Source organism: Phragmites australis, chromosome 14 (genome assembly GCF_958298935.1).
Source record: "Phragmites australis chromosome 14, lpPhrAust1.1, whole genome shotgun sequence".
NCBI lineage: Eukaryota > Viridiplantae > Streptophyta > Magnoliopsida > Poales > Poaceae > Phragmites > Phragmites australis.
The window spans coordinates 8,332,645-8,404,733 of record NC_084934.1 but is presented as its reverse complement, the minus strand read 5'-3'; the positions used below and the strand labels follow the sequence as shown (position 1 = coordinate 8,404,733).

The 72,089-nt window shown below is 40.9% G+C and overlaps 2 protein-coding genes across 3 annotated transcripts; both read left to right on the top strand.

Moving 5' to 3' along the window:
* The first annotated feature begins 23,172 nt into the window (after positions 1 to 23,172).
* LOC133891209 (protein ROLLING AND ERECT LEAF 2-like) lies at positions 23,173 to 27,361 on the top strand. Its single transcript, XM_062331926.1, has 4 exons — positions 23,173 to 24,297; positions 24,844 to 25,019; positions 25,550 to 25,773; positions 26,327 to 27,361. Exons 1-4 carry the CDS (start codon positions 23,319 to 23,321, stop codon positions 27,114 to 27,116), a joined length of 2,169 nt encoding a protein of 722 aa, XP_062187910.1. The 5' UTR covers positions 23,173 to 23,318; the 3' UTR covers positions 27,117 to 27,361.
* A 4,577-nt stretch (positions 27,362 to 31,938) lies between these two features.
* Positions 31,939 to 39,706, top strand: LOC133890990 (UPF0613 protein PB24D3.06c-like). 2 transcript variants are annotated; one of them, XM_062331660.1, is made up of 9 exons: positions 31,939 to 32,254; positions 33,422 to 33,498; positions 34,750 to 34,855; positions 35,926 to 36,018; positions 36,259 to 36,324; positions 36,534 to 36,679; positions 37,427 to 37,535; positions 39,124 to 39,188; positions 39,263 to 39,706. In XM_062331660.1, the coding sequence occupies exons 1-9, from the start codon at positions 32,027 to 32,029 to the stop codon at positions 39,408 to 39,410; spliced, it is 1,038 nt and encodes a 345-aa protein (XP_062187644.1). In that variant the 5' UTR covers positions 31,939 to 32,026; the 3' UTR covers positions 39,411 to 39,706. The 2 variants fall into 2 exon arrangements, with proteins under 2 accessions (XP_062187644.1, XP_062187645.1); XM_062331661.1 differs by lacking the exons at positions 39,124 to 39,188; positions 39,263 to 39,706 and adding an exon at positions 38,422 to 39,097.
* The last annotated feature ends 32,383 nt before the right edge of the window (positions 39,707 to 72,089 follow it).

Sequence of the window (72,089 nt, the reverse complement as noted above, 5' to 3'; positions counted from 1 at the left end):
AGCCCTGGAGCATGAGCGATCCATCAAAGAAGAGCATCCAGTGATCTTCGACCATGTTTAGCCTTGTTTCCTCAACGCTTGTCCATTCGGTGATGAAACCTGCTAACACTCCGGACTTCACTCTTGTGCATGGTGTGTAGCTTACATCGAACTCATTTAGCTCTACCGCCCATTGCACAATTCATCCAATAGCTTCCCAATTGCGTATTACATCCTTCAGTGGGTACGTCATCATGACGGTTATCCTGTGTACTTAAAAGTAGTGCTGTAATTTCCAGGAAGACATCAAGATTGCATATATCAGCTTCTGTACTTGCGAGTATCGTAGCTTAGCATCATGTAGAACCTCGCTCACGTAGTAAACAGGTTCCTGAACCTTGTCCTTTTTCTCGAAACATTCCCATTTGACCACAAGTACCGTGCTTATAACTTGTGGGGTAGCTGCAATGTACAAAAAGAGCTCCTCTTTTTTGTTAGGTGGTGTAAGGATTAAGGGATATGATAAGTACCTTTTTAAGTCCTGGAAGGCTCACTCCGCTTCTTCTGTCCACTTCAGCCGGTCTTGTATCTTCAATAGCTTGAAGAAATGCATCCCTAACTCACCCATCCTGGAAATGGATCGACTAAGAGTAGGAATGCAACCTATCAGTTTCTGGACCTCCTTCAGTGTTTGAGGTGACCGCATCTGGTCGAGAGCCTCAATTTTGTGCGGGTTGGCCTCAATGCCGCGACCTGACACTAGGAAGCCAAGAAGCTTGCCGGACGGCACACTAAATGTGCATTTTTTGGGGTTGAGCATCATGCGATACTTCCTAGGGTTGTCAAATGTTTTCTTGAGATCGTCAACCAATGCGATTCCGGTTTTTGGTTTGACTACAACATCATCGACGTATGCTTCTACATTGTGCCCAATGGGGGTGTAGACAATTTCAAATACACCTTTGATACGCAGTACCAGCGTTTTTTAAACCGAAAGGAATCTTTACATAGCAAAATACACCGAAGGGAGTAGTAAAAGCCATTTTCTCCTCTTCCTCTAATCCCATGCTAATTTGGTGATACCCTGAATAGGCATCTAGAACACATAGCAACTCGCAGCCTGCCATAGAGTTGACGATTTGGTCGATGCACGGGAGACAAAAAGGATCCTTGGGACAAGCCTTCTCGAGGTCGGTGAAGTCAATGCACATTATCCATCTGCCATTGGCTTTTTTGACGAGGACGGGATTTGCGAGCCATGTAGAATGACACACTTCTTGAATGAATCCCACCTTTAGGAGCTTATTGACCTTCTCCTGGATGGTCTGCTTCCTATATTCTGCAAATCTTCGCTGCTTCTGCACCACAAGTTTGGTATCGGGTTTAACAGCTAGTCGATGCTCGATCACCTCCCTGGGGACCCCAGGCATATCGTATGGTTGCCATGCGAACATGTCTTGATTTGTCTAGAGGAAGGTGATGAGCTCTAGTTCCTATTTGAGGTCAAGATTAGCCCCAACCTTAACCGTCTTGAATGGTTTAGACAAGTCGAAGGGCACTGCCTTGACACAACCATCAGTCTTTTATTGTTGGTGCTGTCGTTGGTCTTGCCTTTGGCGTCGTCGGATTTAGAAGTGCCAGCAAGACTTACGAGCTTGGAATCTTTGGCTTCGATGACACCTTGGTGCCTTTGACGCTTAGAATTTGCGTCCTTAGGAGTGGTGGCCGCTTGACTAAAGTGTTCGACCATATCCAGGCTTTGCTTGTCGCATTTGACCGCCGCGCGCTAATCCCCTTTAACTATAATGGTCCCATTGGGTCCCAAGATCTTAAGTGTTTGATAGGCATAGTGAACCATCACCATGAACTTGCCTAACATTGGGCGGCCTAGGATCACATTGTACACCGTCTCGAAGTCCGTGACATCGAAGGTTAGATTTTCTGTACGGAAGTTGTCGGGCGTGCCAAATGTGACCGGCAGCTCGATCTGGCCGAGAGGCATGGTTGATGAGTTGAGAGTTATGCCGTGGAAAGGCTCGACTCCTATCCTAATCTCCAATCTCTGAATTCCCATCTTGTCCAAGGTTTTGGAGAAGATGAGGCTGAGTGAACTACCACCATCAACCAGAGTTTTGGAAACTTTGATGTTGAGTATGGTTGGCTGAACCACAACTGGGTATCGACCAGGATGTGGTACCACGGCCGAATGGTCGGTTTGATCAAAGGTGATCTACTGTTCTGACCACTTGAGATACTGAGTGGGCCCAATTAGGGCCAGATTGACTTCTCGTTTGATTGCCTTGTACTGCCTTTTGAACTCATACGTGGCAGATCCTCCAAAGATGGGTGCCAAGCTGTGGTTAGCCTCGTGGAACTAGGGCTCATCACCCTCAACATTTGGGTTAGCTTGCTTATTACCATGCTCAGTATTTGCCTTAATCTTTTCATCAAGTTTCTTCTTGAACACATAGCACTCGTCGAAGTAGTGCTGGTTGCTCCGATGGATGGGACACCACTTTCTGTCACCTCGACTGAGGCCTATATTGTCCCCAGTGTTGCGCAATTTTCTCATGTCGACCACAGTTATAGTCGTATAGGGACCCTTGCGCTTGTCACCGGGTTTGTTCTTCTTTCCTCTGCTCTTCGAGGACTCGGGTTTGTCCTTGCCAGATTGAAGGTTTTTAGCGCGCACCTGAGCTTCTGCTCATTCTGCACACTTGTAGGCCAACTCAAAAAGCTCTTTGACTGCACGGATCTTCCGAGTAGCCATCTTTCCATGCAAATCCATGTCCCGAACACCTTGTTTGAAGGCGATGATTACTGACTCGTCGGAGATGTCCAGGATCGTGTTACGCTTGTCGCTGAACCGACGGATGAAATCTCAAAGGGATTCGTCGTCGCCTTGGTGTAGCTGGTGGAGGTCGTTCTCCATTCTTGGGTACTCGAATGTGCCTTGGAAATTGGCTATGAACTGAGCCTTAAGTTCTGCCCATGAACGAATCGAGTTGGGTGGCAAGTTTAGTAACCAGGACCTTGCGGGTCCATCAAGGGTGGTTAGGGTAGTTGGCCGTTACTCGGTTGTCACCACCAGCTACTTGAATGATAGTGGTGTAGATCTACAACCACTCAATGGGATTGATCTTCCCTTCGTACTTCTGGATCGGGTCCGCTTTGAGTTTCTCGGGCCATCGAATTGACTGAAGTTCACATACAAAAGCCTCGCAGCCCCCGTTGAACTCTTCAGGAGGAGGTGGTGGGGAACTGTCATGCCTGTCTTTTTGAGTAGGGGAGTCATGTTGACCATCTTGTCCTGTATATCTGCGGTCGTAGTAGCAGCGATCGTCTTCGTGGCGTTCCTCACGGTGGTTTTCGATTGCCATACGTAGATTATGCCGGTTCTGAGGAATACAGTTCCTCAGGTCTTCCTGATTTTTGCACCTATGGATAGGGTAACTACAGTTTGGCCCACAGTGTCGTGTTCGGGCTCAACCACCTAAGCTTTCCATATGAGATTCCTCTACTCGAGAGCGTTCTCGCCCGTGGCTCCTTGATACGGGACTGTACCGACTGGGGGGCCTGGAGTTGCGGCGATTGTTTGCTTGAGCAACTTGGATCTGAGCCGCATCGTGTAGGATCTTGACTTGATTGACCATAGGAGTTAGTGGATTCATCGGATCCAATTCTGGAAAGGATTTGAGAATCGGATGAGCTCCTTGCACGTTAGCATCCAGAGTACTGAATACGTCACTACCGAGGTTTTGTTGTGGTCGAGCCGATGAAGCCTCATGGTGAGTGTTAGGAGGGAGCTTGTCCCTTTAGCCGTGGGCTATCACGGGCGAAGGCACACCCACCGGAAGTCATCGGGAAAGGCCAAGAGGCATCTGCCTTCCTGTGGTCTGCCGGTGGAGGGTCGTGTTGGGTGCACGTAAGGCTCCAGCTGTGGATGTTTTGGGTGGTAAATCAGCGCCGGTACCATTGGCAACGGCGGCTGTCGTAGGATCTTCAAGAATTTCCGCACCGCTGTCGACCACGGCATTTGGATCCACCGTCATTGGGTCAGCTGGTGGGGGTCATCGCCTTTGGCCACAAACATGAATCGATCTATTTGGCTGCTCTGGCTAGTGTTGGAGTCACCGTCGCCACCCTCGTCGCTGTTGGTGTCCATACAGTGGAGAACATTAGGCTCCGCGGGATCCCACTCGAGATGTCCCACCTCGCGATACGCATCCAATGGTCTAGACTCGAGGGTATCGGTGTGGATAAGTCCAACTTGATCGTCCCAACAAAAAACCATAGTTTCAATGATGATCTCAAAGTCAATGGGAGGGGACTTGAAGATGTCCGTCGTCGACTTGAAGTGGGCGTAGAAGCCGGTGTTAGAGAATCCGATGCAAAAGTGAGCCCGGTGCATTATTAATTCTACAAAACAGAAGAATACACCTACCTGGCGCGCCAACTGTCGAAGATTAGTTCCCGATAATAAGTCCATAAATTGACTAGGTACCTTCGAGTGCAGGGATTAATCACGAGATGAGACACAAGATGTATACAGGTTCGAGCCTCCGATTGGAGTAATACCCTACGTCCTGTGGGGGTGTTGCTGCTGTATATTGATGATCTTAAGTACAAGCAATGTGGCTAAAACTATTATAAGGAGTAGATCAGATCTAATATAACCTAGGGCTAAAGTTGCCTAGTAGCTCCTCTGTTGGGGTCATGATGCTTGCCTCTCTCCTTCTTCTCATCCCGCAGCCTTTCCGCTTTATATAGGGGTGAGGTACCGACTCCTATCCAGCTGTAGTCGATAGGGAGTTATCTTACTTGACGTCCAAATAGATATATCTATTTTGGATACTAATCGTTCCGAGTTGGGTAACCAATCTAAACCTTCCTAGTATATACTTTCTTGATTTCGGGTGTATCAGGTACCGTTGATTCGGTTCCGTATCTGGAGCTACCTAATATGTGTTGTACATACCCTGTCTGTGTATGATATACTCCTTCTGCGCATATACCCCATAGTTAGATATTCAATAGATATACTGGGTAGTGCTTTTCATACAAACTCATTATGACAATGCATTGATCAGTACTAAAATAAGCATAGCATCAGTATCTATACATTAGGGTGTGTAAGAAGAAAAGCAACAAACACAAACAAAAATCAGTCACCAGCATCATATACAACAATCATCCAACAAAGAGTCTATTATTTGATTGATCCGCATCAGATTATGGAGATAATTATATACGACTGCAAGCTCGACTGTGATAGTGAAAAGACGTGCAAGGTGCATGTGTAATAACCATCTGGTCTAGCTTTGCAGTAATATATATGGTAAATAGTTCTCCAATTTCATCATTTGCAAAAAAGTAAAACAAGTATGAAAACAATGCAATTTTTAATACAACACATAATAGAAGTTGAACTATGCCAGAGCTGAACAACATACCATATCATAGCAATCCTAAATTTCAGAGAATATGCAAAAATGATATACTATACAAACCACACTAACACCAAAAAATGTTATTGCGAAGAAAATATAGTGTTCATGTTACATTACAGCACAGTGGATCAAGTAAATGGCCTTATTAGGACTTCAATACTGATTACCTGTTTGGAAAGGAAGCAAATGACCTCATTAGGACTTCAGTACTTGAGAAGAATGCTAGCTTTCTCTCCGAACAGGTAATTAGTACTAAAGTCCTATAAGTAATAAAGAAATACGACCTCGAGCCATATCATCGTCGCTACTATTTTATTGTATTTCAAAAGAAATTTTTGCTTCTCTATAGAGAGCATGGCTTAATTAGGACTTCGATGATTTGCACCAATGTTGTCCACTGTCCTAACATCTTAATGTACAGAAACTGACACCTCTTGTAAATAATATTTGAGCTTAACTAAAAAAGTCAAGCTCCAATTGCTGAGATTTCAGTGAATCATCATAGACAGGGCAATGTTTATGAGATTTCAGCTAGCAAATAGAACATGATCTAGTTCTTCAAAATTTAAGACATCATCATAGACATAGCTGCTATGCCAGCAAAGTGCACAAATTCTGAATAGAATAAATAAGAAAGTGCCAAGGTAGGAGAACTGAATATCAGTTTGCAAAATAACTACTTAGAGAAGCTAACATAACAATTTATCAAGTATCAAGTATATTAGACAGACTTTGAACTCATAGCATCACACATCCAGGGATTAATTTAATATGTATTGCACTGGATAGCCAAACCAATATGGATTTCTCAGTGTACAGGTACAGAACCGAACATACAACAAGTAACATCCAGGTCTATGCTAATGTACTCAGATATCAAGCCCAGTCTCAGTACATTCTTTCATCACAGAGCATAAAACAGATGTAACCTGTCGTCTAGATTAACAGAGTAGGGAGGGAGGTGATGATAAAATTTACCTTTGCTCTATCAGTCGGCGAGGCAAGCGGGCGCGGACGACGGTGGCACGAGCAGGACGGGGCGGCGGCATTGGTGATGGAGACAGCAGCCTTCGGGATGGGGACGACGGGGCTCCAGGGATGGCGACTTTAGGGATGATGCAGCAGGGACGGCGGCGTCGGGGAGGAGGCGGCAGGATGCGTTTCAACGCGGAGGGCATAGGTCGGGAAAATTTTTCTAAGTGTCAGAGGGTGCGGGTGTCGAGCCATTTTATCGGGGAGGGCTGTCACTGTTGGCTCAATATGAGCACCTGCAGTGAAAGAGTACCTTCACTGTCGGCTCAATAGGACGACCGGTAATGAAACTATTTTACTGTCGGCCCAATAAGTCTACCGGTAGTTTAAGTAGTTTTACTGCCGGTCCAATATGTCCACCGGCAGTGAAACCCCTGTCATTGTTGATATTGCGGGGTGCAAAAAAAATTTTTTAGTTTCGCATGCACGCTCAGAGAATCGAAGCCATGATCTGCACTAAGTAAGAACGAACAAACTACTAGGCTACTTAAGAGTTTTCAATTGAGTTTGTACTATCTATATTTATTGACATTCTGTTGTTCTAAAATCCTAATATATATTTATTTAAATTTAAAAGAGTACCTTCACTGTCGGCTCAATAGGATGACCGATAGCGAAACTACTTTCACTATCAGCTTAATAAATCCACCGGCAGTGAAACCCCTTATGCTGTTGGTACCGTGGGGTGCAAATTTTTTTTCGCGCGCGCGTAGAGAAATTGAAGCTTACATAACAAAAGTGGGGTATAATTGCATCTAAAACAAATTCATACATAGTAATTAATACAATTTAGCTACTTTATCTTAACGATTTGTCCTTCATTATGATCACGGCGTACATATGGAGGTTCCTCGGTGTCTTCCATAGGACCTAGGTTTGTACTATCTATAAGGTGAGGAAGAGGAGAATATCACTCCCGGCTCATATAATTCGCCGGCAGTGATGTCGAGATATCATTGCCGGTCAGTAGATTAAGTCGGTAGTGATGAGGTGTGAGTGCATCACTGCCGGTTCAATCCATCAGTCAACAGTGATGACCCTTATCATTGCCGGTTCATAAACCACGATGGCTGATTCTTCCCGCACGGCTAATGAACCGACAGTGATGCCCCATCACTACCGACCCATGAGGAACCGGGAGTGATGGCCAGCATATAAAACCAGGTATGTAGTAGTGACACCTCTTTGTAACATGCTCATATCAATACAAGATAAATATGACGTAGAGTTATTATTCTCAGAAAAGTTCGAACCTGTCTAAAAACCCCTGTATGTTCCCTTGTGATTCGTCTACTTCAAGCATTTCCTATTTTTTCAATAAATTTAGACAGGTTCATAAATTATCGACAAACCAGATATCCTTGGTGCTCAAGGGCTCTCTCAATGGTCAAATTTTAGATATCCATTTCAGCTCCAGCGCATGCAGCTTGAAAGACACATGTTTTCTCATCCCTTAATTATATAGACCTCCCGAAGGATATGGGGTGCATAGGTGCCATTTACTAGTGTTATCGGGATGTAACCTAGATTTGTGTATTTGATTTATGTTATCTGTTTCTATATCTACCTCTTTTCTAGGGTTTGTTTGGCCTCAAATCCTACACATCGGGAGCACATGTTTAGGCATCGATTGCGGTGGAAACTGAGTTTGTAGCGGGGTCTCAAGTGACATATCACCTTTGAAGCAACGAAGAAACCTCACATGTGATCACGGCATAACCACAACACCTAATTCGTTGATCCAGTGATTTTCCCTTAAAAGAAGTCAGGAGATGAAGATTCGCAAACGCCCAAGGAGAATTGTTTCCCACGGGTGCGTATGTTTCACTTCTACAATTTATTATTCATTTCCTCTATCTTATTCTAGATGAATCCTGAACGGTACCGAAGTATCACTCTGCCTCTTTTATTATTGTTGTTAAATCACTGCTTAAATTATGTTATTTATTTTCCTTGCAATTAATTTCCTTGTAGTTAAAATTCTGTAATTTATAATTATTATATTAATATTCCCCTCCTTTATTATGATGTGACTGAAGACAAAATTCTAGAGATAGCGATACTTTTGCAAGCTCAGTTGGAAACCTCTTGGCTTCCCTATGGATCGATAATTAAACTCTAGGTACTCTCTCTGGAAAAGGGGCTTGTTGTTTGACGCCGATAAAGAAGGTAATATAGTGAAAATAATCTTATTAGATTATGATTGTGATTTTAGTTTAATAATAATATAGTTATTAGGACTAACATATTTGTCTAGAATATATGTTAGTAAGTCTCATAAATGCAATACATGAAGAAGCCGAGACAGTTTGGTTGAATTAGAAAAAGTCCTAGGAGAAATAACTTCATCGGATGGTCTGGTGCTCACATGGTTGAACACATCGTAGCATTGTGTTCAGAGGTATTTGGCCTCACTAGATGATTCGGTGCTCAGAGGAGGATACACACCAGAGTATTTCCACCAGAGAAGGTTGCAGCTGTTGAAGATCGAAGGTCAACACGCCGGAAGGTCCGGTGATGTAGAGAAGTGCACAAGACAATACACTGGATAATGAATAGTGCAAAGACAAAGAAGAAGAAGACCTCATCGGATAGTCCGATGATTGATTTGAACACACCAGAGGAATGCACCAGAGCATTGTTTACAAAGGGGAAAATGCAGTGACCTCATGGGAAGGTCTGGTGCTCGGAAGATTTGTACATCGGAGCATATTTTCCAGAGAAAGTTGCATTAGCTCGGCTCGCTGAGGATAACACACCAGATAGTCCGGTGATAAATTGATGTGCACCGGAGTAATTTACACAGAAAACATGTTGGCTCGGATGGCTAAGGTATACTCAGCAGAAAGTCTGGTGATGAAGGTAGAGTATACACCATAGTATCCAATGTTTATAGAGGCTTGAATGGGATTTCAACAGCTAGTTTGTGAAACTGTACTTACCAGATGATCCGGTGTTAGTACTACTATTCTCACCAGATCATCCGGTGTTAATAGCTTTTTAAGCCGTTGGGTTAACGGCAAAGCGCGCGAGTTTGAGGTTATAAATACCCCTCCACTTAGTCATTTGAGTATGCAGGAGCCCAGAGAAGTTCATATACACCTGAGAAGACATCCAAGTCACCAAAGTGATTAAAGTGATCATCCAAGGCGATTAAGCATAAGATTATTGAGTGATTAGTGCTTATAGGTCTAGAGAGTGAGTTGCTAGGTGATTGTTGCCTAGAGAGTGGATCAAGGAGTGATCCAACAGTGTACCTCTTGGTACGCCGGCACCTTGGAGTCTTGGTGACTCTTCAGCAAGCTTGTTGACCCTCCGGCTTGATATGGAGCGGCGGCAAGGCGTTTGTACGGGGACGCAAAGACCCTTGCCTTTGTGGCTCAAGCTCCAAAGTGATCACAGCAGCGAGTAATCGGAAGAGAGGCTAGTGATAAGACCTTGCCTTGGTAGCTTGGTGGCTTATCTGGGTGGAGGACTTGTCTTTATGACTCGGTGGCTCAAAGCTTGTGACCGAGTGCCGACCGGGAGCATATCCTTTGTGAAGCTCCAACATGGACTAGAGGTGGCATCCATGCCATCAATACCACGGGAAAAAAATCTTTGTGCCGAGTTTGCTCTCTCTACCTTATTTACGTTTCCGCATCTAGTTACTTGCAATTTACCTTCTTAGATAGGTTGCAAGCGCTTTGATCGGTAGAGTAGAAACACGAGATAAACCCATAGCACATTTAGATAAAAATTGATATAAGTTTATCTTGTGTTATTTGGAGCTAAAATAGTTTTAAGTGTCCTATTTCACCCCCTCTTAGGATCTCACCGATCCCTACAATTGGTATCAGAGCCATGTGCTCTTGATAGGCTTAAAATCCTTGAGTTGTGACGTTCAGGGTTGGGATGGATTCCCATAGTGCTTCACTTTTCGGTGGCACAAATTTTCCACGTTGGAAAATTCTAATACCTTGTTATTTGTAAGCTAGAGGCTTAGATGTTTGGAGAGTCACCGAGGAAGGGATGAAACCTCGCATCGCCAATAAGGAGAGGTAATTAGATGCATTGGCAAAGAGTATCCTTTTATCATATTTATGTGTTGATGCATTCAATCGTATTTATTCTCTCACCAATGAACATGATATTTGGAATAGTCTCATTGAAATACATGAAGGTACAAAGGATGTGCGCAATGAGAAATATCATGTACTTGTTACTAAGCTTAATGGCATCAAGCAACTACCCCATGAAATTGCTAATGACATATACTCACGTTTGAATATTCTTGTCAATAAGATCAATGGGTTAGGTTTGACACCAATTGAAGATGATCAAGTGGTGAGAAGAATACTTCAAGCTCTTCTTCTAAAGGACAAGTTGATCGTCTCTATCATCTATGACAACAATGATATAAAGAAGATGACTCCAAATCAAGTGCTCGGCAAGATCACCGCCCATGAGATGACAATGAACATGGGAGAAACTTCTTCCTCATCCGACACTAAGAACCTTGCTCTCACAAGCAAGCAAGCTAAATGTCAACACATGAAGGTAAGGATGATAAGACAAGATCAAGAGTCAAGCTCAAGTGAAGATGATGAAGATGAAGAGAGCTATGAAGAAGATGAGCAAAGATATGCGATGAAGAGATAGCTCCCGAAGCCGCTAAGCTCATCTCACAAGTGGAGAAGAACATCAAGAAGATCAATGCCAAGATTGATCACCCAATCTTCATGAAGGACTTGCTCAATACAATTGATCATATTAAGAAGGAGAAGAAAAAGACCAAGAACAAGAGGGAGACAAGGGGAAGAGCCAAAGCATTCGCAAGGATAGGAAGATGGGTGAATGATGATGAAGATTCAAGCTCAAGTGATGAAAGTATCACCATCCACTTCTCCAAGAGAAGCTCTTCCTCAAGATCATCATCACACAAGTCGTCTCGCAAGTCATCCCACAAGAACCTTATGGCCAAGTGTATGAATAACGATGTAAGTGATGATGAATCTGATGAGTATTCTCCTTCTTATGATGAACTCCTTCATTTGATCAATGAGCAACAAAGGACCCTTAAGAAACAATTAAAAGAGCTTAAGAAATTCAATGCACTTAATGACATTCATACTACATTTGTTTCTAATAATGAACAATTATTGTGCAAATTTAATTTGCTAAATAAAGAGCATGAAGAGCTTAAGGCTAAATTTGAGTGCATTGAATCTGAAACTAAGGTCCCTTTGAAGCAATCTACCTCACTTTTTAATTACAATCTTAAGGTAAATGTTTCTAATTCTTGTGACGATTTATATGTTTTATCTAGCTCACCACTTTGCAATAAGATTTGTGTTGAGAATGTTGTTGTAGAACAATCAAATGAACATATTGCACAAGAGAATGTTGAGCTCAAGTAAGAAGTGGAGAAGCTTAAGGAGGACTTGGCAAGATTGAAGGGAAAAGGATATGTCCAACCTCCTCAAGATAACCGTTCTTTCATAGTGAAGAAGCTTACGGAGGGGTCAATCATGACATAATTCAAATGCCATCAAGAAAGACAAAAGTCCTTCCAATGCAAGCAAGTGAAGAAGGAGATCAAGGAGAAGAAGAAGATGGCAAACCTTTCCAACAAGACCTCCAACCTCTACACTAAGTCCAACTACAAGAACAAGATAAAGAGTAACCACTACAAGCTCAAGAAGAAGGAAAATTGTAAGGTGGTTGCACACATGGTTGGGAAGAAGGATCGGAGGTGAAACCAACCCATTTGGATGCCCAAGGAAGTCATCACCAATATAAAGGGCCCCCAATCGATTTAGGTTCCAAAGAAGACTTGAAGCCTAAGGTGACTATAGGGATTTAGAGGCTTGGCTTACAAGATGAAGTGAAGATTCAAGTAAAGAAGCCAAGCGTATAAGATGGACACATTGATGAAGATTATAATCATCACATACCCAAATCTAAATCCAAAGTTAAAATAGGTAGGTGTAGCTATATTCTTGTTCATGCATTTTGTTTTGCTTCTAGCTCATTTGCCTTGTCTAGGATTGATGTGCTTATTTCAATTTTTTGTAATGCCTAGTGTAAGTTTTCATATGGTAAGTTGCTTGTATTTCTCTCTTATCAAAGAGAAACTTACATAGTTTATTAGTGGTAGGTTTCTTCTATGGCACTAGTTTTACATTTAATATCTTTTATGTGTCATGATCCAATCTATAGGATAAGTCCCCATTGTTATCAATAACAAGTGCATATATCTCACAAATATTCAACACTTGTATGCACATATTTAGGGGGAGTATATCCTATAGATTGTGATTTTAAGACTAACATATGTTGTAAGTTGTATCTCTTGTAGTCTCATGGAGCAATCAATATATGCCTAGAGGTATGCAATGCTTAAATGCTTTAATTGGTATCATTGTCAAATCTTTATTCATTTAAGCTACCTCTATGCATAATATAACTTAAACTTCCTATCTTGACATATTGTCTAGTTGTGCATATATTTCTTTCTCATCATATGTATGCACATATATAGGAGGAGTTTAGACTATATTATGTGAGTTTTATGAATTATGATCCATGTGCTTTCATAGCTTTTAATTGATATCATTCTTTTGTAGTGAGATTCCTACAATTGGTATTATTTTTAATTGGATCGTGATTTGTGAAGCTATCTCCCATGTGCTCTAATGTTTTTTCCTTTAAGTTCAACATGTGTATATAGTCCTTTCTGGAAGATTGTTGATAAAGGGTGAGAAGTTTAACGACCAAAGCAAGGAATGCAACATAAACAATGAGGGGAGATTGTAGCAAGTGCAAGATACATGAATGTTAACAAAGTGGGAGAAGCTCTTATGTCAAATCAAGGGAGAATGTGGCAATGGAGAAAGAGGGAGCCACAACAAATGGGTACTAAGTGGTAAGAACATATATCCAAGCAATGTGATAAGACTTTATACTCATTTATGATCTTTACATTTAGAATCATTTGTTATTTGCCACTTACTTTGGTCGTGTTGTCATCAATCACCAAAAAGGGGGAGATTGTAGCGAAAAGGGTCCTATTAGGCCATGATTGTGATTTTGGTGATTAATGATAATATAGTCATTGTGACTAACATGTTTGTCTAGAATATATGTTAGTAAGTCTTATAGATGCAATATATGAAGAAGTCACCGAAGTTGGGACAATTTGGTTGAATTGAAAAAAGTCTCAGGAGAAATGACTTCATCAGATGGTCCAGTGCTCACATGGTTGAACACATCGGAGCATTGTGTCCAGAGGCATTTGACCTCACCGGATGATCCGGTGCTTAGAGGAGGATACACACCGGAGCATTTTCACTAGAGAAGGTTGCAGCTGTTGAAGATCGAATGTCAACACGCCGAAAGGTCCGGTGATGAAGAGAAGTACACAGGACAATATACCGGATAATGAATAGTGCAAAGAGGACAAAGAAGAAGACCTCATCAGATAGTCCGGTGATTGATTTGAACACACTGGAGGAATGCACCGGAGCATTGTTTACAAAGGGGAGAATGCAGTGACCTCACGGGAAGGTCCGGTGTTCTGAAGATTTGTACACCGGAGCATATTTTCTAGAGAGGGTTGCATTGGCTCAGTTGATGGAGGATAACGCATCGGATAGTCCGGTGCTGAATTGATGTGCACCGGAGCAATTTACACAGAGAAGATATTGGCTCGGATGGCTAAGGTATACTCACCGGAAAGTCCGGTGATGAAGGTGGAGTATACACCGTAGTATCTGGTGTTCATAGAAGCTTGAGTGGGGTTCCAAGGGCTAGTTTGTGAGAGTGTACTTACCAGATGATCCGATGTTAGTACTATTGTTCTCACCGGATCATCCGGTGTTAATAGCTTTTTAGTGCTGTTGGGTTAATGGCTAGTGCGCGAGTTTGAGGCTATAAATACCCCTCTACTCAGTGATTTGAGTATGCTAGAGTCCAGAGAAGTTCATATACATCTGAGAAGATATCCAAGCTACCAAAGTGCTTAAAGTGATCATCCAAGGCGATTAATCTAAGATTAGTGAGTAATTAGTGCTTATAGGCCTAGAGAGTGAGTTTTTAGGTGATTGCTGCCTAGAGAGTGGATCAAGGAGTGATCCAACAGTGTACCTCTTGGTACGCTGGCACCTTGGAGTCTTGGTGACTCGCCGGCAAGTTTGTTGACCCTCCGGCTTGGTGTGGAGCGGCGGCAAGGCGATTATGCGGGGATGCGGAGACCCTTGCCTTTGGGGCTAAAGCTCCGAAGTGATCACGGTGGCGAGGAACCGGAAGAAAGGCTAGTGGTGAGATCTTGCCTTGGTGACTTGGTGGCTCATCCGGGTGGAGGCCTTATCTTTGTGACTCGGTGGCTCAAAGGCCGTGACCGGGTGCTGACCGAGAACATATCCTTTATGGAGCTCCAACGTAAACTAGAGGTGACATTCATGTTATCGATACTATAGGAAAAAAATTCTTATGCCGAGTTTACTTTCTCTACCTTATTTATGTTTCTGTATTTACTTACTTGTAATTTACCTTCTTAGATAAGTTGCAAACGTTTAATCAATAGAATAGATACACTAGATAAAACTAGAGCATATTTAGATAGATATTGATATAGGTTTATCTTATGTTGTTCGAAATCGAAATAGTTTTAAGTGTCTTAATTTACTGTCTTAAAACATCACCAATCCCTACAAACAAACATAGAAAGAATTCGATGAGAATCAGAAAGGTACAATATGACTTTCATATGAAATATCAGGTTAAAACAGCTAAACATTACAATCTAATAGGTATAACGGTTTGTCATTATTCACGCTATGAAAACACTTGGGATGTGTGTGGTTCGCTGCATATAGTTCGGAATGTATGTCATCCGATGTTTGCCTCACTGAGATGTCAAAAGGTATTGTAAGCTAGTCTCTCTAGAAATGTGGGAATTGGGCGTCTTGCTGTAGCCAACCTCGCTGGATATATACGAGCACCCAGCTAATACTTTTAAAGTATGACTAGCTATTGCATATTAAATGACATTAGTATATTTCAAAGTAGATTAAAGTTTAATAAGATAAACTAAGTGTTATTGGAATATAATTACGTAAAATAAACATCATAGTAACTGTTTTTTTTTTACTTTTTATCCCATGTAACATGTCTTCGTAAAAAGAACTAACAAATCAAACAAAATGACATTGAATACATACGATCTGGTTAGTGAGGCTGGCTCAATGATATAAGCCTAGCAAGGGGCGTGTGGGCAACAAATAGACCCCCAGCGACGTGATTTGCATAATCAGGGGCAGCTCTAGGCCCACTAGGCTACAGACAACACCCAGTCTCCTCGCCTCCCCTAGCTTAGCAGCCACTAGGGACTGGGATACGTACATATATAATCAACACGTTGCTTTCTTCTTAAGAAAAAAAAGGAAACGAGAAAGAAGAAAGGAGAAAGAAGATATAACAAATGGTCATGTGTTATTCCAACTTGACAGGCCCTATACAGACACCACAGCAGCAGCTAACAAAGAATCCAGCATGTCCTTTTCTTTTCCTGTAGCAGGGTTTCAAAATTCTACTGTTAACACTTGAAATTCCTGGTAACCGACCTTACCGCTCCGAACCGATTTCGAAATACGAACGATTATCAAATTTGAATTTAAAAAATTCAAATCAGATTTTTTAAAAATAAATAAAATCCATAAAAAACTAGAGGCAATACTAAGACTATTTGTGAAAACAAATTTTAAAAAATGACGTTTGCATAAAGAAATATGTGCTCAAGTATTGTAACATTAGAAAAATGCTGAAAAAAACAAAAGGCCGAAACGGGCCGAATGCACAATACAAATGGCCCATTTCGGCCCAACTCAATGGGATAAGACTTTCTGGCTTATCCCCTTCGGTCACAGCAAAAAACCCACGTTCGTTGCTTCGGCCACAGCAAAAACATCGCCTTCGCCGTGAGCTCCGCCAGATCCGTCGCGTAGCCGAGGCAATCCGAAGGAGAAAGATCATAAATCGGTTGGGAGAAGGCGGTAACCGAGCGCATCACGGGGAAGTTCGCTTGTTTGGCGACCGAGCACATCGCAACAGTAACCGAGGCTGTGGGGGTGGTAAGTCGCTAAATAGGTCGATTACCGCTAGTAGGAGCTCGCCAGTGCGGTTTGGCGTTGATGCGGTCGATTTATTGTGTGATTCGCTCGGTTATCGGCCGGATGCGGTCGGTTTTAAACGACGTGCGCTTGTTTGGTACGTGTTATGCTTGGTTAGGGTTACTTCAAAGTGGTTAGTGTCGGTTAGGGCTCGTTTTTAGGTTGTTAGGGTTGGTTAGTGTCTGATAGCGTTGGTTAGCACCTAGTACTTAGTTTGGCTCAATGTTTACTCACTGTTGGAATTTTTGGAGTGCTAATAGGATGATATATGTTATTGTGCATTAATCGATGGTGGATAGAGATGTGGTGTGGCAGCACGGGGACAATTTGGCCGCTAGGTTTATGTGCAATTACTGCAATAAGGAAAAGAAAGGCGGTGGTGCCACAAGGTTGAAAGAACATTTGGTAGGGCATGGATCAAATGTTATATATTGTGATAGGATGCCTCTAGATATGCGTGATTACTTCAGACGTCAGTTAGATAGGGCAAAAGATAAAAGGAAGGGAAGGTCTGAGGAGAGGAGTCAGAGGCAAGAGTCAGCAAGAGTTTAGGTAGATTTGACAAGCGATAATGAGAAGACGGAAGAGGAACAGGTGCAGCATGCCATGGCTCATTTTAGGGAGGAGGAAGAGTTTAGGAGGAGGGCAGGTGAGTCCTACGAGCATGGAGGTGATAGTGAAAGTGCCAGAGGAGGCAATGTGTTAAAGAGGATGCTTAGGAGTGTATCTTCAACTAGGGAGACACCATCAAGTGTCAGAGATTACAATGTTGTTGTAGCAAAAGCTCCTTTGCATCAAAGGATTGACACCGGGTCATGGAATGCGAAGGGAAAGAATGCAAAGGCAGCTATTGGTTTGGCATGGTCCAAATTTGTTCATACTTTAGGTATTTCTGGTAGAAGGGCGGACGACATATTCTTTGTGGTTGTAGTGAAAGAAACACAGAAATGAGGTAAGTGATAAAGTTTGTAATGAAATTTGTTGTTGTCATATTTCTTTCTTTTTGACTTATGACCATCTGTTGTATAACAGAAGGGAGTATCCCATCTCCAACTGGTCAGGATATAGATGGTAAGTACCTGAACAAGAACGAGAGTGCATTGAAGAAGATATTTGACAAGTGGAAGCTAGAATGGCCAGAGTATGGTGTGATCATCATGTGTGATTCTTGGACTGGATTTACGCACATGAGTATTATTAATTTCCTTTTATATTGCAATGGTCGTATGTTTTTTCACAAGTCCGTAGATATGACTACCTACTACAGAAATAGGCTTATATGCTGGCCCATCGCTGCTGGTTTCTTACGAGCCGACAGTGATGAAATATCACTGCTGGTTCGTATCAAGGACTGGCACTAAAAGGCCATTCGAAAAGAACCGGCAATGAAAATCCTATATCAATGCCAGTTCTAGCCACGAGCCGGCAATGATAGTATCACTACCAGCTCGTGGCACGAGCCGGCAGTGATAGTGAATGACAACTTATTTTAAAAAATTCATAACTTTTTCATACGAAGTTGGATGGGAACAAATTTATATCAAAACTGCAGCCCTTGACTAAATCTACAACTTTGTAGTTGAAAACTTTTTCATTTGATGTCATTTAGATATTCAAATAATCATTTAAAGTTTCAGACAGAAGATGTCAAAAGGATTGCATATGCTAATGTTATCACTGGTACTTCTGTGCTAGGATGGTAAGGACGTATTGCACGAGCTTAGAGGTTCTGGGTTTGAGTGTCATGAACCGCACTGCGAGTATTTCGCGTGAAAAATCGCGTGGGGATTCCTCGAGTGTAAAAAATATATTTTTCTTCAATTTTTCTGGCCCCAAAAAGATCGATTCGATGCCCAACTATTACTGCCGGCTGAAACCTTCAACAAGTAGTGATAGTCGAAAAATACTATCACTGTCGATAGAAGCTTTTCGCCGGTAGTGATAACCCCTTCACTGCCGGTCCCCAGGCCGGTACGATAGTCAGGGACTATCACTGCCTGTTGCTCACTGTCAGCTCCAAAACTGATAGTGAAACCCCTTTATCGGCTGACAGTGAAGGGGTTTTTTTAAGTAGTGTATAGCTATAGCCAAGATGCAAAGTATTTGAACAAGGTACATTATTGTGCTACGTTGTTAACTTAGTATTGCAATCGTTGCATATTTATTTGGTTGATTCCTTTATGCGGGAGATAAGATTAGTGGTCAACGATGTAGGGCCACAAAATATTGTGGAGATTGTGACTAATAATGGGTCCAACTATAAGAAGGCGTGCCATGTTCTTAGAAGGGAGTATCCTGCTACCGCATGGCAGCTTTGTGTGGCGCATACGATAAATTTAATATTGAAATCAATTGGTGAATTTAGAGATCACGACATTGTCATTCAAAGTGCAAGGTCTATATCACGATGGCTGTACAATCATTCAAAGCTCTATGAAATGATGAAGACTGCAATTGGTAGAGTGTTGGTAAGGAGGAATGCCATAAGATTTGGCACAAACTATCTATTTCTTGAAAACTTTCTATGTCGAAAGGATAGGTTCATGCAATGGATAGCATCTAGTAACCTGTAGCAGTCTCGCTACATGGGTTCTGATATTAGGAGATACGCACATGGTTGCCTATCCAGTTTAACATGGTGGGACAACCTTATAATGGTTGTTGATTCCGTTCAGCCGTTGAATGCCTTACTCTGATTTGCTGATAGAGACAAGGTGCCGATATTGAGTGAGGTGCTCTTGAGATACAACATTATCAAGTAGGAGTATGATTCATTGTATCACAATGATAGGGATACCTTTGAAAAGTTCATGGCAATTGTCAATCACAGGATGTATGATCTAACGAATGGTAACTACTTGAATGCCGGTGATACACTCTTACCAATTGCATTCTTATTGTATTAATGTTTATGGTATTAATGCTTTGATTATCAACTTACAGCGGCCGCATTGAATCCCCAAACGCACTACACGTATGGCATGGATCTAACCTTGTTAGAAGATCTCTGGGAGGCATTTGAGAGGATGACCGATGTTAGTATTACTGTGGAAGCACTTAATAAGGTTGAAATGTATCGGACAAAGTCTCGATCATTCGCTAGTCTGCTCGCTTCACGGATGGCATGTGACGGCAGGACTCCACCTGGTACGAATTGCATTGACATATCTAACCGTTACATCTATTTATCTACTTTTCTAAATATTAGATCACTTTACCTACTTGCAGCGCAATGGTGGTCTATGTTCGGTTCATCTGCACCTACACTAACGATGCTTGCCAGACACCTGGTGTCTCATTGCGCTTCATTTAGTGGGTGTGAGAGGAACTGGAGTACATTTGTATTTATCCACACGAAAGTTCGCAACCGGTTAAGCTACAAGAAGCTTCATAAGTTGGTACATGTAAACTACAACCTGCGAATATAGTATAATTTGGATGCAGGCATCAGGTTGACTGTTGATGATGATCCATTTTAGCAGCTTATGAAGCTCACATTGAATGAGGGTAACAATCCGCTCCAGGACTAGATGGAGACCGATAGATCAAATGCTACCCCAGAGCTTGATGAGGAGGACACAGACGGTGACATACTTCTACCAACTCACATGGTGATGGACATAGTGAACCCATATGATTTGCAATGTACACTATCACAATGGGCTGTTAAAGTGGTAGGTAATACATACACATGAAAGAGGAAGAAGCAATTTGAGTATCCAAATAAGATCAAGAAGATTAAGGGTAAGGGCAAAAGACAAGTGCAAAGCGATAAGAGTACGGATAGTACCTCAAAGAGCCCAACTTACCAAGAGTCTAATGACAGTAGCTCAAAGACAAATAGCGTTGACGATGACGGTTAGGGAGGAGCAGAGTTAGTTTACACATACCACACAGGACGAGGACCATAGTGTCCCATCCTCACAAAGGCATGTCATACGAGGTGGCCATAATGGACCACAAGATAGTGCGACCTATTCTAGCAACTATGGCATGGAGAGTAGTTCTGAATCATATCTGTACAACTATCCTATCCCCGATGCTCAACTAGAGCCTCTTATTTAGTGAGTCTTTAAGTGGCAAGATCCTGTGTTTTATGGCATATTGCAAGGACAATGGTCAACCATTTCTGCATGGATAGGGCAAAGTTGAACAGAGTTGCTATCTACACGACGGATAATGCTCATGTCCATCGAGGAGTATAATACAACCGAATTTAATCGCCCGCCCCCTGGCATTGTACTAATTTTTTCCATCTTGTAGTTTGCATGTGGCGTGGATACTATGCAAACTACATTTTAAACATTGACCATTACTTTGATAAGTATTGATGGATGGCATGTGATTGTGTTTCTAGCTTTGTATGGACAATTCGACAATTTTATTAATTTAAGGTGCTACTTACGTAATATATGCATATATTCGATGAAACAATTATATGGTCATTCTTGTATTGCTATTAGTATCTATTTTTTTTCCTTGGAAATGTCCAAAATCTAGCAAAGGTCATGCCAAAATTTTCTCTCATTTTTTACAAATTTTTTCCCTATGTATGATATATGCAAGGAGTAGATAGTATGATTAAACAAAGCATAGCAAATCTCATATCATATTTGTTTATATTTTTCCTGACTTTTTTTGTTATTTTAATGATTTTTTATTTTCCTTAAACTTCATGGAAATTCAAATAATATGTTCGGTAACCACAAAAATTTGATCGGTTATCACTCGAATTTCAACCAGTTCAGTTATCGTCAAAATTGGTCGATAAATCGCAGAAACAGCTCGGTTACCGGTCCAATTTCCTCAGTAACTAACGGTCCAATTCAGTCGGGTTTTGGCACCGATTTGCAATTTTTCCCAATTGAATTTGTATGAATTTTCGCCGAATTTCGAGTGATTATCGCGATAACTGCGGTTTTTCATTCGCCAAATGAATTTGTAAACCTTGGCTCAGAGTAGTCATGCGATGCGAGCACTCTGACGGTCCTTAGGGTTTTCTATATTGTTGGGGCTTATTCCTACATCTGCGAAGAGAATCCTTAGATATATAAAAACAACATGTAGATATTTGTGATATCTTGTAAATAGGGAAGTTAATCTTTAAGAATGATAAAGAAGGTGTTCAAATATTGCACAATAACTCTCCTATATATACGAAGGTAGGGGACTCTACGGGGATAAGTCAATTGAAGTCTATTCAAGCCATTCAAGTTTACTTGAGCTTTGAGCCTTCTGTATTTCCGATCTACATCAGCAACCCTCCACGACTACGGATAAGGAGCTCTTCGACTAGATTTAGATCTATATAGGCTAGCCAAATATCCTCTTATAAACAATCTCGGAGATTAATACAAGATAAACATGATGTATAGTTATTATCCTAAGGGAGGTATGAACCTGTATAAATTTATGTGTGCGACGTGTGATTCGGTGACAGGAAGTATCCTCTATTTTATTCACGTATTCATAAGATCGACGGTTCACAAATCATCGACAACTCTAGTGGCTTGGAATTCTCTAGTTGCTTGAAATTAGCTAGGGTTAGAGAGTAGCGTGCTATACTGAGTTAATTTCCAAGTAGCAGATCGAAGTTCAAGTGACCAAGGACGTGTTTTGTTTATGTCCATTTGAACCCTAAAAAAAATTGGTAATGCCAAAACACGAGCATCGCTAAATTTTGGCCAAAACAATGTTGTTTTGATTGTATGTATGCCAATTCAAGAGCAATTCAAATATGGAGAGAGAAATAGTGTATGGATTGTAACCATGCTAAAGTTTATTAATATTGTGAGTATGGCATGTAGAGCCTAGATGTTACTAATTTTTCTAAACATCAAAACACTGCCAATATAGATCTTATTCCATAGATTTAATTGCAAGGATTGCAATGGTTCAAACGGATTAAAAAATCAAACGCGACACTCGGCTTAGATCATATGGCCATTTGAAACTTGTTAATGGTAAGAATCCCAAGATCTAGAAATTCATTTCAAATTTAAGAAACAACAATTGAAACCTAAGTTCCAATTATTGAAATAAAAAAGTAACACATTGAATCCAACCGTCCAGGAGCTGAAAAATATCTTTTTACGGCACATTTGTCTTCCAGCCGTATGATCTGGATCTTAAAAATTTGAAGCAATCTCTTTTATACCCCATAGAGAAATTAGATGACGATCCTTGGCGATTGTGTCAGCTTTGTTTGCGCAGAAGATCTGAGATAACTGTAATCCGATCCGGTGACACAGATGTAAGGAGTCTTCGGTCATGTTTGGTTGTGCTAAGTTTGTTATGATATAGTTTTTTAAATAACTGTTTAATTGATTGCTATAATTATGGTTTGCTATACTTTATTAGTTTCTTAGTTCACACCTCATATACTTAATTTTTTATTAATTTGTTACACTTGTGATTAAAAAATTATTAACCGTATTATAAAAAACCACAGTTAATTAATTTTAAATATAATAAACTTAGTGGCGAACAAAAACATGATCTTACTTCTCCTGTCTGCGCTTTATTCCAACGCACAAAAGCATCCACCCCAAAGAGAATCAAATCAAAACCATCCGCGCAACCCGCACCACCTCGCCACGCAAATCCCCCGCACGAAGCAAGCCAACCGCACTGCCACAGCGCCAAGCTTCCACGCGCGCGCTGAGGCGGTGACTGCCGAGAGACTGCGAGGAGGAGGCGGGTGGCGATGGGGTGTGGGCCATCCAAGGAGGACGCGGACGGCGGCGCGGTGTCGCGGTGCCGGGAGCGGAAGCACCTGCTGCGGGCCGCCGTGGCGGCGCGGCACGCGCTGGCGGGCGCGCACGCGGGCCACGCCGTCGCGCTCAGGAACGTCGGCGCCGCGCTCTCTGACTACGCAGAGGGCGAGTCGGCGCACCACGACGGGGTGGTGATAGCGCGCTCAGCCTCCGTCCCTGGGTCGGCGGCGACCGCCGCCAAGGCGCTCCCGTCGCCGCTCGACGCGGTGCTCCCGCCGCCGCCGCCGCTGCCGCCGGGCCCCGTCGACGGCGACCCCGCGCCTCTCGTCAGGTCTATGAGCGCGCCCGACCTGCCGCTCCAGCCGCCCATCAGGAAGGGGCACTCCGGCGAGGCGCCCATCATCGAGGAGGAGGGCGAGGGCGACGTTGACGACGCGCGGCGACGGGAGGAGGACGCGCAGCTCCAGCCCCCGCCGCCGCCGCCGACAAACCTTGCCCCGCCCACGCACTCCCCGCCGCCCGTGCCGCCGCCAGAGGCCGAGCGGAAGCCGGCGGCGGAGGGGAATTCTTGGGACGAATACATCTTCGGGTCCCCCGATGCCGTACCCGTGCCGCCACCCACGCTGGACCCCAGCACCGCCGAGTCGTCTTGGGCGGCCGAGCGGAGGGAGCCCGCCCCTCCTCCTCCTCCGCCGCCTGAGCTTGACCAACAGCCGCCGCCGACGCCTCTCGAGGAGGCGGCCGAGGGCAAGAAGCAGGCGGTGGAGGGAAAGAAGACCGCGGTGAAGGCGGCGAGGAAGGCGGAGGGCAAGAAGGGCAGGGCGGTGGTCATGGTGCCGGCGAGGCTGGGCGACGTCCTGCGCAGGCTCGATGACTACTTCCTGAAGTCGTCCGAGAGCGCGCACGAGGTGTCCAAGATGCTCGAGGCGGCGCGGATGCACTACCACTCCAACTTCGCCGAGACGCGAGGTACCTGCCACGCCTGCTACCATCCTCCGAGCTAGAATTCGATCAAAATTCGAACTGATGATAGGAAAGATGAATCCTTCTTCAATCTTTCATGGATGAAGATGCTTATGAAACATTGCATCATCCTCATACAGACATAACCTTTACTTGCTTGGTACTTATGGGAGAAGTTGAACCGTTCCTCATCAAGGCTTTAAGTACCTTACTTGATTGCATTGTTAACTATTGAAATGGGCTGATTGCATTGTTAACTATTGAAAGGGATAATGTTCTGGTTTTACTTTGTGTTTGTTGAGGTGGATGCTGTGGTTTTTAAGGGGGTGTTGGTCACAGAGGCACAGGGGAATGCTTATTTATTCAGAATTCTTTTGGGGTTGGGGGGCTATACTTGGGTGGTGATTGTCTTCACTCCACGATTCTTTTTAAAGTTCAGTTGAGCAGTCTCTATCTGACTTGTATTTGAGGGGTTGGTTGAGTGATACAAACTCAAGTTGGTATGTTTGATTTCCTTCAGTTGTTAACGGCATCTGTCCTCTGTCTTATTAGGATTTTTGGATCATTCTGCCAGAGTGATGCAAGTCATCACTTGGAATCGCTCATTTAAAGGGATTCCCCAACCGGAGAATGTGAAGAATGAGTTGGATGATGATGAATGGGAAACGCATGCTACCATACTTGATAAGCTGCTTGCATGGGAGAAAAAACTATGCCATGAAGTTAAGGTAATATATGCCTTTCTATTCACTAGTTTAAAACATAAACTGTGCAACCACACATTCTACTAGTTTAAGAATCAACCGTCTCCTATAACTCATTTTTCGATACAAGGATGAGTCACATTGTCATTTCTTGGTTTCTAATAAATTTGTCTCTCCAGTTTTATTTGCATCGATATTCAGAATCACACATACAGCTTACAGCATGTCATTTCATTCTTGCAAAAATTTCTACAGGTGTCACTACTGTTTCAGTTATTTTACCTCTTGATATTTTTTGTTTACCTTTTCACTAATAAACTCTTCGTAATCTCTTACAACTTTTTATCCATTATTAATAATAACACAACCAGCTGGTCCACAAACTGTTGTAGCCATGTTAGGTTGGGGACCCTTGTACTAGCCCATGATCGTTTCCTACCCCATGTCTTGGGCCCTAGAATGTGAAACCGTCTGTGCTCCGACACTTTAGTTTCTTTCATGTTTTAAGCTGTTTTCTTCACACATCTGATGATACATTTTTACCATTGGCACAGGAGTTTGAGGTTATCAAAATGACTTATCAACGAAAGCTAGCTGTTCTAAACAAAAAGAAGCAGCGTGGTGCTAGTTCTTCATCAGTTGAGAAGACCAAGTCCGTTGTTAGTCACTTGCACACAAAATATATAGTTGATTTACAAACGATGGAGTTAACAGTTGCAGAAATTAACCGCCTAAGAGATCAGCAGCTTTACCCAAAACTCCTTGAACTAGTGATGGGGTGAGCTCTTTTAACTTTTAAGTAGCAACTACCAATCTCTATTGTTCCATTTAATATATGGTTTTTGTGTAGCAAGAATCTCATTATTTTAGTTCTTGACATGTCAGACTCCTATTTCTGTTTTAGTAGATCATGACAAGTCATTCCCTGCTATCTTGACGTTTATCAGTTGACATTGTTATCCTGTTTTATAGAAAGATGTTCCTTTCCCTAAATAACTATCCACAAAATGCCATATATGTAGCCTTCATAGAATACCTTACACATATTGTCTCAGCATGACTTTACTTGGGATGTTTTTATCTATGTCTCTAAATAATTAATTTTCCCAAAATATTCTGCTAGTTGTGACACTGAAAAGTAGGACTTGGGCCCAACATCAGTCAAACACTCTATTGTATCATGGAAACTATGACTATCCCTCTGCCATGATTGAAGATTTCACTAAACCTATTGGACAAACCAGATGATGAACAAGTGAATGTAACACTTTTGTACACCGCAGGTATTATAGAATGTAGAGTAATGAATTGTTTTGTTTCCACACTTACAGAATGGCACACATGTGGGATCTAATGTACGCGCACCACAAAGCACAGCTCAGGATCATCTCAGAGTTCAAATCCTTAGATATCTCGGTTGCTGCACGGGAAACAAGTGAGCAACACCATGAGCGGACTGTGCAGCTGTGGAACATTGTTCAGGAGTGGCACTCGCAGTTTGACAAGTTCATGACATATCAGAAGGAGTACGTAGGAAGCCTCTACATCTGGATAAAGCTAAATGTAATTCCCATTGATACCAACCTGAAGCCAAACTCATCACAGCCACATGAGACCACACCCCCAATCAAGAGGCTGCTACATGCTTGGCATGATATCCTTGGTAAGCTCCCAGATGAGGCCACAAAGAAGGCCATAAACACGTTCGCGGAAGTGATAAATACTATCCTAGTTCATCAGGAAGATGAACTGAAGTTGAGGATAAAAATTGAGGAGACTAGGAGGGCACATGAGAGGAAGAGAAAGCAATTTGATGACTGGGCGCAGAAAAATTGGGACAGAGGAGCAGGTATCATTCCTGAGGGCAACAATCCCGATGGAGCGCGTGCTGACCCAGTGGTGGAACGGAAAGCCGCCGTGGATAGGTTGGAGCATGCACTGAAAGACCTGGAAGAGAAGTATATGACACAATGCAGGGTAGTCAGGGATAAGTCCCTCAATCTCCTCCGGACAAACCTGCCGGAGCTGTTCCGCCATGTGTCAGACTTTTCGCTCCAGTCAGCGGGGATGTTCAAGGGCGTGTGGTCGATTGTGCACACAAATGACCAGTTGGATGAATAAGTTTTGTATGCGCGTTATATTTTGTTGTGGTTGCATTTGTATGTATGTTGAATGTTGATAGCTTGATCTGTTGTTGTCAGTTTTGAGTTGCAGTAGTGCAAAGGTGAAAATATGGCTGGCTCTGGTTCTTTTTGAGCTATGGCTGTTGTAATGCATAATATAGGTATAGAAGCCTTGTATAATGTCTGGAAGAGAGAATTACGATTTTTCTTTAAATATCAATAGTTTTTAATAGGTTTACATCCTGATAACTTGTCCCGATACAAGGACCACGATTGCTTTGTTTATTATCTTTATCGTTTTATTCAGTGTTTAAATAAGGGAAAAATGTAACCCCCCAAAGTCACTTGGATTTTGACTCCCCCCAAAGTTGTTTTGTTGTAAAAAAACTCCTAAAGGTTTGATTTTGTTGCAAAAGCACCCATAAAAATTCAAAAAAATTTAAACAAAATCATAAAAAATTCTAAAAAAACTAGAGATAATTCTAAGACCTTTTGTGAAATTTGTTTTCAAAAATAATATCATTTGCATCATATTTCATGGAGAGTAAGTTTGAAAAAAAATGTGGAGCTCATTTATTAATTCGAGTTAAATGCAGAGTTAATTATTTACTAATCCAAAAATCATGAAACAAATTTTTTTAATCTTCTTACATTATCCTCTATCTTCTAAAAATACATGAAATCTTGAAATAGTTATTGTAACATGCATGATTGAGTAACTAATCCATAATACCCAAAATTAGTGAAACCACTTTTATTAGTTTACTTAAACAATTATTTGTGTAGGAAAAATAATGGTAGACATGACAAAGTTAAAATAACATGAGTTAATAAATGAGTTATACATTTTTCTTTTTTTTCCAAACTTCCTCTCCATTAAATATGATGCAAAGGATATTATTTTTTGAAAACAAATTTCACATAAGTTCTTAGAATTGTTGTTTCTAGAATTTTTTGTGATTTTTTTTATTTTTTGGGGGTTTTTTCAACAAAATCAAACTTAAAGATGTCCAAATGTGCCATGCCTACTGGGCCGGCCTAAGGCACGGCACTGTAGGCACGGCCCGGCCCGAGTCGAGATGGGCCGTGCCTGGGCTGAGCGCGCGGCACGACACGACCCACTGCGCTGGCTGGGCACGTGGCGGCCCACGGCACGGCCGAGCCAGCACGGCACGGCACCGCCCGGCCGGCACGTGGGGGCACGACAGGCCGGCGGGGGCACGCGGGTTAACAGGTTAAACGGGCCGGCCCATTTAACCCGTTAACCCGATATTTTTAAATTTTATAGCTGTTTTGTGACCGTTTGAGCTCCAAAAAATTCAATTTTTTTTCAAAAATCATCATTTTTCACCTATAAATAGAGGAGCACCTTGCCCTTCTATTCCACACCAGCAACACCATTTTCTCTCTTGTTTCCTCCTCTTATTCTTGCCTCAAAGTTCCTGAGAATTAGTGATAATTTGGCAAAATTAGTTTGAATTGTTGCAAAAAAATCCGAGCAATTCCAAAACAGTCATCCTGCTGTCTTGAAGTTGAAGAAATCTTGGTGATTTTTTTGCATCGTTGTTGAGTCTTATTTTATTATTAGTTTTATTACTTGATTATTTCTAACTCTGAATATTTGCAATTTTTGTAGTGTCATTCGACATTGATCATGGATGCCGGTGATCATGATACATCCATAGATCATGATTTTTTTTCTCCAAGGACTCACAGGGGACTACGGCCCCTTTGATACCAGTGCTGCAGGTGATGATGGACCCGACGATGAACCTCTGGTTGGTTCACATGCAGGTGATGCATCATCAGTTCCATCGTCAGACTCTACAAGTGCGCACACATTAGCAAGCACCGGGTCTAAAAGATCAAGAGCCGGTACTTCCGAAGTTTGGCAAGACTTTGAAAGGTTCTACAAAGAGAAAGATAGGGTAAGTGTCAGGTATGCTAGGTGTTATATTTGCAAACATGAATTATCTGCAAAGCCCTCGGATGGAACGGGGCACTTAAAGAGGCACGCCATAAGTTACAAGCGAAAGAGTGGAGCAGCTATGAAGCAGACGGTGTTGCAGTACAACTCCGATGGCTCTGTTCGTCATTGGGAGTACGACTCTGCCAATGCTCGAAAAGAGTTATGTCGCTTCATTGCAATAGCGGATCTACCACTCAATATCGGTGAGTCTGCTGCATTTGAAGATTACATTAAGCAAGCTCATAATCCTAGGTTCACGCATGTTTCTAGACAGACAACTAGTAGGGATATGGTAAAATACTACAATGCGTGTCGTAACAAGCTTAAAGAAATATTGCAAACATGTACATTTTCAGTTGCTTTAACCTCGGACATATGGGTAGATAGGGCTAGAGAGGATTATCTTAGTGTGGTTGCTCATTTTGTTAATAATGATTGGGAATTAGAAAAGAGAATAATAGGTTTTCGTTTGATTGACAATGCGCATACCGGTGAAAATATTGCTGAAAAAATGTCTCAAGTAGTTGCAGACTTTGGTCTCATGAATAAAATATTTTCTATCACTTTAGATAATGTCGGTGCAAATTCTAGAGCAATGGATATTCTTACTCCATTGTTTAGTACCTATGCTGAATCTTTCTTGTTACATCAACGTTGTGCTTGTCATATTATCAATCTTATAGTAAAATCCGGTTTGAAGAGGTTGTCGCGATACTTAGACGATTTTCGTACTGCAATATCTTTTGTGAACTTCTCTAACCAACGAATTGCAGCATATAAACAGTATTGTGTTGCAATGGGTGTGCGTCCACGTAAGTTTGCTCTGGACATGCTGGTGAGATGGAACTCTACTTTCTTGATGCTTAAAAATATTATACCATATAAGAGCACATTTGGTGTGTTTATTCATACACATTACCATCAGCATGGGGGTCAAACTTTACTCACGAAAGCGCATTGGTATGTTGCTGAAAGGATACTGGAGTTTCTTGAATTTTTTTATGATTCAACTGTGAGTTTCTCAGGAGTTTATTATCCAACATCTTGTTTAGTAGTGCATAATATTGTTGAAATTGCTAGTCATTTAAATAACTAAGAAAATGAGAATCTTCTAAGAGATTGTGTAGTTCCTATGAAATCTAAGTTCTTAAAGTATTGGAAAGAAATTCCTTTGTTGTACGCCTTTGCCTTTATTTTAGATCCTAGAGCTAAAATTGCAGCTTTCTGTAGGGTTCTCGCAATTCTAGGTGATACTCTTGGCCACGATTATTCTAATTATTATACTAATATTCGTTCTAAGTTATTCGAAATTTATAGTAAATATGAAACAAAGTATGGCGGAGTTCGCCTGCAACGACCTCCAGTAGCACCCACAATAAGTAAGAAGATGACAACGTGGGGGGAAATATTTGGTGCAGGTTTTTCATCAAGAAGTTCAGACTCTTCGTTACGATCGTCTACGAGCACTGGAATTCGAACATCTGGAAGGGAGCTAACTACCTTCATCGACAGTGACGTTATCAGCCATGAACAAGAAAACTTCAACATACTGCAATGGTGGCATGAGCATAAGATGAATTATCTAGTGCTTTCACTGTTAGCGCGAGATTTGTTAACAGTTCCTGTATTTACAGTTTTTTCTGAGGCCGCCTTCAGTCTTACTGGAAGGATAATCGAAGAGAGAAGAACAAATATGTCAAGTGAGATGATTAAAATACTCCCTATAGTAAAGGATTGGGAACAAGCTAAAGCACGAATACAATACACTGCAGAAAACACTGAGCTTGAAGAATCATTCCAAAATTTGTATCTAGATGCTGATGAGAACGTGTAATTTCAAATTTTCTGAGCTAGGTTATACTCTTTTTTCCTTTGCTAGAAAGGTTTTTAATGAGGCAACCTATCAATAAAGCTCATTTTTAAAATTAATCATGTGCCCTATTATTTTTAAGTTTTTTATTTTATTCATGTTTTTTGTTTATTTTTTTAAAAATAACCCCCATGGCCTTACCCCACCCACCTCTCCTCTCATCTTGACCTATAAATACCATCTCAAACTCCATGTGATCTCATCGGCCACCCATCTCTCTTTTCCTAGTTGCTAGCCAAGTAGCCAGTAGCCACACTTCACATAAGAAATCAATTCCATATTTCAATTCATGGATCAAGACGTCGAGAACTCGTGTGCATAGTCATGGGTGTGGCAACATTTTGAAAAGGTCTTTAGAGAAATTAACGGGAATATGTAAGATTTACTAAGTGTAATATATGCAGCAAAAAATTAGGTGCTAGATATCCAAATGGAATGTGATACTTGAGGAAGCATATTAAATATTGCAAGCAAAATTCTGGGGTTTCTAATGAAAACATATAATTTTCGGAGCATAATCATAGATTGTACTCTTTTTTCCTTCTAGTAAAAAGGTTTTTAATGAGGCAACCAATCAATAAAGCTCTTATGTATTTATTTTCTATATTTTTATTATTTTTTAAAATTTTTTAGCTATTATTTTTGATTTTTTCTATTTTCGGAGTGCTGACGGGCCGAGCGTGCCTCCACCGTGCCGGCCGAGCTCGTCGTGCCTCCCCGTGCTGACCCGGCCCGTCGTGCCTCCACCGTGCCGACTGGGCCGTGCCGTGCCAGTCAGGCCCATCGTGTCGATCGTGCCGTGAGCCGACCCGACACGGTACGGTGATAGCTGAGCCATACCGTGGACCGACGACTCGGCATATGGGTCGGCACGACACGGCTCGTTACAGTAAATAAGCAATCGAACCGTGCCAATTTCGAGCCATGCCGAGCTGGATCGTGTCGGGCCGGTCCGATTGGCCCATTTGATCATCTTCTGTTCCTCCTGTTCTCGTGACAGATCGATCCAAGCGGAAGTCGTAGCCGCCAACCACCCGATGCCCTCGCCGTGAGGCGCGCCGCCGCTACTATGGCCTCGCCGGCCTCCACCACCTCCTCCTCCTGGTTCTCCGGCCTCGCGCGCGCCTCCTCCTCCCCTTCCATGGCTGGCGGTGTCGACTCCGCCCCCGCCTCCGCCTCCCTCCCCGACGCGCCCGCCGCCGCCGCCTCTAAGGCCGTGGCCATCGGCGCTGGACCCGGCAGCCGGAGGAAGCAGCTCCGCGGGACGCTATTCAAGTACGGGCCCAAGTCCGCGCAGGTACGGCCCTCCCTCCCGTCCCGAAGCCTCTCGCCGTCGCTTGCGGTGGCGTGGCGATCTGGAGCTTGTATTCTGGAAGATTCCAGAACTCGAGATGTTCCTCCGGAAAGTTCTAGAGTCCGAGATGTTTCTGGGCACGACGTCTCGCGATTGCTTTGGCCGAAATGTTGCACAAATCGGGGTTCGTGTGGTTAAATTCCTCGGCTAGAATGAATGGTTCTGGAAGCTTCCAGAAGGCCATCGCGTGCTGCCGCGGCCTTTGGAAGGCGGGATCTTTCATTCTTTTGTAACGTCCAAAATGCGGGGTCTCCCCTTTTGTTGGAGTATTCTGCTTTAGCTAGTGGGGTTCTACGTTTAGATTCCTATAGAACAAGGAAGGTTCTATGATGCGCAACTGCTCATGAATGGTACTGATTTTTCTATGATGCGCAACTGCTAGTGTGAGAATACCTATTCTTCTTTGCTGATGTTTCAAGGCTATGCCTTTTTTGCTGCTTGTCTCGTAGTCTCTGTACCATTTCGTTCGGAATAAAGATTACTTAGTATATTAAGTTTACTCCTTTTGTCTGTGGTCCTTATGCAGAATAGGTATTCTCACACATCTCGCTTTTCAACTGGAATTTGTGTAACCACGTTGAGTTTCCACTTTCGAGCAGGTTCTATGTTGCGGTTGACAGAGGACATTTTTTTTGACTTTCTTGGTCCTTTTATTATTCTGGTATAAGACTCTGTGTTTTAGGTCCTTGTTAGTTATGGTGGGAGCTTCAGTGGGGTGCTCTAGCAAGCTACTGGCAGTTTTTGCTTGGGACCCCTGTAATGCCATTTACAGCCTTAAGCCATCTATTTGCTAGTTACCCTGTTGAAGTGAAGCATGGTTATGTACCTAGATCGTACTGTAATATTGTAGACAGCTTATTTTGCAGGGAAATACCTTTTTCTTTTAACATCTGGAGATGTTAACCTGCATTTCTTGTTAGCTTACACTCTTATGTTACACCCATGTTTGGTTTGTCCAGTGCTGTGTGGTTTCCTTGATATCCATCGATTTCTTACGTTTGCATATAGCTAAAAACCCTACTATACCTAAACTAAGTTGCTGTTGGATGTGTTTTGTTAGTGCTGCATTATTTCTGGCTTTGTGCGATAATATAACTTTCCCTCTTGCAGGTGGCATTCAAAACTGGTGATTTTAACCACCAAGTGATCTTCATAGGTGGCCTGACAGATGGGCTTTTAGCAACTGAGTAAGTTAACATATTCTTTTTGGTTTCCCCTTGCAATTTTGATTTCAGTAAATTACTTGACCATACTGAGCAAGTGAACATATTTGAATCTAACATCTATCAAATTCAAAATAATGTAGTGATCTAATCTTAGCTATTTCACGCTATGGCTAATGAGTATCCAAAAATTAAAAGATATGTGAAACTAAAAATGAAAAATTAGCTCTCAATTGAAAAATTAAAGAATTTAAATATCATGTGAACATATTCTGCTATTCGTGTTTCTTTTGCTGGTTCTTGGTTCTTATGATACAATATAGTGTCACTCAGTTTAAAAAGTTGTGGGGTTTGGGCCACTAGCCATGAATCCATGATACCATGTTCTAATCATGTAAAACACAAGTAAAGACTTTGTTCATGTAAGTGATGATACTAGGCACTAGTTTATAATTAAAACTTGACTCTTGTTATTTTGCCTCTTACTTATACTTCACCATGTTCACCTCTATTTAGTGTTAGTTATGATTGGTGTGACTGCTGTTATGTGGGGGCGGCACTATGTGCGCCCACTGTTAGAGATAACATATGGGGATGAGATTATCATCAGTAAAGCGCAAGCAAGGAATAACCCCCCACCCCAACCACCACCTGACCTTCACTATGGGGTCTATGGCTGCCCGTTGCCAAGGGCCTGGTCCTCAGCCATCCATCTCCCATTTCTGTGCCCTGTGTTCCAATCCCTTGTGAGCCCATAAATTTGCCTAATACTAATGGCACCTGCTGTCTATCACTGCCTGAACTTAATTAGTGCTCGTAACAAGGATGTTAAACAAATGTAATTTCCTGGTCATTTAAGGCCACAGGATGCTTGATTGGCCACCTTGAAGACACTGACCTGATCTTAACGAGTCCTCTTAAAATCTTAAAAGGCGTGCCTGTGTGAACTTTGGCATTGGCTCTATTCTTCAGGCAACATATGCCCTGCTCAAGTGTTACAGGGCATGTCTCATTATGCTAATCGTAGAAATTTGTTAAAATGTGATATAAAATATTTGAGGAATAAAAACCCAAAATATTTCCATGTGAGGCAACATAAAAGCCAAGTGAAGGTTGAAGCAAACTGTAGGTATCCTGAGGAAGGCAAGGATACCAACCAAACCTCACTGCACTACCGTAAATTATATTTTTGAATGCGCGACTTATATATTTTTATTGTAGGTTAAGACTTAATTCAATTTCATCAGTGCTAATCGATCTCTGAAAACCTTACAGCTATTTGGAACCATTGTCACTTGCATTGGAGGTTGAGAAATGGTCCCTGGTGCAACCATTGCTTTCTTCATCTTACACTGGATATGGAATTTCCAGCTTGGAACAAGTATGATCCTTTGTCCAGAAGCAAAATCAGCTTGTCTGTTTTTGTACCAATTTAGAAGTGCATATGTGGACTATAACATGCATTTAATCAGAAGCTTGGGGTGCCTATGTTGTAACATCATGATAAAAGAAAATTTTGCGTTCTTAAGGACTGGACTAATGTTCTGAAAGTCCATTAGTGTAGGGGTTTTTTTTATCATTTAAATTTGAATAATTCTATGTAGTCCATTTTTAATCTGTACAAAGCTATGAGCATTCCCTTGTTTTTCATCCAATTACCTTAACTGTTCAGTCTTAAGGTCCCTTAGATGTTGCGTGGAATGAAATAAGCTGGCAAAATTTAAGGTTACAGACAGAAATAATCAAGGAGTGTTTAAACCATTGGCAATTTTTTTTGAGTTCCTCAGTTACTTTTTTCAGTTATTTTTAATGTACATAATTATAGAATTGAATTTTGAGCAGTTCTCTATGAGACAGACTATAATCTGAATCATGCAAGTATTTTTCATCTTCATCCTAGTCTTAATGGGATTTTCTTAGAATCCTTTACGTTTGTAGATCTAGTGTGAATTTGCTTTTGGTGTCCTTTTCTTTCTATTAGATAGAAATGGCAATATGCAATAATAGCTCTTATTACCCTATCATTCCCCTTTGATGCTATGGAAGCTGTCCTTAACCTAATGTTTTTACCAGAAATCCACAAAAGTTGGTTGTACCATCTTGTTTTATACGTTCAAAATAGGTTCATATAGTTGCGAGTGAATCGGGAGACGATTGGAGTGTTTCCTTTTGTAATCTGCTTTATGGGCCATTAGCCAGTTAATGTCAGTGGCCAAATGCACTCCTAATTAAACCTGATGATTTACCTTTTAGCTTTGTGCAGTGCAATTAAGTGTAATAATAATAAGTGAGGAAAGTTTGTTGCAGTAATGATATCACCAACTTTGTTGTTTCCAGAGTTTTATCGAATTTTCCATTTTATTTGTTTTTTTCTTGATCTTGTCCTTTGTTAACTTCTTCTATATTCTTGGTCTATGTATTGATCATAAATCGCATGTTGTCTTGTGCAAGGATGCATTGGAGCTAGATCAGCTCATCAGTTACTTGATAAATAAGGAAAATTCTGAAGGAGTAATATTGCTTGGTCACAGTACTGGTTGCCAGGTATGCTATTACTAATATCCAGCCACTATTTACAGTCTAAAAAATAGGGATGATTCCCCGTATGCCACTGGTAAATACCTCAACCCCGGATATGCCATCACCTGTGTCTATGACATGTGGGCCCAGGACCCACATCCTAGACACATTGATGGCATATCTGGGACTGAGGCATATTTTCAGTGGAATATAAATAAATGTCCCTAAAAAATTAGGTAACACAAACTCTTCCATGTGTGCCAGGATATTGTGCATTACATGCAGACCAACTTTGCTTGTTCCAAAGCAGTTTCTGGGGTCATTTTGCAGGTATTCTCCCTATCCATAACCTTGTTCTCTGAATGCTTGAGTAGAGAAAAATATTTAATTATGATGTATGCTAGGAATTTTTCACCCTCTAAATAAGTATAACAGCTTTACTGATCAATTTTGTATCCTGTTGATAAGAATTGTCTGTGTTTGCAATTTAGTATCCAAATGGTATCTTGGTGTAACTTCTATGCTAATCTACCCTGCAGGCCCCAGTAAGTGACAGGGAGTATAGAGCAACTCTTCCAGAAACAGCAGAAATGATAGACTTGGCAGCCAAAATGATTAGTGAGGGCCGTGGAATAGATTTGATGCCTAGGGAAGCAAATCCAGATGCTCCCATTACTGCATACAGGTATCAATTTTTAGGTCTGAGTTACAGAACATAAAAATGTTGTACTAATGTGTACAAGTAGTTTCTTCTTCCCTTGGAATTAATCGTGAAGGTTTGTAATGAGTTCATATAGTTATTATGATCATCTGTACTTCAGTTTACTGGAGAAAGATTTATATGTGTGGTGCAACCTCCTTGCTAGCTAAGTACATCGAACCACCAAAAAGAAACAAAAAGAAGAAAAAAGCTACCTCTTAAGTGCTAAACAAGACAGAATATCAAACATTTTGGTTTTGGTGGTTCTAGCCAATTTTTGTTTCCCACCGAATGTTTCCTGTCATCAACTACAACTTCTGGTTTGTATGACTTCTTTGAATGATGCAATGATGCAATGTTAACTTTTCTGTATTATCTCTGTAGTTTCTTAGAAGATTTCTGATATTTATTTTTCAAATATAATCCTATGATTTCTTTTGGTTGCATCATTTATTTTAGAGTTACTTGCACCTAGTCTGGTACTCTGACCTAAGTTTCAGAATACCCCAGGTCTAACCAATAGTTTCACTTAGTCCTATCATACAATTATTATGACCTGTGTTTTTTTTTTTTTGAAACTAGGTGGCAATTGCTCTTTTATTTTATTGGACTTATTTGCTAGCATATCTCCTAGTATTCCCTTGTAGGCAGTTATGATTTCAAGGTTATCAAGAAGGAATTAAAAGTATGTTTTTTTCTGTTGTATTCTAATGCATAGAAACAAATGTGTAGGTACCACTCCCTTTGTTCATACATGGGTGATGATGATATGTTCAGTTCAGATCTTAGCGAAGATCAGTTGAGGCAGAGACTTGGTCATATGTCAACCGCACAGTGCCAGGTATTGTTCCGCACTACTTGTTAGCCTTATTACCTAAGAATGCCCCACTCTTGAGTGATCTCGTAGTCCAGGAGTGATTGTAGATAATTAAAATCCTGTTCAGAATTTTCATTTGCGTTCTGCTCTGATGGTGACAGGGAACATTTGTTGTAATCCTTATATGGTCCTTTATGAGGCTCTATTACCTGTGATGCTAATTACACAATATCCACACATAGGTGGTTGTTGTCATAGTGTAACCGTTCCATCTATGTTTGTTCTTTTTTTCCTACTGCTGTCAGGTCAACACGGTTTGACCGTCAAGAAAAACACGAGAAACATTTCAAAAATACAGAAAATTCAGAAAAATAATAAAATACCAAAAAGTCTAGAAAAACACTTAAAGAATTCCCTATGCTGTTATAGCCTTGCAAACTGCGGAGATGGTAGTTGTGGCCTTGTGGGCAATGGGAGGACGGTGTTTTGGACCCTGACGCGTGACTGCCTTGGTGGCAACCTGGCTGCCAGCATGCCTTGGGCGAAGAGAGGGTGAGAGGAGAGTTAAGGGTCAAGAGACTTCTTAATGCCTAATGATAACAAGGGTGGCCTATTTATAGCTGGTCTACTAGATGCATATAATAGATAAGATAGCAATCTAACTCATGAATTATGAAATATATGCTAGCAACTTGAAGTCTCATTGCTTATCTCCAAGCTGCCTAACCTCTTCCGTCGGCCTGGCCTGGCCACGATGATATGCGCGGCCCACCATAACATGTATTTTTGTGGTCTTCAACCTAAGTCTGGGCATTAGCTTTCCTAGTTTTTTGATGCATGAAAAATGATAATATTTCATCTGCATCATTGAAATGGTTATTTTTCTTAGTGGATTGTTTTGATTGTACAGCTTCGCTTTCCGATTGCACTAAGCAAGATAATGAAAGAGAATTCAAGGAGATAAATGGGATACATTAAGGGCCCCTTTGGAACAAAGGATATTTGGAGGAATTTTGTAGGATTGAAATCCTATGGGAATTTTTCCTATATGGCCTTTTGGAACAAAGGATTGAGCACCTTGGAATCCTACGAAATTCCTATGGAATGCCTCAATCCATAGGAATTTTGGAGGAAATCTAACATGAGATCCAACCTCTTGGAAACTTTCCTCCCTCTATCCAAACGGTCATCCCTGCAGTTTTCCTATGTTTTGCAATCCTCTATTTTGCATTTGCATTCCTGCCAAAATCCCATGCTTTTGTATTCCTGTGTTTTACTGTTCCTGCGTTTGAAAGAGCCCCTAAAGCTGCATTAGGATCAATACAACCCTGAGCTGTAAGAAAATCATGGAAAATTCAGCGTTGGCGCTGCTATTGACATTTCAGCATTAAATAAAACCTTTCTTGAATTTTTTGGAACTGCACATTCTAAATGGAAAAAAAAGCATCTCAAAACTTGTTCTCTGGCTCACCATAAGATATGGGCTTAGTAGTGTGCTGCAAAAGTAAAAGAAACCTTCTTTTCCTCAATATAGTTTTAGGCTGCACTACAAACTCAATTCTGAGTGTTATGTTTTGGCTCTTGAAATTTATAGTTTTTATGACCTCTGCAGGTTATTTTTTCAATGGGGGATGAATATGTCCCAGAATATGTTGATAAGAAGGCACTAGTAGACAGGTGAAAAAGAAACCTAAATGTGGCAAATATGGATCCAATACGATATCGTACTCATTTTATATGTTCCACTGCAGACTATGTCGAGCACTAGGAGGTGCAGAGAAAGTAGAAATAGAATGGGGGAACCATGCTCTGTCCAATAGGGTGCAAGAGGCAGTTCGGGCCATTGTAGATTTTGTTAAGAGGGAGGGGCCCAAAGGATGGGACGATCCATGGAGCTAGATATTGTAGTCATTTCTCAAATGTAACTAGTCTATCTTTTTCTCTTTACCCCCTAGGTTTATGTAACGCCTTGTTTCTGCATATAATCCTTGGTCCAGTCTTTCATAGTAACATTCTGATTCATTTGATTTTATCACTTCAGCATGTACCGTGTTCTCTTTTTTTTCTGTTCACTTGTGGACATTCTGCTACTATAGCATTTCAAATTTGTAAATTGCTTCTGCTTTTTGAATCCTCTTGTTTCTCAAATCTGTATTTGGTCGAACCATCAGAACTTGCTAATTATTATTATTTTACTACTTACTGCATCCACTCTTCCTGAGTAAATTGGAAGTGGTGCAATATGTCACCTGGGAAGTATCAAAGTTTGTCACACATTCAAACGGGATGCGTTGTGTCAATGCACTTCATAATTCACAAACCAATTTCACTTTCTTTAAGAAAATTTTATCTGCAAACCGCATCCATGTGTTTATATGAATCTATAAACTGCATGTGCCTACCACTTGGAAGCTTGTTGATGGACCGCTTGCTACATCAAACTACACATTACCATTTACCTGGGTAATAAAAAGGAATCGTTTTGCTGGTTCTGTTTGTTCTGTAATGTGATCATAGGTTCATCAAGTCATGCATGGATGTGTATTTTTTGGGAGTTCTGTAGTGTGATCATACAGGGTATGGTTTTGGAAATTTTGCCCTGGTTACATATGCACTTGATGCATGACAGCGTGAACCATCTTTATTTCCCAAGTAAAAGGTTGGTCAATTGCTCTATATTATTTGTCCTATCTTTCTACAATTTCGTGATCTTTGCAATATAATTTTAGTTAGAAATTCATCATGCATGATCTTTATTTGATGCTCCTTTTTAGTCACTTTACCTTAGATGTTCCATACAAAAGGCCAAACAGTACAATAATTTCATTCTTTGTCCATGCTCTTTTGATTCTATGGAAAGGTTTATTTGCCCTAATGGGCATAATGGTATTCGATTTATTATAATGGCGAAGAACTTGCTTCTTTCAATTTGTGGAGGTGCGCTGAAAGTCATGTCCTTCGTTAAGTTTTCTAGTGATGCTTATGGTCTGAGCGTAGATATACTTTTGCCAGATCTAATATCACAGCTGAGATCCCGTTTGTAACGTAGGAATGTTTGAAGGAAAACACATACTGGTAGGCGTCTAAATGAATATCGAAGGTAGGGATTGCATGATATGACTCAATAAGGGCATAAGCTAGTCTCTCACACATTGATTGATATAATATACAAGTCAACAAAGATTAGATCACGAGGAAGCTGAGATTTGAGAAGCACTAGGGATGCAAATCTCTTATACCGATTCCGCGTAAGAAAACTCGAGCGTGGTGATCCCACGTCAGCAAATTGTTGGCATCCGTCGGATTGGAGACAACACGGCACCGGCATCGTCCGATGGTGTGGGCGCTGGCATGTCTTACCCTGTGAGCTAGCGTTCTAGAACAACAGCTACCGCGCGACACCATGAACTGGGTCTGCCACTGGGCTATTCTCACGCTGGCACGTTGCCTCCCCAAGCTTTAGGAAAGATCGAGGAAGAGGTAGAATCGCCTGCACAGTGTAGAGTAGCAAGCAAAAGGATAGGGCATTGGGGGAAAAAGCAAGAAACTGCTCGCATACTGCCTCCCGCGAACAACATTTCTACAAATCGCATCATCAAGTGTTGTTGCTCAATCAAGCTTGCTCCCCATTGCTCTTTCGATCTAGCTTCTCGATTGAACAAAGAGGCCCGAGGTTGACTGACCACTCGTTTTAGACGCCATTTTGCGCAAGGATAAAAAACAGATAGCAAGAGACCGGTGATTCTATCCATTGCGGAAACAAAGGTAAGTCAAGTGTTGCTTGTTCACTCAAGCTTGCTTTCCATTGCTAGTTCGATCTTGCTTCTGGATTGAACAAAGACGCTCGAGGTTGACTGACCACTCGTTTTAAACGCGCTTTTTTTTGTGCACAATGATAAAAACCGGATGGTAATAGCCCAGAGATTCGGTCCATCGCGCAGATAAAGGTATGTGAATCGTCTATTGCCAAGCCCTAGCATATTTCGACATTGCTTCAGGAATGAAATAAAGAAGAGGAGATGTGTGTGGTTACCCGCTTTTCAATTATAGGGCTTTGTCAGCAAATTCCCCCTACACTCTTTGTCTGCTCTAATATTCTACTTAAAATCATAACTGCACTTCACATGGTCGATTGAATGCTTGAGACGGAGTCGCTTTTAATTGCAAATATTATTATATGTTAAGTGTTTCTGATTATGTTTTTTATACCGTCCTCTTAAACAGAGCATATCTAGATGATACATTCTTGATATTAGTGGTGAAATTTTTTCTTATAGGAAATGATATAATATCTCTCCATTTTCACATATAAAACGGCATTGCAAGTATCCACTGACTAACTTCTTTCTTCTTCCCTTTCTTTCATTCTTTAGTTCAAGTACTCTTCCACTACCTAGTAGTCATAACAACCTGCCATTGATATTAGTGGTGAAATTTTTTCTTATAGTAATGATATAATATCTCTCTATTTTCATACATAAAACGACATTGCAAGTATCATTGTTTAATGCTAGAGCATCAGCCACAACCCTACTACAAACATGCTCTGCATTTGTTTGAGACTACATGTCACACCCGGTTTTATGATCGAACCGAATATAAACTATATGTATGTCAGGATCAAATTACATAAATATAGTGACGTTATAAGTGAAATAATAGAACAATATCATTAACTTAAATGTATCTTCAATCTTACAAAAAGGACTGGTGAGGGTCAAAAAGCAAAGACACTGCAGCGGAACTAAGCGTAGCCTTCATCTTCAACTGGTGACTCCACAGGCAATCGACGGAGAAAACACCCTAGAACACGCCATCTTTTGTGAAGTCCTCAAAATCTTCCTCGACTGAGCAACATTGTTTGGGTATAGCAAGTGTGAGTAAATGAAATACTCAGCAAGTGTGAGAAAATATGACATGTGGGCTAATATAAAAAATAGCTTAACTTAGGAGTTTATTTGCATAAATGCCATTTTTTAGTAAAACTGTTATAAAAACAACATATTTACTATGTGAAAGATCTTTTAAAACTTGAGCCAATATTTCAACCACCTTACTTCTCATCTAAGGTTCTATCCACCTCTACCCAAAACCAAAGTCGAATCACACTTTCCACCACTGTGATCCAGCCGAAACAACCAAAAACCATCAGAAACCACCCGACTAATCATGTGAGGAGTACATGCCACTTATGACCGTGAGCACGACTGGTATTTCGGTTTTCACTCTGCAGAGATTGTACACTTACCTACAAGACATGTCCTCCTTCTTGCCCATGTCGATCAAACACTTACATACTTTTGAGGTGTGCGGCTAGAATTTCACTGCAAAGGCTTTTTAATGCCTCTCTCAGTACGTGTCAATCTGCTGAGGTTTCACCGCTATACGTAAGTGGAGTACATCCTTCACCACAGAAGCCTCCTCTTGCGCCTTACGGTTCCAGGAAGTACACCCTTTCATTCTCGTACCACCAAATGACTTTCATAATGCTTAGAGGATAGCTAATTACTCGTCTAGGTCCATCCCATAATAGACTTGTGGTTGTACTATTTTTATGAGTGGTCGCTCCACGAACCTATCCTTAATATGGTCAGGCAAGATCGCTAGCATCCAACATAGGAAGATATCTGATATCCGATAAAGCCAACATTCTTGCCTTGAACACATCCACATGCCAACCAACATACCAACTTGCCCAGACCCTACCTTTCAAGTCTAAGCATTTTACAAAAGTTCAACATTATTAGCAAAAACTCATTTTTCCTATACTACCCATGAGTAAGCATAACTAAGCATTTTCTACCCAGAACATGACAACCAGACTATGGCTACAAGGAAGGTTATGGAAAACTAGTAAATTCTAACAATGGGATATTATGTTTGACAAGCATGCAATTTGTAAAACAAAACTTTATAAAAATAGGCATAAAATGTTTAAGGGCAATTGCCTTTTCCGCTGAGTTGCTTGAAATCCCCGAAGTCTTGATCCTAGATGTTCTCGAACGCCTCCGGGACAAACTCCTCTACAAGCAAGCAAACAAGCAACACTAAGAACAAACACTAAATAAAGCAAATACTAGAACAAGCTAGAGCACAATTTAGGAAGATTTGAGCGCAACAGTCACACAAATCTGAGCAACGACACAAAAACTACGGCTAAACGAGTTATTAAATGGCTAAAATGACAAAAAAAACTATTTTTTTGCAACTAAACCTAATTTTTAAAAGGCCTAAAACATTTATTCAAAATTTTCTAAAGTTATTTACAGCACAAAACTGATTAAAACAATTTTATAGAATTTATTTACATTTTTCTAGAAATAAAACTAATTTTATATGCTTCAAAACAGATTAAAAGAATTTATTTTATCAAAGAAAACATTTCAAAACATTATCAGAATTAACCTAGATTTTCTAAACCATTTTCCAAATTAAAAAATTTATTCTAACATTTTTGCAATGATTTTTACACTAGAAAAACATTAAATAACATTTACATAAATAAGAACAGAGCAAACATTTGTAAACATTTATATAAACCATTTTCTAATAAAGAAAACCTATTTTCAGAATTTTTGGATTATCGTGAATTATTTTTCTAAAGGAAATTTGGATTATTGCGCAACGTTGACATCAGGGCTGACTAGGCAACAGAGCTGATTGGGCACTTCATTAAATCGGAGCCATTGAACTCGGATCGAACGGACGAGATCACCTAATGTGAAGGGGTATCTAGCATCTAATCTACATCGTACAACCGAGATTGGACGGCAGAGAGACCGTCTACCTCGGTTCCGGTCGAACAACGGTGACGGCAATGGCTTCCACGGTGGTCAACGGTCGGAGAAGACTCGGGGCGGTGCTAGGGTGCTCAGGAGGTGACAGCAGAGTGTGACCGGTTAACGATGGCGAGCTCGTTTGACGATGTTGCGGGCGTCAGGGAAGACCGAAGAGGCTCGGCGACGGCGGGCTCCAATAGAGGAGGTTTGACGGCCTCAGGAGCTTGGCTACGGTAGCAGAACTCGACAACAGTTAGTCACGGATGATGAGATGTGGACGGAGCGCACTAGCGCATACCCGAACGACATCGAGGAGGGCTGGAGTGGCATATCAACGGCGGCGGGGAGCGGAGGTGCTACAATGGCGACGCTTGGGCTCATTGGCAAAGGAAACTCATCGATTTTTGGGGGCTTGGGTGCGGTGGAGAGAAAGGAAGCCCGGACGAGGGAGGAATCAAAGATTTATAGAGGGAGGGGTAGAATCGAATCGGTTGGCTCGAGTCTTAACGTGGTGGCGGAAAATGGGCTTCGGTTTCCTTGTTTCTCTCCCAAGATCTCTGCAGAAATGAAGTCTGTCGTGACTCCTTGGTCGCCAGTTTCCTTTCTGGCATCAATTGATGATTCAATGGCCTTAATGGCGTGCGATCTCGGCGGGATTCATGAATGGGTGACCGACGCTACAGAAAAGGAAGGGGATTCGGGAGGTTAGGGGCGACTCTAACATGTGGGTCCAGTTAGACTGACAGAGAGAGGGAGGGGGAAAATTAAGATGTCACAAACTATCCCCCTTAAATGAATCTTGTCCTTGAGATTCGAGCTGGTCGGTGAACATCGAAGAAGATTCCGTCTTCGGATCTTCATCATGCTTCTTCGCGATTTCTGCTTCCGGGTAGTTGCTCCATTGCACTGGTACAACATATGGCATTGCTTCTGACTACACGCCCTAGAATCTTGGCTGTGTATTCTTCATCGGTGAGGTCTTCTCGTGACTCATCATCTTCTCGTGGTAGTTGCTTCTCCGGCACTTATGGGAACTTCTTTAACTGAGGTGTGAAGGGCATTGCGCACATCAATGGCTTGGGTGGTAGTTTGATTGATAGGATACTTCACCCCTGCTGTTGGGTATTAGCTACGAACTTGATCTTGACTCATCCATTGGTGAGTATGACTGTTCTTCAGCCACACTTGATCACTCCATTGCTCTTGGCTTGCCTGTTTATTCCAAGAATGGTATCTATTCCTTCAGACTCTAGCACCACCAGATTTGCTGGAGAGTCTACCCCCTTAAATTGAGGTTTACTTTAGGGCATCTAAGGGTAGATCTAATTTCTCATTCTCTGAGACATTGGCACTCCTGGAAAGAATGTAGCGGAAGCACGTGTCTTCAAGTTTCTTGGCGTAGGTGTTGCACATTTGGTACAGGGCTTGGCACAAAGCATCCTGAATCGTAACTACAAAGCTTGCTCTTCTTTCGATAGACTTGTACATACGAGCGACTTTGAACTCTCCGTTCTTGGCGCACTTTTTATAGATGAATACTTCTACATGCCATTCCTCTCAATCGTGCAACTTCATCCGGAATCCTTGGTAGCGCGGTTCTTGCACTTCTTTCGACAGACTTGTACATACGGGTGACTTTGAACTCACCATTCTTGGCACGCTTTTTATAGATGAATACTTCTACACGCCATTCCTCTCAATCGTGCAACTTCATCCGAAATCCTTGGTAGCGTGGCTCTTGCTCTTCTTTCGACAGACTTGTACATACGGGTGACTTTGAACTCACATTTCTTGGTGCACTTTTTATAGATGAATACTTCTGCATGCCATTCCTCTCAATCATGAAACTTCATCTGGAATCCTTGGTAGCGTGGCTTCTTCTTATGTCTCTTTGACTTCAGTACTTCCCAAAGCAATAGTGGCATGGTCCCGGCTCTTAGGCAGTTAAGTGATGCAGATCGTCATCTACAGGTTAAGGCTGGAAACGGTCAACGAAAGGATGGGTCTTTGAGGCAAAAACTTCATAAGCTTTCAACACTTCTCATGTTAGGGGACGACCAGATTATCTAGGGTTGCGTTCTAGGTCGATATGGCTCTGATATCACTTCTGTCGTACCCAGTTTTACGATCAAACTGAATGTAAACTATATGTATGCCAGGATCAAGTTACATACATATAGTGACGTCATAAGTGAAATAACAGAACAATATTATTAACTTAAACGTACCTTGCGGAACTAAGCGTAGCCTTCATCTTCAACTGGTGAGTCTACAGGCAATCGATGGAGAACACACCCTAGAACGCGCCATCTTCCATGAAGTCCTTAAAATCTTCTTCGACTGAGCAACATTGTTTGGGTATAGCAAGTATGAGTACATAGAATACTTAGCAAGCGTGGGAAAGTATGACATGTGGGCTAATATCAAGAATGGCTTAACTTAGGGGTTTATTTGCATGAATGCTATTTTTATAGTAAAACAATTATAAAAGCAACATATTTATTATGTGAAGGATCTTTTAAAACTCGAGCCAAGGTTCCAACCACCTTACTTCTCAATTGAGGTTCCATCCACGTCTACCCAAAACCAAAGTCGAATCACACTTCTCACCACTATGATCCACCCGAACCAACCAAAAACCATCTGAAACCACCTGACTAGTCATGTGAGGAGTCCATGCTGCTCATGATCATGAGCACTGCCGATATATTAGTTTTCACTTTGCGGAGGTCATCCACTTTACCCACAAGACATGTCCTCCTTGCCTGTGTCGACCAAACACTTCCACACTTCCGAGTTGTGCGGCTAGGATTTCACGGCAAAGCCTTTCTAATGTCTCTCTCAGCACGTGTCGATCCATTGATATTTTACCGCCGTACGTAAGTGGAGTACATCCTTCACCCTAGAAGCCCCCTCTTGCGCCTTACAGTTCTAGGAAGTACACCCTTTCATTCCCGTACCACTAAATGACCTTCACAATGCTGAGATGATAGCGAATTACTCGGCTAGGCCCGTCCCATACCAGACTTGTGATTGTACTATTTTCATGGGTGATCGCTCTACGAACCGGTCCTTAATATGGTCCAGAAAAACCGCTAGCATCCAACATAGGAAGATAACCGATATCCGATAAAGCCAACATTCTTGCCTAGAACACATCCATAGACCAACCAACATGTTAGCTTGCCCAGACCCTGCTTTCCAAGTCTAAGCATTTTACTAAAGTTTAACATTATTAACCAAAACCTATTTTTCCTATACTACCCATGAGTAAGCACAACTAAGCATTTTCTACCCAGAACATGACAACCAGACTACGACTACAAGGAAGGTTATGAAAAACTAGTAAACCCTAATAATGGGATATCATGTTTTGTTTGACGAGCATGCAATTTGGAAAACAAAACTTTATAAAGTAGGCGCAAAATATTCAAGTATACTTGCCTTTTCCGTTGAGTTGCTCGAAATCCCCGAAGTCTTGATCCTGGATGTTCTCAGACGCCTCCGGGACAAACTCCTCTACAAGTGAGCAAACAAGCAACACTAAGAAAAAACACTAAACAAATCAAACACATAAAACAAACACTAAAACAACCTAGAGCACGATTTAGGAAGATTTGAACACAAGAACCGCCCAAATCAGAGTAACGACGCGAAAACTACAGCTAAATGAGTTATTAAATGGCTAAAAATGACAAAAAAACTATTTTTTTGGCAACTAAACCTAATTTTAAAAGGCATAAAACATTTATTCAAAATTTTCTAAAGTTATTTATAGCATAAAACTGATTAAAACAATTTTATAGAATTTATTTACATTTTTCTAGAAGTAAAACTAATTTTATATGCTTCAAAACAGATTAAAAGCATTTATTTTATCAAAGAAAATATTTTTAAACATTATCAGAATTAATCTAGATTTTCTAAACCATTTTCCATATTAAAACATGTATTCTAACATTTTTGTAATGATTTTTACACTAGAAAAATATTAAATAACATTTAAATAAATAAGAATAGAGCAAGAACATTTATATAAACCATTTTCTATTTTTTGGATTTTTTTAATAAAGAAAACCTATTTTTGGAATTTTTGGATTATCGTAAATTATTTTTTGAAAGGAAATCCAGATTATTGTGTAATGCTGATGTGAGCTGCTGACTAGGCAATAGAATTGATGGGGCACTTCATTAAATTGGAGCCATTGATCTCAGATCGGACGGACTAGATTGCCTAATGCGAAGGGGTATCTAGCATCTAATCTACGCTGTACAACTGAGATCGGACGGCAGAGAGACCATCTACCTCGGTTCTGGTTGAACAACAGCGATGACAACAGGTTCCACGATGGTCGATGACCGGAGAAGACTCGGGGTAGCGCTGGGTATAAAGGTTCCAACTTGTAATGCAGAACAATCATGAAACTACAGCTATTAAAACATTCAAACACACAAGTTATAAATAAACAAGAGATAACTGATATTTTCATCTATTTATCTAAATTCAGGGATATCTCTGTATCGGCTACATCAAGAACAAGATCAGTGAAGGGAAATATCAAAGAGAAACGACAGGTAATAACCTAGAATGTCCCAGTTACACATGTTATTCTTTTTCCCCTGATCTACAACAATATTAATGAAGCGACAAATTCTGGCTGTGTGCATTGAGTTTAATAGAATGTCAATGATAGGTATTTCATTCATTGATCTACTGTATCAAACGTTGCCAACAATTGGAGTGAAATATGCTTCATTCTTAACTGAGTTTACAGAAGATGGGACTGTGCTAGCGGGACTCGAGATGGACATACCGAAATCACATTATTTCCCATCTGATAAAACACTCTTCTTTTGGGCTAATGCAAATGATGATATTAATCTGCAAAAAGAGCAGATAGCTTTAGAAGTTCTACAACTTCTGCAAATAATATGTGGATTCAATGTACTCGACTACAATTACTACAAAGCATTATTATATCAGAGGATAAGTAAATCTATTATCAATGTATGGCTAGAAGCACTTAATTTTAATAGGAAATTTATTTGTAACAACAATCATACTGATATGGAAAGATATCAGTATTTTTTATCCGAATTTTCTAATTTTTCACATTGGTTGTAATAATTTTTGTAACAGCACCTTTGTTGTTTTTCGAATTAACTATTTATGTAAGTACTAACTATTTTCCCTTTATTGATTCTTTCGCTACCATAGATATTTAAATTATAGTTTATGGATAAATTGAGTACACAAAAGTATTCTGCGAGAAAAAGATGGAATGCTATACAGATATTAGATACTGATAAGAATAACATTATTAGTGACAACATGATTCATTTGCAAAACAGGGCAAAAGGCATAAAATAACTAACAAAAAGATTATAAAATGATGTATGTACATCATGCTTATTTGTCGATACCACATGGAATGGTATACTTCACACCAGAACAAATAGAATACCTGAAAGAAACATACATCGAAAGATCATACTTTGGAACACCAGACTACACATGCAAATATTGCGAAGCAATATTTTGGTTTGAAGAACGTGTGAAGAGACAAACTACTGGTCACGAATAAAACATAACTTATACTAATTGTTGTAAGAATGTAAAACTACGTATACCACCATTTCAAGAACCCCATAGTTTTTATCTAAATTACTTAACTATGCTGGAGATAGTCGGTGTAAACATTTCCTTAGAAAAATACGACAATATAATAGTTTATTTGCCTTCACATCTATGGGTGGAAACCTTGACAAATCAATAAATAAAGGAGAAGACCCTTATGTCTAATGGCCAGATACATCATAGGATAGGCTCACTTCTACCAAAACCAAACACGATCCTTAGATCTGCTGAATTATATATATTTGATACTCAAAATGAAATAAAAAATAGAATACGTGCTTTAAGCAAAAAAGAACCAAAAGAAATAGATATTGATCCTAATATAGTTGTAGGGCTAAAGGATATGCTTGATCAATCGAACCCTTTAGTAAAGATCTTTCGCTATGAACATGATCTACTCAAAGAATACAAAGGTATTGATATTAGTACTAAAATAGTTGGAGCAAATAAAGGTGATCCAATACAATATGAAATGTTAAATAAAGAAAACTAGCTATGTTAATCGTTGGTGATTTATCATCAGAAAACTACAAGAGAGATATTATTGTTAGTACGCACAATAAAGGACTATAATTAATTTCCATATTTCACCTTGCATATATGGCATTACAATATCCTTTGTTGTTCTCGTATGGAGAAAGAGGTTATCAACTTGATATTATTGTACAAGTTTTCCATATGAAACTTGAAGAACTAATACATGATATACTATCGAGAGCTATATTTGGTAAAATACACGCGATCCTATAGTCTATTAAATTTCAAAAAAGAGGATTACCGCATATTCATATTTTAGTCTGGTTAGATAAAAATGGAAATGAGATAACAATAGATACTATAGATAAATAAATTTCAGCTGAAATACGAACCCCTCCTACAAATCCACTCGGAGATGTACTTATATCCGAACATATGATACATGGACCATGTGGTGATAAAAATCTAAATTGCTCTTGCATGAAGAAGGGAAAATGCTCAAAATTCTATCCAAAAGAGTTCCAAGATGAGACTACATTTACTAATAACAGATTCACATTGTATTGTAGGCGTGATACATGTAATTATATACGTAGAGACAACCATAAACTAGATAACAGATGGGTAGTCCCATATAATATGGTGCTACTGAAAAAAAATACCAAGCACATATTAAGATTGAGTTTTGCAGCAAGAGTAAACTGCTAAAAAAACTATGCAAATATGTCAATAAAGGTCCCGATACATCAAAAATTATTTTTGAACGTGTGAAAAATAGCCAAGATGCACCCATTTATGAAGCAACAAATAAAATAGATGAGATCAAGGAATATCTAGACTGTAGATATATTTGTGAACAAGATGCTCTATGGAGACTTCTTGGCTACGAGATACATCACCATACACCTACTGTAGAAAGATTACTGGTACATCTACCTTTTATGAATACAATTATATTAAAAAATAATACAAATTTACAAAGACATATGAAAGAAACAAATACATAGGGAACTATGCTAACAGAATGGTTCACAACTAATAAATACAATGATAACGTTAGGGAACTTAAAGACGTCCAAATGGGCCGTGCCTACTGGGCCGGCCCGAGGCACGGCACTATAGGCACGACCCATGCACGGCACGGCCCGATTACCGACGGGCCGGGCCGGCACGGCACGACGCCACGGGCCGTGCCTGGGCCGAGCGCGCGGCACTACGGGCCGGCACGGCACGGCCCGGTCAAGTCGGGCCGGCACGGGCACGGCCCAGCCCGGGCCGGCACGGCCCAGCACGGTCCGGCCCGGCACGGTCCGGCCCGGCACTATTTTCTATTTTTTATTTATATTTTTAATTTTTTAGCTATTTTTAAATATTTTTAATCTATTTTTAAATATTTTTAATCTATTTTTTATATTTTTATCTATTTTCTATATATTTTTTTATGTATTTTTTCATTTTTTATATTTTTTTATCTATTTCGGCCCGTCGGGCCGACCGGGCCGTCGGGCCGACCGGGCCGTCGGGCCAAAATCGTGCCCGGGCCGGCCCGGCACGACACGGTCACCGACGGGCCGTGCCGTGGGCCGAGGGGAAGGCACGCGGGCCGGCACGGCACGTCCCGTTACTGTAGCCGGGCCGTTTGGGCCGTGCCGTAGCCAGGCCGTGCCGAGTCGGGCCCGTGGCGGGCCGGCACGAACGACCCATTTGGCCATGTTTGAGGGAACTAACATATTGTGATTTACCTTTAAAATGGAGATGGGATTAGGGATGGCAACGGGCCTGCCCCTGTCGGGTTTTACTGGAACAGACTCGACCTGAAACCAATTTGTCAAACCCAACACAACCCTGAACTCAATACCAGGCGCCAAACCACCCCGACCCCAGCCCTGGTAGGGACCCGAAACCAGATGGGGCAACCTAAAATCCGACCAGAATGTTCTAGGGTTTCCTAGTTCCTCGGTGCATATGCCGGTGAATCAATCGCAATAGAACCGAGTTTTTCCCGGGATCACAATCAACACAGAATTTTCATCAAACATGGAGCACCACTCATTTTCATTATCACATAAGCACATAGAGAATCTTACTTGTGCATGTCGTCATGGCTGCCGCTGCCCTCCAGTGTGCCGCTCGTTGTCGATGCCTTGTGCTCCAGCTTCCTCCCTCCTCTGTGCCTGTTGTCGCTTGAAGCTGTCAACACGATGCCGCGGAATTTTCCTCCTGCCCACACTACACTGCACCCCATCATGCGCACCTGCAGCCACTCATCGTGCCTTGAGCCACCGCGCAGTTCTACTGGCCCGCACCCATGCACTTCGCTTCCACCACATCAAGTGGTTCGAAGCCGCCCCGTGCACAGTCCCGCCAACCCGCGTTGCCCCGTAGACCCTCGCAATGGCCCTCCCTATGCCTGCCACTGATGGATCCAGGCAGATCCACCGCGCTCCTCCATCAGCGCGTCGAACGGGCACCATCGATGGATTTGGCATGCTGCTTGTAAACCTCGCGTCGGTGGAGGGTGGGGTTGGTGGCGGTGGGGAGAAGGGGAGGGCGGAGATGGTGGGGGAGGCGGGGGAAGTGGAGACAGGAGGGGTGGGAGCATAGAGGGAGGGAGCATGAGCGAGCTCCTGTGACGGTGCCAGCGGTGGCGGTCGGAGGGCAGGGACGGCCGGCGAGTGGGGTTATGGTTGGGGGAATGAGACAAGTGATGAGGGATCAGGGAGTGAGGGATGGAGGGATTGAGGTCTGAGGGAGAGAATGAGAGATGAAGGAGGGGGACGACGGAAGAGTGGCTCGCATATCTTTGGGTTTTGGTGGCCCTGCGGGTGGAAAATTAGACCCGAACCCGAACCCTGTTTGGGTTGGTGCCTGACCCAACAGCCCCACGGGGCCATTTTTACCCAAACCCAGCCCCGTTGGGTTTGAAACCCTCGGGGACCCGACCCGACGAGGCCAATTGCTATCCTTAGATGGGACGAATCAAACAAAAAATGGATACAAAGAGTACGAGGTTATAAAATTGGATGTTTGTATTATGTAAACCCAACTGAAGGAGAACAATTTTATTTATGCATGCTACTAATGATAGTAAAAGGAGCTACAAGCTACGATGACATTAAAACATATAGAGGAACCATACATCAAACTTTCAAAGAATCATGCGCAGCTCGAGGGTTATTAAATAATGATAATAAATGATATATAACATTTAATGAAGCAACAACTTGGGCAACATCATCTTATCTAAGGTATCTATTTGCAATAATGTTATCATTTTGTAATACCTATGATGAAAGGATTGCTTTTGAAAATATTGGCAACAAATGGCTGATGATATCCAACATAGAATAGCATTAAGATACCATCTTGTTCAATACACAATTCAAGAAAACGAGATACATGATATATTATTACAAGAGGTAGAGGAAATAATGTATAAAAATGGAGTAAATATAAGTATGTTCAACCTAACTCTCATAACAACTCAATTTAAATAAAACTCTAACAATCATTTAATACAAGAAGAAATGAGCTATGATACTGATTATTTAGAACAAGAAGCTAACACATTATATACAAAATTAAATAAAGAGAAAAATGAAGCTTTTCATAAAATTATTGACAGTGTACCAAACAACAAAAATAACTTTTATTTCATATCTGGACATGGAGGTACTGAAAATACCTTCTTATGGAACACTATACTTTCATACCTTAGAGCTCAGAAAAAAAATAGTATTGACCGTAGCATCATCAGGAGTTGCATCATTGTTACTTCCAAATGGTCACACAACGCATTCAAGGTTCAAGATACTAGTAGTTCTTGATGAAAACTCCATATGGGATATAAAATGTGGGACAATGTTAGCGTAGCTAATGATTGAGACATCTCTGATAATATGAGATGAAGCTCTAATGGCAAATAAACAATGTTTTGATGCCCTAGATAGATCTATAAAAGATATAATGAGTCAAATAAATAAGGATGCAAACAACTTACCATTCAGAGGAAAAGTAGTCGTACTAGGAGGAGATCCAAAACAAATATTACCAGTTATCGAAAATGGATCAGGATCTCAAATAATAAATGCCTATATAATTAAGTCATACCTTTGGAAATGCGTACAGATAATTTATCTTACAGAAAATATGTGATTGAAGAAGATGGAGCCACAAAGTAATAACTATAGAGATACCAAATTGTTCAATGAATGGATCCTAAATTTAGGCAATGGAACTATCACATCATCAAGCTCTAGAAACACTAAAGATTCCACATTAATAGATATACCAAAGGGACTATTACTATATCATCAGGGCCTAAAATAGAAGCTTTAGTACATGCGATATACCCAGAGTTTACTCACAAGTGCCTAGACACAAATTACTTAAAAGAGAGAGCAATATTAATGAAATAGTTGACGAGATAAACTCTTTCATTCTAACACTTGTACCAGGCGAAGAGATAGAATATTTAAGTGCAGACTCCATATCCAAATGCTTTGATACATGCAATGATGTGGATATTTTATATCCATTTGAATACTTAAACACATTATACACAAACAATTTTCATCAACATAAACTTCGATTGAAAGTAGGAGTACCGATCATGCTACTTAGAAATCTAAATCAAAGTATCGGTCTATGCAATGGTACAAGATTGATTATATCCAACTTAGGAGACAATGTAATTGAAGCTATTATAATAACTAGAACAAATATTGGTGATAAAATTTATATTCCGCGTATCACTTTAACTACAAGAGCTTCTCGATGACCCTTTATTTTGAACCGTAGGCAATTCTCTATAAAGCTGTGTTATTCAATGACAATAAATAGAAGTCAAGGCTAAACATTGTCAACAGTAGGCGTGTATTTAAAGAAGCTTGTGTTTACTCATGGATAGCTATATCACTATGTGAAAAAACGCCAAGGGTGATGGGTCATAACGGACATGCCGTCACCCCGAACGTGTCACTGATGACTAGTCATTGGTGATGGGTAAGGACCCGTCACCAATGATTTTATCGGTGATGGGTCATAACCGTGACCTATCACCTATACGCGTCTCTCATGTGTTGGGGTGAGAGACATAAGTGACGAGTAACCTAGTTACCCATCACTTATATCTATCACCCATGTGTTGGGGAGGAATATATAAGTGACTAGTAACCTAGTTACCCATCACTTATATTAAATATAAGTGAAGGGTAACCTAGTTACCTGTCACTTTTGTGTAGATTATCATGTTGGATTGACCTGCTTCCTAGTTGCATCCTGAAGCGTAGCCAGGATTTGGCAGCCGTTTTCTCCTTGCAATCAACATCAACGCATCCAAATCCAGATTGACAAACACTAGCTCGAATAGTATTGATCATAGAATCAAAAAGGTTATAAAGTTCTAATCAATTCATTACAGAATCACAAATGTTACAAAGTTCTGATCAACTCATATTACATAAGACCTCACAACCTAGGAGTTCTATAGTGGAACTCACCATGTGTGCTGATGACTTTAGACACTAAGAACTCATGTTATCATGGAATTAAATTAATTACTGAAATTAGTTACGAATAATCTCGTATTAACCTTACATTGGAGGATTTGATATCCTTCATGTGAAGTGTGACGAGCATGTTCCACGCAACATAGAATCCACAGGCGTTGCCTGGTGGTTGTTGATGGCACTGCTGGAAAGAAAATTTAGTGTTTGAACAAAAGGAAAAAAATAGCAACAGAGAGCATTTGGTAATCTGTTTGGTAGCACTTACCGCGAAGCCAGTCTTGTGTGTCAGTCTACGACCATCTTTCTCGTTGTAGTCAGGTTGAGCTCGAAGGTACTTGTCAAAAGCCCTGCATAAAGATGGATCGATTATGGAGTATTTGAATGTTAGAAAAGTTAAATATGTAAACTAAGTCAGGTAGAACTTATGCATCAAGGATTTCTTTTACAGCGCTGCTATCATGCTATCTAAGTTTGCCTTTTGGTCCTACTGGTCTTGATGAGTTGAGGTAGAACACCAAGTCCCACTTGAGGAAATGACCAGTAAGATCCAATGGTCACCGATGTTGTGGGCGCCCATCAGGTACTGCATTTTGGAATATTTTTGCATTTCCTTGGCCACATGGTCCACAACGTAGTTGGGGTGAAATTGGATGACCGATATTGTAATGGCCTCAGGGTCAAGACATGCGATTATGGAATCCTTGTTCTTCTTTCTTTCTTTCATCAAGTGTTTACAAATAAGAACATAGTTAGATTCAAGACTTAGTTGTATTAATTCATGAATATTGAGTTTCAATGGATTTACAATGTGAAGATTCGTAATAACGAAACATCCAGACCATCAAGGTTGAAGAGGTCGTATAAGTCATTGAAACCCACAATGAAGTAGATGTCATCATTACTTAAGAGGTGTCCGTTTGTATTGTACGACTATGGATGTGGCATTGATGTCTCTAGAAGCATGCATGTAGTAATTATGCAGGTCGACGCATGCTTTTTCCACCTTGTTAGGCCATCTACTGTCATCATGGGCTTCCCATATTGGAATTTTGTGTTGGCACTAGTCTACGCTGCTCCAATATCACTGGACTTCTTTGCCGGTACAATGGCCTTCGATATCTTCGCTAGGTCCTTCTTAGAGCCTTTCTTCTCGGCCTCCTTTTCCTTCTTCTTTGGACTCTCTAGGGGAGACGAAATTGGATCTGGAAGCAAGGCTACTGGATGCGGAGGAGAAGACAGTGAAGCTGCCTTCTCTGGAAGTGGGGGGCACAACAGTGCACTTGGAGCTCGTCCAGACTGGGATGCACTAGAGACCATGATGTCACCCCTCTTCCATTGGATCCTTTGACAAAGAGGTTTACCCAGAGTTGTGACTTCATCAGTGGGGGGGGGGGGGGTGGAGCTCCAACATGTGATCGATGGCATTGCTATGTACCATATCCACCGTAACCACAACATAGCCTGCATGTATCGAGACCGTATGTAAGATACGGCCTGGAAGCACCTGGCCCCTTGAACCTTGATGTGATACCCGCCAGCCTGATTACAAGGTTGCAGGGCATGGGCCCTTCTAGTAGGTCAATCGTATCCAGCTCAGTGATAGCAACAGCTACTTGTTGCCCAACCTCCTTAGAGGCGCATCTAATCTTCCCTATAGCTCTAGGGCTAGCTTCCGCTGGCATGGAAATATGTATTCCATGTTATGCAAGATGCTCTATGATGTTTGCATAAACTTTTCGGGTGATGTCCTGTGTCAATGCCTGTGTCAATGCATCCACCTCCACTACATACCTCATTCTCTTCTTGTACATCCTGAGGTCTTTGGGAAAGCCATATTTCCAGCCCTGGGAACTTGATACACCTCGCACTCGACCTGGGTGCTCTGGGTTTCCCAGCGCTGTTGAGAGATCATCATGTTTCCTAACCCCGATGAAATAACATTGACTAGCTTCGACTACCTTTTCTTTTACTTTTTCTATGATCGATTGGGTTTTGCTATTTCTGAATGTGATTTCCCCGCTGTCGGACAACTCACCCCTTGCACGCAAATATGACCGCGATTGTCCCGGGAATTACAACCAAGGATTCCCGCGGCCTTCTCTGGCTAACTTTTCGTCATCTGCCAGCCATTTCAGCCTTTTCCCAGCGTACCTGGTCGCGTCAGTCCTATGGTTGTGCTTGTTCCTAGCCCAAAGCTGCTTCTTCTTCTTACTCTCCTTTTTGAACTGCTCTGAGTTCTTCATCTGCACAAAAGCATCCCAATCTTTCTCTTTCAAGTGCTTGTATCTCTCGAAGGGCACTACCCCTTTAGCCAAGTACTGATTCATAAGCTTGCTCTTAAAGCTTTGGTGAAGTTTTGTGACCGCTTTCATTGCTGCATTGATCACAGCAATCATTTGACGCTCTCTCATGTTTCCAGGGTACTCTAGATACTCCTTGATGACATTATCGAACAAGTCCCTCTTAGCTTCGTCACTGAGTTCTTCGAACTTAGTCATTATCGGAACCATCTCCCGAGCAATGAGCCTTATGACCCTCTGGATTCTATTCAGGGCCTTTCCATTTGTAGGTACCCGTTAGCATCGATTCCCATGATGGTAACCTTGTCCATCGATCACTGTGTTTGTGACCTTGCCTTTCGAGCTCGTGCACCACTACCAGCTGTCTGGATTGAAGACTGCGCTTCCACCATCTAGAGAAACAAGGGGAGTTGACATAATTAAAAAATATTCCTCCATTCAACAAGTATAAAATGCATTGACTCATATCAATATCTCTTTAGTTGGATTGTATTCTTCATCACTTGCCCGATGCCGGCTCACTCGCATCAGTGACGGGTCAGGACTTGGGCTATGATACTAGCTTTTGCTGCTGCCGGAGCAGGACGATGCATGCAAGCTTGGGCTCCTATCCGCCCCATCTTGTGTCTGGGCCGCCTCTAGTGCTAGCATCCTCTGTGATTTTGGTTTCTCAGGGGTGACAATCCTCTTTTGCCCCATGGAAATCAAGTGTAGTATATTATGTTCTCAATCGAGGAAAGAAAAAGAATCAATGTTATTGCAAACTGCTCATATTACTACAAACTTACACCTTAAGATGTCATTGCTCAAAAGAGGTGGAGGAAAAACACAAATAGATAAGCCAAATTCTCACGCTTCTACTAACAACATACTAGCAAGAACCAGGATTAAGAACTACACACATTCACTATCTCACACTTCTACTAACAACATACTAGCAAGAACCAGCTGACTGCAAAAACATCATCCCAAGAATGCCAACATATTAAAGAACTCTAAGCATACCCATTAAGATATCAACAAACATAGTTGAAGGGATCAGTGACATCCTAAGAGGAGGGGGTGAATTAGGACACTTAGAACTATTTCAGCTCCAAAAACTACACAAGATAAACCTATATCAAATTTTATCTAGATGTGCTCTAGGTTTATCTAGTGCGTACTCTACCGATCAAAGCGCTTGCAACCTATCTCAGAAGGTAAATTGCAACAATGTAAACACGGAAACATAAATAAGGTAGAGAGAGCAAACTTGGCACAAGGATTTTTTCCCGTGGTATCGATAGCATGAATGCCACCCCTAGTCCATGTTGGAGCTCCACCAAGGATATGCTCCCGGTCGGTACCCGATCACGGCTATTGAGCCACCAAGTAACAAAGACAAGGTCTCAACCCGGATGGGCCACCAAGCCACCGAGGCAAGGCTCACCATAAGCCGCTCTTTTGGTCCCTTGCCGCCGTATCACTTTGGAGCTTGAGCCACCAAGGCAAGGGACTCCGCGTCCCCGCACAATCACCTTGCCGCCGCTCCACACCAAGTCGAAGGATCAACAAGCTTACCGACGAGTCACCAAGACTCAAGGTGTTGGCGTACCACTTGGTACAAGGTTGGATCACTCCTTGATCTACTCTCTAGGAAGCAATTACCTAGCAACACTCTCTCTAGGTCTATAAGTACTATTCACTCACTAATCTTGTGCTTTACCTTGGATAATCACATTAATCACTTTGGTGGCTTGGATGTCTTCTCAAATGTGTACATGAACTTCTCTGGACTCCAGTAGCATGCCACACCTTCAAATGACTTAGTGGAGGGGTATTTATAGCCTTAAACCCACGCACTAGCTGTTAACCCAACGACTCAGAAAAGTTGTTGACACTGAATGATTCGGTGAGAACAATAGTACTAACATCGGATCATCCAGTGAGTACACTCTCACAAACTAGCCGTTAGAACCCCACTCAAGCCTCTGTGAACACCAAACACTATGGTATATACTTCATCTCCATCACCGGACTATCCGGTGAGTTATCCTGAGTCGTCCGAGCATTTCCTTCTTCTTTGTGTAAATTGTTTCGATGAAAGCATTCAGTACACATCACTTCATCACCAGACTGTCCGGTGAGTTGACTTCAGCCAACTGAGCCAATGCAACCTTCTCTGGAAATAATGCTCTAGTGTGCACAACCTTCATCACTGGTCCATACGATGCGTTGAACTTCGTTCTGCCTCTTTGCATTGTTCTTTGTCTCGTGTGTGCAATACATTGATCACCGAACCATCTGTTGCTTTGATTTTCAACTTCAATGGCTACAACCTTCTGATGTGTATCTTTTCTAGATAAAATGCTTTGGTGTGTATCTTCTCTGATCACCAGACCTTCTAGTGAGGTCTTCAGGCCTCTCCCCTCTTTGTCAAATATGCTCTGATGAGTTCAACACCCAGAGCACCGAACCATCCTGTGAGGCAAATCTTCCTAAGACTTCTCCAATTCAGTCCAACTTTGTCCTAACTGCGGTGGCTTCTTCATGTATTGCATCTATGAGATCTACTAACATATATTCTTAACAAACATGTTAGTCCCATTGACTATGTTGTCATTAATCACCAAAATCACAATCATGACCTAATAGGGCAATTTTCGCTACAATCTCCCCCTTTCTAGTGATTGATGACAACACAACCAAAGCAAGTGGAAAATAATAAATGGTACCAAATATAAACATTATAAGCGAGCACAAAATCTTACCACATTGCTTAGATGCATGTTCTTACCACTTAATCCCCCTTTGTTGTGGCTCTCCCTTTCTCTATTGCCACTATCTCCCTTGAACGACCTATGCAAGAGCTTCTTTTTTGTCAATATAGGCGCATAGCATCTTTTTTCTCCCCCTTTGTCAACTTTGGCATTCCTAGATGTCTTGCTTGTTGCTACAATCTCCTCGTATTGTTCATCTTGCTTTGGTCTTCAAACTTCTTCCTTTTTGTCAATAATCTCCCAAAAAGGGCTACAAACACATGTTGAACTCAAGAGAAAATATTAGAGCACATGGGAGAGAGCTTCACAAATCATGATCCAATAAAAGGATACTAATTGTATGGATATCACTACAAATGAATAATACTAATTGTCGGCTATGAAAGCACATGGATCATAATTTATGAAACTCACATAATATAATCTAAACTCCCCCTATACGTGTGCATATATATGATAAGAAAGAAATATATGCACAACTAGACAATATGTTAAGATAGAAATTTTAAGCTATATTATGCATGGTGATAGTTTAAATGAATAAAAGATTTGACAATGATACCAATTGAAAATTTAAACATTGCATACCTCTGGGGACATATTGATTGCTCCATGAGACTATAAAAGATATCACTAAAAACACATGATAGTCTTAAATTCATAACCTATAGGATATATTCCCCCTAAATATGTGCATAAAAGTGTTGAATACTTGTAAGATATATTCCCCCTAAGTTGCTCATGGGTTAGACATAAACACAAGCAACCTACTATATGAAAACCTACACTAGACATTGCAATAAATTGAAATAAGCATATGCAATCCTATACGAGACAAATAAGCTAGAAGCAAAAAATAAAATGCACGAACATAAGTCTAGCTACCATTTACCTCTTTTACCTTTGGATGGAGATTTGGGTATATGATGATCATGATCTTCATCAATGCGCCCATCTTGTATACTTGACTTCTTTGCATTAATCTACACTTTATTTTGTAAGCCAAGCTTCTAAATTCCCATAGCAGCTTCAGGCTTCAAGTCTTCTTTGAAACCCAAACCGATTGGGGTCCCTTTATATTGGTGATGACTTCTTTGGGCACCCAAATGGGTTGGTTCCACCTCTAATCCTTTCTCCCAACCATGTGTGCAACCACCTTGCCATTTTCGTTCTTCTTGAGCTTGTAGTGGTTGCTCTTGGTCTTGATCTTGTAGTTGGGCTTGGTGTAGAGGTTGGAGGTCTTGTAAGAGAGGTTCACCATCTTCTTCTTCTCCTTGGTCTCCTTCTTCACTTGTTTGTATTTGAAGGACTTGTGGCCTTCTTGATGGCATTTGAAGCATGTCACGGTGGACCCCTCCGTAAGCTTCTTCACCATTAAAGCATGGTTATCTTGAGGAGGTTGGACATGCCCTTTGCCCTTTAAACTCAACAAGTCCTTCTTGAGCTTCTCCATTTCTTGCTTAAGCTCATCATTCTCTTATGCAATGAGGTTATTAGATGATTCTACAACAACATTCTCAACACAAATCTCATTGCAAATGGATGAGCTACATAAATCAATTAAATCATTGCAAGAAGTAGAAGCATCTACCTTAGGCTTCAAATTAAATAGAGAGGCGGATTGCTTCAAAGGGACCTTAGTTTGAGATTCAATGCACTCAAATTTTCTCAATAATTGTTCATAATTAGAAACAAATGTAACATGAATGTCATTAAATGTATTGAATTTCTTAAGCTCTTTTGATTATTTCTTAAGGGCCATTTGTTGTTCATTGATCAAATGAAGAGTTCATCATAGGAGGGAGAATCTCATCGGATTCATCATCACTTATACCACTATCCATACCTTTAGCCATGAGACATTTGTGTTATGACTTACGCGATGACGACCTTGAGGAAGAGCTTCTCTTGGAGGAATGGATGGTGATGCTCTCATCATTAAATATTCATCATCACTCATCTATCTTCCTATGCTAGCAAGTGCCTGGGCTCTCCCCTTTGTCTATCTCTTCTTGATCTTGGTCTTCTTCTCCTTTTTGATGTGATCAATTATTTTGACCAAGTCCTTCATGGAGATTGGGTGATCAATCTTGGCATTGATCTTCTTGATGTTCTTCTGCACTTGTGAGATGAGCTTGGTGACTTCGGGATCCATCTCTTCATCGCTTGAGGTGCTTTGCTCATCTTCTTCACAGCTCTCTTCATCTTCATCTCCATCATCTTCACTTGAGCTTGACTCTTGCTCTTGTCTCCTCATCTTTGCCTTCATGTATTGGTATTGAGTTTGCTTGCTTGTGAGAACAAGGTTCTTAGTGTCAGATGAGGAAGAAACTTCCACCTCATGTTCATTGTCATCTCATGGGCGGTGATCTTGCCGAGCACTTGACTTGGAGTCATCTTCTTGATGTCATTGTTGTCATAGATGATGGAGACTATTAATTTGTACTTCGGAAGAAGAGCTTGAAGTATTCTTCTCACCATTTGATCATCTTCAATTAGCGTCAAACCTAACTCATTGATCTGATTAACACGAATGTTCAAATGTGAATACATATCATTAGCACTTTTATGGGGTAGTTGCTTGATGCAATTGAGCTTAGTAACAAGCACATGATATTTTTGATTGTGCACATTCTTTGTGCCTTCATATATTTTAATGAGATTGATCCAAATATTATGTGCATTGGTGAGAGAAAATAAACACGATTAAATGTATCAACATATATAGATGATAAAAGGATACTCTTGACCAATGTATCTAATTGCCTCTCCTTGTTGGTGATGCGAAGTCTCATCCCATCCTCGGTGAGTCTCCAAATATCCAACCCTCGAGCTTGCAAATAACAAGTCATTAGAATTTTTCACCGGGGGAAGTTTGTGCCATCGAAAAGTGGAGCACTATGGGAATCCATCCCAACTCCGGATGTCAAAACTCACTAGGCGGTGAAGACTAACCGATCACAATGAGACTAAGGCTCAAATGACACTTGAATTGATGAAACCTTGTGAAAGGTATGAAACTCTAACACAAATTAAAGAGCTAGATATGAGCCCTAGCTCTGATACCAATTGAAGGGATTGGTGATGTCCTAAGAGGGGAGGTGGTGAATTATGACACTTAGAACTATTTTGGCTCTAAAAACTACATAAGATAAACCTATATCAAATTCTATCTAGATGTGCTCTAGGTTTATCTAGTTTGTCTACTCTACCGGTTAAAGTGCGTACAACCTATCTAAGAAGTTAAATTGCAAGAATGTAAATGTAGAAACATAAATAAGGTAGAGAGAGCAAACTTGGTACAAGGATTTTTTCATGTGGTATCAATGGCATGAATGCCGCCCCTAGACCATGTTAGAGCTCCACTAAGGATATTCTCCTGGTTAGCACCTGATCACGGCTATTGAACCACCAAGTCACAAAGACAAGGTCTCAACCCGGATGAGCCACCAAACCACCAAAGTAAGGCCTCACCATAAGCCTCTCTTCCGGTCCCTTACCACCATCATCACTTTGGAGCTTGAGCCACCAAGGCAAGGGTCTTTACGTCCCCGCAGAATCACCTTGCCATCGCTCCACACCAAGTCGGGGGGTCAACAAGTTTGCCGGTGAGTCTCCAAGACTCCAAGGTGCTGGCGTACCACTTGGTACAAGGTTGGATCACTTCTTGATCCACTCTCTAGGTAGCATTCACCTAGCAACACCCTCTCTAGGCCTATAAGCACTAATCACTCACTAATCTTATGCTTAATCATATTGGATAATCACATTAAGCACTTTAGTGGCTTGGATGTCTTCTCAAGTGTGTACATGAACCTCTCTGGACTCCAGCATCATGCCACACCTTTGAATGACTGAGTGGAGGAGTATTTATAGCCTCAAACCTTCATCATCAGACCATCCGATGTGTTGAACTTCGTTCTGCCTCTTTGCACTGTTCTTTGTCTGGTGTGTGCAACACGTTGATAACTGGACCATCCGATGCTTTGATCTTCAACTTCAATGGCTACAACCTTCTCTGGACAAAATGCTTCGGTGTGTATCTTCTCTGATCATCGGACCTTCCAGTGAGGTCTTCAGGCCTCTCTCCCCTTTGTCAAATATGCTCCGGTGAGTTCAACACCCAAAGCATTGGACCATTCAGTGAGACAAATCTTCCTGGGACTTCTCCAATTCAGTTCAATTTTGTCCCGACTGCGGTGGCTTCTTCATGTATTGCATCCATGAGGCCTACTAACATATATTCTTAACAAACATGTTAATCCCATTGACTATGTTGTCATTAATCACCAAAATCACAATCATGACCTAATAGGGCTATTTTCACTACAACAGTGCCCCTCTTCTGCCATATGGTTTCTTAGAGGAAAGAGAAAGAATCAAGGTTAAGAACATAGTACAACACAAATATTAGTAGCCAGATCATAGGGATGAATGTATTGAATTGGAAAATGTTGAATCAGATTATGGAGATAATTATATACGAGTGCAAGCTCGACTGGGAAAGTGAAAAGATGTGCAAGGTGCATGTGTAATAACCATCCCAGTCAAGTTTTGTACTCATATGTGTGGTAAATAGTTATCTCCTTTCATCATTTGCGAGATGATTTCAAAAGAATAGGTATCTGTCATCATGTTTAAAGCATCCAAGGAACTACACATGACTATTGTAAGTATAATTGCTTTCAGAAGATGAAAAACAATATGAGCATGGATCTTATCTTACAGAAATATAGATAAAGAAATAATAGAATGAACCAAATATACATAACCTTTGAAAGATATGATATCAAAGCACAAAAATCAGTTTCCAAAATCATGTATACAGAGTGTTCTAGACAATAGATACATAATATGCATAATAGTATTCTCAGAAAATGAATGCCAATTGGCCCTAGGACGACCAAGGTCCTACCCTCTAATTGTACTATTGAAAACATCATTGACTGGACAATTTATCAAATTCTCAACTAAGTTCTTAGACCCTGAACCGAGTTCTCAATAATTAAAGAACATCATCAGAAGCTGTGCTACTGTGCCAAAATAGAAATATGAACTATATGATAGCTGCCGAGTTAGAGACAATCAAAAGGGTAGCAAGATTCAAATCAAGTACTGACAATAGCAAAACATGATGAACCAGCTTGATTATCCAGAATCAAAGTTGGTAAGCTATCTCTGGACTAATAGTAGCAGTACATAATCTAGTCATCGGAACCACAACAGATAGCCCACTGGACAATCACATGAAATATGTCTCAGTACTCAAATTTAGAAGGCAGTGAGATCCACTAAAGTAAATCATTAGTGGCTATCACACAAATCATAGAACTAGTGTATCACAGGTCTAACTAATGTAATTAATAAATTGCCTAGTCTCAGATTGTCAACTCATCATCAAGAAACTAGAATAGAAAGAGGGGAAAACTCACAAAGTAAGAGCTTATTCAGATAACACATGCTATGAAATTATGAATGACCCTATTTCAAAGTACCTAAAATGAATGCATGGCTAACAAAACAACGATGTTAACAGGACATCAAGACAACCAATTCTACCATGAAATAAGAATTGGCAGTAAACAAAAACAAGGAACATAACTGTAAGGAAAATAAGGACCTCTTTATAACCTAAATGAGGAAAACAGAACAAGCAAGAAATTACTTTCTATTGGGTCAAGATATGTCAGAAACTTGAGTGTAATTTGCACCATTTTTTTTTAAGAACTAACCTATATTTTTTAGTACAAAATCTGGACTTGCTACTTTGAACATCATAATCAGTAAACAAAATCTGTACTGGCTACAAGATCAGCGAGAATAAATAGTAGCACAATGTGCTAATCTATTCCTTGAACCAACTTGTCCAAGATCAAGGACTTGGTGCAAGAGCACAAGACTCGAAGGTCTCTTTCCACTGTAGTTGAAACATTCACCATCGATCATAGATGGGGGAGGAGATGGAGGGGGGAGGAGCAGGGGTGGGGGTGTACCTCAGTGTGGGGGAGATCGTTGTGTGCTCGGGGGTGACGGCGGTGCTTCGAGTGTGGTGAGGCTCTGAGGGGAGCGGAGAGGGCATCGTTGGCGAGGGCGGCGACGGGCTCGAGGGTGACTGTGGCAATGACGATGGGATCCGATGGCGGCGATGACGATGGGATCGATAGCGACGGGCTTGGTGGAGGGTGGAGGCGAACCCTAGCGCAAAATGACTTAGGCGCGCAAGCGGGAAATGACTTAGACGATGCACGCGGGGACACAACCAATATATACATACAACTAATAGATGGCGGGTGATACATTTTACCCGTCACCTATTACAATCACCCATCACTTATTTAAGGGTGTTGGTGACGGGTAATAATGTTAACCCATCACCTAAGAGTTACAATAAGTGACGGGTAACATTATTTACCCGTCACCTATTATAATCAGTGATATTTGATTAATCTCACCCGTCACATTTTACTTTTCAAAGAGAAAAAATTTAGCTAAACGAAAATTCAAATAACTTGAAACCTAAAATTCAAAATTGACATTAATATTGCAAATTCAAATAACTTGAAACCTAAAATTCAAATTTGACATAAATATTACAAATTCAATACTCAAATTCAAATTCGCCGTTTTTGTGCTTTCTTGACATGGATCCCTTCATTGTGGTTGGAGCGCATGTATGAAGTTTTCTCGATCGGCGAAAGGCGTGGCACGATTGCAATAGCAAAAGGGGGGATTTTATCAAATTGATTGAACTCCTTCTCATCAATGACGTTTGCAACTCCAATGATGCGAATTTCCTAGCAAGAACCACATGGTGTTTCTTCTTTGTTGTGTCGGTCATGTAAAAGATTTAGCGAACATCTTTAGCGAGTACGAAGGGTTCAGACTTGTATCCGACATGTTTAAGATCAATGCTAGTGAATCCATACTTGTCATTAGTGACGCCCTTTGCCCCATGGACCCAACGGTACCAAAATAGGGCTACCTTGAGTCCCAAGTAGTTCAACTCCCGGATATCCTCTATTTGACCGTAGTATATGCCCCTCTGCATGTCGTTGTCATAAGCATCTATACAGACATCACTAATCTGGTATATGCACTTCTCATCTTGGGCAACCGTGTAAAATGTATATCCGTTTATATCATACCCTTGATATGTCATAATTGTGTATATAGGGCCCGATGCCAGTTTTTTTTATTAGAGCACTTGTAGGAGTACTCAATTGTCTGATTCAATCTCAGAACCAAGTCGTGAACCTTTGCATATGTTGCCTCGCAACCCAAGCTTCGGTCTGCCCTGAATTCTCTTCAAGTAGCATCTGCTTGTGCTCATCGACATATGGGCACACTTCGCTCATTTGTTGCAGCATGAGGAAATGAGCTTGGTCGTATGCCTTCTGATCAGGAGTTATTGCCATCATGTGGTACAATGTGAGCTGTTGCCTTATATAACCAACCATGTTTCCAAATAACAGATCTTTACACTTGTCTATCTTTGTACTGGACAAGCCGAGTTACACATGTTTCCTTAGATATGGCTCTTTGTTTCATTCAAGTTAATGAGACTAAACAATATATGACTATGCTTGCACAGTGATTTCATGTACGCCGAAATACCACCAAATGCAATAGCACTGCTCGAGCCCCAACTAAAAGAAGGGAAAATAGTCCTCATGAGGAAGATAATTGTTGAAAGAATGAAGCCTGGATACAAAGTAGTTCAAAATCCTTACATGATCAGACTTAATAGGAGAACTAAAATAGCTGAAGTGCAGAATGAACCTCCAGATTTTCCAAAATATACTTTCTCTCTTACAACTTTTCCAGATTTGTATCAATACACAAACAAAACAGATAGATTTCTTGGTATGCACATATTTATAATATGTTCTCCACTTTCAACAAAATTCGTTAATTTGACCTCTAATATAAATCTTGCTCATTTCCAAATGTCTTAGGCCAGATCACTTCGGTTTCCAATGCAGCAAGAGTGTTAACAAACCAAGGAAAATTGCAGCCAAAAAGGATTATCAACCAACAGGATCTCAGGTAAATAGCTTTCTTACATTTACATACATCCTGCTTTCAAGTATAGTTGCAGCTATCCTTAAGTTTGTGTCACTGTTACAGTGGCAACAGAATTGATCTCTTGCTTTGGGGTACAAGAGCATTAGAATTCAATGGGGACTCAGTTCATGAAATAGGCCAAAAAAATCGCATTATAGCTATCTTTGTTGGTACTTCTATGAAGTTATACAGTGGTGGCCTCCTTTTCTAGGTGGAACTTCAGTTTGTCGTTGGTACATAAATTTAGATGAAATCGGCAAGATCAAAGCTTTTTATAGAAGGTAATAAATACATATTCTTAAGCTCCTCTTATATACTTTCCTAAGACATGTTTCTGCGAATTTCACTTTTTCAATTCAGCTCCTGTACTTTCAGCCACATAAATTTTTCTGTCTGCTACAAACTGAGAATTGTACTCGTTTCACTCATAAACCAAGTATCAAATCATTAAACTTACTTGCTAGATTCAGCTTTTTATATTTTGCGTTCCCACCTTTTAACTTTGACATTTTTCAACCAATTTAAACAAAGCAACAAATATACAATATTATCAAATTATCTCAAATGGTGTTTTCATATGTCGCTATCAGTTTCCTGCTGCTATATCTCATACCCTACATAGCCATCCAACTATCTTCAAATATGCATTCTCTGTATAAACCGGTGCTACATCCCTATTGCCTGCAAATATCAACAACGAATATTCTCTAAAATGCATTCTCTGTATATTTAGAAAGTGAACATGATAGTGCAAAATGAGAAGGTGCAAATGGATATAATTGCTGAAAGGAATCAACTGGTAGCACCCTAGTGACAAATCTCTATCTAAACATGTGGAATCTACATCTATATCTCATTGGAAGGAACACATGTACAGATGCACTGCTAAAAACAAATCAAGACGAAAGCTTACTTAGCAGATCTGCTCTTGGTGGTTCAAAAGTGTCCAGCTCAATATTATGGCTGCTCCCAGAGGAATCTATGTAGACACATGAACTGCAAAGAAGATAGTCCCACAATCACAAATAGCTATTTGAAAATACTAGCTTTGATGACTATGAAAATTCAGTTGTGCTGAGTTACCTAATAAGAGAAGACACTGAACATCAGAAAATCAATAATCATAGATGACAGACCCAACGTTAAATTTCAAGATACTGTAGGAGCTCTCTTCATTGAGTAGACCAAGGAGGCCTTCACTCCGTGACCTGCAGGTAGCACCTGCAGAAGACAATATAGCTGACACTCCATGACTAGCTTCACTAGCAGCTATTTGAACAAAGCAACAGATATACAAGATTATCAAATGATCTCAAATGGTGTTTTCATATGTCGCTATCAGTTTCCTGCTGCTATATCTCATACCCTACATATCCATCCAACAATCTTCAAATATGCATTCTCTGCATATAAGAGTTCAAAACTTCTCTTTTTTCTACATTTCAATGTTGTTTACTCATAAGATGAAGCATATAAAACATTATTTGAAGTTAATAACAACCACTTTTCTGTTCATGGTAGTTACATTTATTCCCGTCCAATCGACAGTACTGACATTATCTATTTCAAAAACAGCTTGCCTCCTATGGTCCAGCCTGTGCAAAAAGTTCATTTGGATAACGATGACAATGCCGGTAATCAAGTTGAGCAAAAACGAGTTCTATAATTGAAACATTTAGACCCTTTCTAAACGCTGGTAAAACTTTCATCTTTTATACATCTCATATCCAAATATAGTTCCATTACTACTTTCTTACCTCGAACATAATTATCAACGCAGGGTGCTAGATACGAATGTGCTATTACATTCACAAGACTTAAACCAAATCAGACCTGGTGTTACCCCGCCTGTAGGGCCTGTAATGCTAAATCGATATTCAATGACACTACTTACTAATATTCTAAAGATAAATGTACTTGCGCACAGATTGATTACAAGTAAGTTTCTATTCATTTGGCTTCCACTTATTCTTGTTTTCCAATACTGTGATAATGTATACATCTTACATATTTACCACGCTAATAGGTACAAGGTCTCCATTTTCGGGATTGACAACACATGTGAACTAGAATTCATGTTATTCAATGAAAGAGCTACACGACTAATAGGAAAGCCAGCTCAAAAGCTTCTGACAACGCACGACAAATACCACACCCCTCCAGAAATATCAGCACTAGTAGGGCACAAGATCAGTTGCATCGTCAGAATGCATGGAGATTGACTCCCCATAAACTTATTTACAATTTCCCTTTTACTATATTAACTAATATGAACTCAACTATTATATCTTCATTATTTTACAGATTCCAAGATTCCAGCACTTTGCCAAGTAAGAGAGATTTTGAGAGTACCATGAATGAACCAAACGTACTGACTCTGTTTAGACATTCATTACAGTATTTCTAATTTCATTTCTCCCTAATACATTTAAATACTACTTCTCATTCTTCTTAGGACAATGATGATGAAGAAGTCAGGCTGGGTGATGGACCATCAAAGAAGATAAAAAAATTTTAGCAACCAGCCTTAAAAAACAAAATAGTAAGCGGTTCCTGCACAAAAACACTTCACACTCCTTTTTAAAACCATATTTCCTCGTACATCTGCATTTTTTCCTGCTACTACAATTCCTTATACAACCGGTTTTCCTTTCTGCATGTCATGCTAAATTACATTGACTCGATCTCAGTCCAACTACAAGCCTAAGTGGCGGTCACTGATACTTTTATCTGTTGTTCTCTTTTATTTTGACCTTTAGGTCTCCCTTCCATGCACAGCAGAGCCAGCAACATATATGCAGCTACCTTTTTCTTCTGGCCGTATATATCATGTGCAGTACGATCAGCAACCTCGTATTTTGGTGTAAAAAAAAGATCCAACGTACAGCCTTACTTTTTAAAATACAGCTCTAATGTACAGCATTTTAATATTATCAAATCTTATTATACTTTCAACGATATATTAGCACGTACTGAAATTTGGCAAATGAGGGTCAGCAGGCGAGACCAACGAGCGCGGCAACGACGCGCATTTTTTTCTAGTATTCTTCC

Excerpts from the sequence above, each read along its gene's own strand:
- LOC133891209 (XM_062331926.1), top strand. The coding sequence starts at position 23,319 with ATGGGGTGTGGGCCATCCAAGGAGGACGCGGACGGCGGCGCGGTGTCG. Across the intron at positions 24,298-24,843 it reads CAACTTCGCCGAGACGCGAG|GATTTTTGGATCATTCTGCC; the intron begins GTACCTGCCACG and ends CTGTCTTATTAG. Across the intron at positions 25,020-25,549 it reads AACTATGCCATGAAGTTAAG|GAGTTTGAGGTTATCAAAAT; the intron begins GTAATATATGCC and ends CCATTGGCACAG.
- LOC133890990 (XM_062331660.1), top strand. The coding sequence starts at position 32,027 with ATGGCCTCGCCGGCCTCCACCACCTCCTCCTCCTGGTTCTCCGGCCTC. Across the intron at positions 34,856-35,925 it reads GAATTTCCAGCTTGGAACAA|GATGCATTGGAGCTAGATCA; the intron begins GTATGATCCTTT and ends GTCTTGTGCAAG. Across the intron at positions 36,325-36,533 it reads TTTCTGGGGTCATTTTGCAG|GCCCCAGTAAGTGACAGGGA; the intron begins GTATTCTCCCTA and ends TCTACCCTGCAG.